Source organism: Lycium ferocissimum, chromosome 5 (assembly GCF_029784015.1).
Source record: "Lycium ferocissimum isolate CSIRO_LF1 chromosome 5, AGI_CSIRO_Lferr_CH_V1, whole genome shotgun sequence".
NCBI classification, from domain to species: domain Eukaryota; kingdom Viridiplantae; phylum Streptophyta; class Magnoliopsida; order Solanales; family Solanaceae; genus Lycium; species Lycium ferocissimum.
Genome location: NC_081346.1, coordinates 9,994,847 through 10,066,935, shown reverse-complemented (window position 1 = coordinate 10,066,935; position 72,089 = coordinate 9,994,847). Strand labels below are relative to the sequence as shown.

The window sequence follows — 72,089 nt, the reverse complement described above, 5'->3', positions numbered from 1 at the left end:
AATATTACTTGTTGCAAGTATAGATAATGTGCGTGTGAGTCGATGTTAATTTCGAGCGGAGTTAGATTAAGTGCTCCTGCGATTTCCAGTCCTTTGTTTTAGTCCTGGAATTTCAGCTCCTAGGCATGAAATATCATTATTTATAGTTTTCGAGAACCTTTAATCATTTCCCCTCTATAGGCTCTTATGACATCTCGTATGCCACTTTGTCTAGTTTTAGCGTAAAGGCACCATTTGTGTTAAGCCAGTCAAGTGGGCTGCGCCGCGCCGTAGTTAAGGGGCCAGATTGGGGGCCGGGCTTGGGGAGTGAAAAGGGTGTTCGGCCCAGCCTCTACCCGGATACACCTTAGCCTAACCGGGCAGGGCATGGTTTTGTTAGTGGGCCGGGCCTTTTTTTAAAAAAAAAAAAAAGTTCTAATACAAAAATAGAGATTTACATTTACTAATAATAATAAAATTAACATTTACATCTAATGATAAAATTGCTAAACTAAAAAAAAATTAGTCACTGTTAAATTCAAAAAGCTAACCGTTGTAAATTTTAAACACTAGTCATTGCCAATTTTCTTTGAACCCCTAAATTTATGAATAAACTACACTTTAGTCATATTTTCAAACTGTAAATACCCTTCCATTCTTCTTCATTTTCACACAATTCTTCCACAATTCTCTCTTCATCTAAATTTGCTATTCAACTAGTGTACATTACTACTTTCAACTTCCATGGATAATCCTCCACCTCCACCTTCTCGTCGAGTTTGAAGATCAACTTCAAGTGCGGTGTGGATGCATTTTGAGCGAGTAAATGAGGAACATGTTAAATGTCAACATTGTGGTGACATATATCTCCATAAGTCCGGAGCGCCGGGTATTAGCCTATTAGGGTGTGTGTGTGTGTTGGGGGGGGGGGGGGCGGGGGGAGGGTTACCGATGTGTTGCGTAGGCACTTGTGAAAAGGCACGAAATTAAACTTTGAAGTTTATCTCTTCTTTAACTTTGTCCATCGGTATTAGCCGTTTAATTTGTATGTTTTGAACTTTTGATTTGCAATATTTCGCCGTTCAAGTTTGTGTGTTTTGAATTTGCAATGTTATCAATTTAAGTTTTAAGTTTTATTTTAAATTATTTATGTAGATGTTGATATGTCTATTTGACTGGACAAGAAGTTTAAGAAGGAAGAGAAAACTTTCAAACTTGTGGTGTTAATTGAATCACATATATTTTGTGTGGCTATAAATCTGTCACGACCCAATTCGCGAGTCGTGGTGGCACCTACTATCCTGGTGGCGAACCACGTACTAATAACAAGTTAAATAAGCGAAAAATTAAATAAGAATAAGTTATCAAGTCTTAAATACTTATCATAACTAGAAATGTCACGACACCCAAAATGCTGGTCGAAGGGTACAAGAGCGCTAACATGGTATGGAATAAAGTACGAAAATGCCGAAGGCTACATCTTGTACGTCGAATACAAAAACAATTAAATAAGGAGGTCGCCGGGGGCCACGGATGACAGGGCTCACCACGAATTGCGAAAGATGTCACCAAATGTATCGGCCACGGGGTGTAGAGCTGAACTGGATCGTACTTTGCACTCAACAAAAAGTGCGGAAGAGTAGTATCGATTACAACACTAGTCTTGGGTACGCGTCATAAAGTCGACAATGATTAGATAACGCGTGAGGAAGTGAAACTAACAAGTAGCACATAGAGCAAACAAGTATGGTCACATATAATATACAAGTAAAGTGTAAAGAAATCATGAAATCAGCAGAGACGAGATATAATTCACCGGATGATCGGTCAAATGTATAAGTGAATGAATGCGATGCAATACAACAGATCACCCTCTCACTCCGGCTCTCTGTACACGCATGCTTAAGGGCGGTGCCTCAAAGCCATGACCCATGGGGACCGCGAAGTCCATGTACCACTTGTCTCCGGCGAGAAACCTCGGAGGCTTTCAATCACTCTTAATCTCGTGAGGACCTCGGAGTCTCTCTGTCACTCTTAATCTCGGCAAAAACCTCGGAGTCTCTCGATCACTTAGCTCACCATCATCACAAGAATAATATGGAAGGCATGTCATACATGATATCAGTCTCAACAATATCACCAATATACAATCAATAAATACAAGTCATATTAATGTTATCATTCCTTTCCATATAATGAGGGAGCTAGTATGTAACAGAGATACAAACAGGTGATAATCACAAAAAAATAACACGTATGGCGACAAGCCCATGCATGTTGTGAGAGCCAACCTAATTGGAATCCGCCTCCACTCCATGCCCAAAGGCCTATATCTTATCCCGTCGCTTCTCTTACAACTACATACGATTATATCAATCGAAGTGCAACCAAGTAGACCATAACTTACCTCAATGCCGAACAGGTGCCACGAACTCTCACACCAAAGCTTTTCCCTTCCGAAATGCTTCCAAACGGACAGTGTCTATCAAATATATAACTTACATTAATTACGAGTCTAAATACACCCATATTGCTATGCTTTAAATTCAGAATCAGAAGTGAACCGCAAAGTCAAATCCGAGCCCCGAGGGCAAAACTGGAATTTTATTAAAAAATCATTTTACCCAAAACCTTAGGGTTATATATCCAATGCAATTCGTCAATTTCAATCTTTATATGTTGCATTAATTAGGAAGAACGCAACTTATCTATTCTATTGTAAATAAATTAAACCTGGGGATATTTTGATAAAAAAGAAAAGAAAAAAAAAAAAACTAACGTATCTTGGCAGTAGAGTAAGGAGTGAAATATGAGATAACATTGTTCTGTTACAATAACGAAAAATCGCACAATATGACTTGCATCATTTAGTATTAGTGCTCAATGATTAGATCATCATATGCCCATTATTACCCCTTAAGTTTATTAATCACACTTTGCACGTTACATGCAGTTCCTGAGCAAATAATACCCTAGCCAAACACAATTTCCAAATGTATTTTATTTATCTTAAAATGAAAAGGGACCTAATTAATCTTTTTGGCTAATCAGAAAATTTGTTTTCGTAATAAAGGAGACACCGTCCATTTGTCAATTTACTCCTGCAAAGTCAAATTAACAGTGGCCATATCTCTGTCTCACAACTCAAGTAGTGGTATTCATCATTTGTGAATAGTGATTAATTAATTTATGTGAAAGGACCAATTGTAAAAGAGAATACCTGCCACTGCAAGGTTTGATTCACGGGGAAAATGACCCTTCAGTTATTGCCGTCACTTAGATGTTTAGGGATTGTGTTTGGTTTGAGTGAATGAAAGAATAATGCCTTTCTAGTCTATGTACGTGCTATGTTCTCTTCCTTGAAAATGGGCATTGCTTGGGGCCCACTAAACATTCACCTAGTCTAACCTAAAAGTCCACACCTAATCTATATATAATAAAAGTGGCGTAGGCAAGGTGATGTGATCTGTCTACGCCTCCATTGATATTTATCTTTTTCTCCTTTTTTGGTTTTTTTTTGAATTTTTTTATATATATCTGCCTAATTGGCTTAGAAAAGCCCACAAAATAAATGTTGAAGCTACGTGTAGGATATGTTTAATTCTTAATGCTAATTAAATTTGTTTGCTGCATGCTAATAAATGAGAAGTGAAGAGACACAGTTTCACAAATATACACGGTCAAAGATAATACATAAGAAAATAGACACCTTCAAAAGATTTAATTGACACGCTTCAAAATTTTAATTAACGAAAGAGAAATGACACCGTTTCAAAATTTTAATCTTAAAACCAAAAGAAACGTAATAAACACCTTTAACTGTCCAGTATAAAGAGGAGTAATTCCATTGCATGTGCAGATTTGCTTCTGCTCCGATGACTATTAGTTATTTATCCAATAGAATGTAACAATTAAGTTCACCAAACCTTTGATACAAGAGCTTCTGATATTAAGGGATTGAGAAAAGATATAACATTATGACATGGGATTCCTGTTGAAGCTCCCATTTAAGAAATTTTCCACCAACTGATCTCAATCGCTTTGATTTCTACTTATTTCGCATAATAAGGTAATAATAAGTTTTTTTTCCTACTTATTTCGCATAATAAGTTTTTTTTTCTCTCTTCTTATTTTATTTCCTTTTGGGTCCTCTTTTTTTCTTTTTATCACTTTCTTATATGGTTATTAAAGTACATAGAGAAAAAGAAAGCAGTTGGGAAACAAACTAATATTGATTGCTTGATCATTAGAATTGTAGTGTTGGGTAGAAGACTTTTGATTGCTTCAGTAATTGTTCGCCGTATGTTTTTCATTTCTTTTCTACTTTTGATCATTAGAATGGGTGATGTAATTAAAGTGGGCAAATTCGGAACTTGTGTTGCCCCTTTTTCTCTCTCTTTATGTGTTTAGTTTCTTCATGCTTTTCTTTTATTTGAAATTGAAATGAAGCTTTTGAAAAACTAAAATTATATTATCTAATTTTAGAAATCTAATACTTCCTCCGGATAAAAAAAAAAAAAAAAAAAAAGAGTCCACTTAGCCATTTGCACACCCCTTAACAAAATACTAACTCCTATACAAAAATAGGTAATTTGACTAAACTACCCCTAATTAAATAGGCATTGGAATTTGATCATATAACATTTAATAGGGGCAAATATGAAAAAACAAGGTTAATTCTTTCTTGATTTACTGGACTCTTTTTTTTATCCAAGAAAAAATACTCTATTTTTGATATAGTACTATTAGAAGTGAAAATCTTCTTTTATATCTTTTTTTTTTAAAGGAAAATATAATAATAAAATTACAATTCATCTAGCCTTTATTCTAATAATATTTTGTAATTGCAATTTCAACGATATTTACAATTCTTTTATGCACATACATGAAAAGTTTTATCTTATTTGTTTTTACAAAATTAATGCACCGCGCGAAGCGCGGATATATTCCCTAGTTATTAGGAAAAGTGGAGTACAACCCAATGTAAAGTTACTGCTAGTGTAGGATATGTTTAATTTATACTTCTACATAAATTATCTGCATGCATTCAGGTACTACACCTATAAATATTATCAAGGCACACGTAATTATATGAACCCATAAAATAGTTAAATTCTAAAATTCAGAAATTACTCAAAGATCCACTATAAAAGAAAAACTATCGGTCTTATTACATAAACTTAATAACTTACTCACTTTACCACTTTTGTACTTATAATTTTTTTTTTTTTATCATTCCGTCAAATACTTTATTTACGAACTTATTCCTTGTATGGGTGCAAATAATATTCCTATAAATAAACTATTCATACTCATTAAATAAATATATTTCAAAAAAATACCGCCATTTCTCGCAAGTCAAGAATACCTTTTAAAACTACAGAAAGAGTATTTTAGCGAAAAGAGTCCAAAAGTGCTAAACGACCAAATGGGTCGTTACAAAATCATTGCATAAAGGTAAATCCAAATATAGAAAGGGGTCATTCTTTTTAGCACGGACTAATAAAGAAATAGGTTCACGTAAATTGAAACGGAGGGAGTATTATATTTGATATAATCTATGTATCCACAATATATATGACATGCTAATGGAGTTTTACTTTTATATAAAACTATCACAATCTAATATATACTGTCTATGAAAATGTATCAAAGGTATATTTGTTGAGAAAACAAGATTGTCTAGCTTTAAAATACAATCGTGCTTATCCCAATAAACATTGTATACGAGTTCAGGGGTTCAATAGGAACAACACTTAATTGAAGTGCCAAAATAGAAAAAAGGGATAAGTTTAGGGGGCAGCATATGCATTAAGCCTTCTTTATATTTGCATCATATGCTTATGGTCCTCACCTTTTTAAATTACTTACTCCTATTAGATTAAAATTGCTTATATACAAAAAATAGTGAAAATAGTTCTCATATCTTCGCTATTTGTTTGATTCTTCTGGTAGCAAGTTAATTATTGCAAAATTAGTATACTACATTTAGTAGCTGCAGATTTTGTAATCTCTTTATGTTAAACTGTGGAATTAAATACGATCTAATATTGCAAATTTAAACTATTTAATTTTCTTTTTTAATTTCTCACCCGGTGTTCGGTATTCGCAGCCCGATTATATTTGGATTTGCGCCACATAGGGCCCTATTCGGGGAAGCGCTCCCTGGATATTTTAATAAGGTAAGATTATACTCAATTTAACTAATACTTTTATTTAAACAAACACCCATATCGATATATGTATGAATTTTTTTCAATAGACCATTCTCAATTTTCTTTTGAAGACAAACTTTTCATTGTCATGGACAAAAAGTTAAGGGACTTCCATATACATTATTTAAGACACAAAGTTAAACGTAGTTAAGTAAACCATATGCAAGCTGACTTTATTTGTTCTAGTTCATATTACACTTTAAGACATTGAATGATAATATATTGTGATGCTTATTGGATAATTTTATTGTAGATGTTTCAATAATTGGTTCGGATTTCCCACTACTAAAAGCCATATTTGTTGGTTATTCAACAATGTGTGCCTACTGACAAATGAGACCAAAAATGACATCAAGACAGTATTTTACAGTAACTAAATGAATTTTGTTACCTAATACTCCAATTAAAAAACCAATTAATACTAATATTTTTTGTAATGAACGAGAGAGGAGGCCACATGTGATTATTGTTCGTTTAACTGCTTAAATTAAAAATAATCAAGAATGAATTTATATATATATATATATATATATATATATATATATATAAAATAACAAAATTAACGTATATATGTATATAATCGTTTAAAATTCAGTGTATAATCCATGCATTTCGATTAGGAAAAAATAAATAGTAAATTTGACTGGCCATTATACAAATATGCCTTAATTTATTCATCGTTTTAAAACTTCTGATTGAAATTTGAGATTATTTCGGTTGATATATTTCTAATTTGTTTGATTTTTTTTTTTTAAAAAGACTTCGGATTGGCAGTTACGATGCACCTGCAATTCCAACTATTATGTGTCTTGAGCCCAAAATACTATTGGATCCGGCTCCTCTCCATTTTCCCAAGTTCTTACTGGAATAGGTGACATGTGTTCTATTTTAATATCAATAGTCTAGATTAAATTAATTACCCCAAAGGTCTTAACCATGATTAAAGTAATAAATATTTCGATATATTTCTCCCAAAATGTGGTAACCCACCAATTGAATTAAGGATACACTAATTAATATTCTATTAATAACAAATTATCCTGCAGCAATTAACCCTTCAAAAGTTTAATGTTTTATATTTACAATTTATTTTTGCCAACTCTCTTTTTTATCATTGAACTTGGATATTTCAAGCTAATCAATTTTGAGAACATCTCTTATTTGTTTTGGTAGCAGAAAGGTACCTTTTGAATTTTTTGAACAATGATATACAACATTACAACCTATATTAATTAAGAGTTTTTATTGCAGGTGATGTCAAAATGAGCATATTTAAAGCAAAAATCAAGAACATGCTTTCGAATATGAAGTCAAATTTATAAGAAATTAATAACTAATTTGTTCAATTTATAGAATAAGAGAAGTAAAATTGAATTGCTTAGCATGAAACTACCATTTTTCAATTATAAAAGAAAAACGAAAGCAGACAAGAATAAATAATTAATGATTGTGGAATGTTGTAATTTTTTGGAGCATATATGAAAATATTTGAGAGTTCTTCAAACTAATAAGAGTAAATATATTCAATATTAATTAGCCAAATCATGGTTAGGATCTTGCTTAGTCAATTAAATTTTAGCCTTTAGTTTTAATATATGGAAAAGGCTCAAATATGCCATCGAACTATCGGAAATGACTCATTTATGCCACTCATCAATAGTCTGGCTTATTTATGCCATCGCTCGTTACCAAAATGACTCATCCATGCCATTTTTCATTAACGCCGGTTTTATAATATCAGATATGACACGTGACCTCTAATTAGAAGTCTACATCGTTTAATTAAACCAGCCCAATTTTAAATCCCAAATTATTAAAAAATCCAACCCATACATCCTATCCACCCACAACCATAATCTAGTTGGAGGCCACGTGTCATATCTGGTATTGTAAAATTGGTGTTAATGAAAAATGGCATGGATGAGTTGAGTCATTTTGGTAATGGGCGATGGCATAAATGAGCCAAACTATTGATGAATGGCATAAATGAGTCATTTCGGATAGTTCGATGGCATAAATGGGCCAAACTATTGATGAGTGGCATAAATGAGCCATTTTCAATAGTTCGATGGCATATTTGAGCCTTTTCCGTTTAATATATGCCATGTCTCACCTATCCAAATAAGAACTTGGAAAAAATGGAGGAAAGAGGAATGGAGAGGAGCTCTATCCAACACTATTTTATGTGAAAAGCCATTTAAAATCCAGCCTCCTATTTTCACCAAACGGTCTAAGCTTTGTAGTGCCTGGTGATTTTACTTTATTCTAAAAATATTTTTATCGTAAACACTTCCATAAGTATACTTGAGTATCAAATCGAAAGCCCACTAGTTTGAGTAAAGAGAATAGAGAGATGTCTAGTTCTCATTTAATTTCTTCTTGTTGACAAATCCCAATAATTATCAAAGTCATATAGCCATAGGTAGAGTACTCAATCAATCTATCAACAGTGATAATTTTTATTTTATACACAAAATGTTACAGTCACATATAAGTAACCTTGATGACAAACATGTAAATGCTAAGTAGTAACTTCAGCCAGCGAAGTGACATTTTAGTCTAATGAAACTAAAATATCTACATCTTGGACTTTGTACCTCCAAATGATAAAAATATTTTTAAAAAAATCTACAAGTTTCTTGCTTCAGCAAGCATAAATCTAACTAAAGAAAAGTAAAAAAGCAAGTAAAATGAATCAGAGTGTGTAGTCTTTGTGATCAGGTTGTGTATTTGCCGAAAAAGTTGATTAATTCAGAAAACTCGAAGAGCACTTAATTGGACTTGTTGTTGATGGTAAGCTGCATAGCACTGGAAATTGCTCAGTAACCTTCAAATTTTGGCTAGAGTTTTCATCAATATGATGATTTCCGCCACGTGAGCCAATGATAGATGTAAGAGCAACAGCCAATGCAGATTGAAACTTTGGGTCGGATGTTATTGCTTTTGTTGCAGCTGCAATTGTGTCTTGTGGTAATAAAGATTGTGTAGGCTTCGTGCTAATATTGTTTTGTAGATAAGATTGGGAAAGAATTTCTTGTGACCGTCTTGCAAAGCTGAGAGAACTAGCGTCTTGGTTCTTGTTATAGGCTTGGTTACCGTTACTCCAAGACATGGGAAGAAGAGGATTAGACTCGAAGGAACTGAAGTTGAGAATATTTGTGGAAGAATTATTATATTGCGGGGGATAATTACTACTAGTCATTCTTTGATGGTGGGGCAATAAGGAAGTGGATGAGCTTGAGGTTAAGTCAAGAGTGATTGTAGGAAACTGAGAGTGCAATGAGGAAGAAATGGACGAATTTGGAAGGTAAAATGGTTTGGGTTTTGAGGTATATGATTGATAGTAGTTGAGTGCATTAGTAGTGTTAGTTGCCGGTTGACTGGGGCCTGATCCAGAGCTGGATGAACCAGACAACAGCATGGAAGCAGCTGCTGAAGTGGTGAAAGCCATTGATGTGGCTGAAAGAGGAAGTGGATGGTTATGTGTTCCCTCATATGTAGTGATCAAAATTGACATGTCCTGAATGCATTTTTGAACCTGCAAAGCAAGATTTTCTGAATCGTGAGCTAAAAAGAATAGAATACATGCAATTAATTATTGATACTCAAAGCGATCCTATCTTTTACGAACTATTTTTTTCTTTTAAAAAGTGATTTCCTAACAAGCACATCAACTATAACTCCAATTATAATCATAGTTGTTGAGATTCAACGCGCGAGACAAGACAGTATATTACCTGCTTTCTTACAGGGCAGGATGGTGCTACCGTGCAACGATAGTAAGCACGAGGACATGGGTTTCCTTTTGCAATTTTTTGTCCATATTTTCTCCATTGGCATCCATCGTTCATCTGATGATGAGAAAGAAAGAAAAATTCATTACTAACACAAAATGCATGGGTTGTTTATATTCTTCACTTAATTTAACCAGTACTACATTATTAACCTAATGAAATGAATTCTTCATAGATCCTTACCGTGGGGGTATCACATCTAACTCTGACCGAAACCTTCGCTCTTTTGGTAGGGTTTTGTTGTGCGACATCATCTTCTTCATTCCTCATTGTCTTGAGAATTTTGTGGGGTGGCCGTGTTTCAGCTCCTTTTTCGTCCTTAACTTCTCCTAAACTATTTTCTGGACTGAGATTTGAAGGTGAAGAATTCGTACGTGTATTCGCAGACGATTCAAACTTGCAATCCAATCCTAGGGTTAGGCCACTTTTATCATCTTCTATTGCCTTATCTTTGCTCAATATTTTGGACAACTCCTTTTTTGTGTCGCTTGAAGTCCTTCCTAGGCTAAGGGACACAAGTTCAGCTTCATCGCATCTATTATTAGTATTAGATCTTTCAGCATCTCTTTGAACAACTTCCTGGAATTGCATTTGAAGGTGCCGATAATCCTTCATAATTCGATCTAAGTGCGTCTTCAGCCTTTGATTTTCTTCCATTACCTCTTCCATATCGGCTTTGGCTGATTCGAGCTGATCGTCCTACAAATCAGACACACACCCAAAATTAAGAAATGAGAAATTTGATCAAAATATATGTATGATGAACAAGGATCAAAATGTTCTTTTTGTGATCATTAATCTTACCCAAGAACACCGGCCAGAAGAAGAGAACAAGATGACGAAATAAACTTTTGAGAGTTATTGTCGTACATATTATTAGAAAAAACTACTCCCTCTATCCCAAAAAGATTGACACTTTTCGCTTTTCGAGAGTTAAACTTTTTAATTTTGACCGTGTGATTTAACATAGAATATCTTATTTTTTCGAAATAAAATTATATATTTGAAAACTATGTAAAAAGTACTATAAGTCACCATAATTAATAATTTAAAATATTTAAAAGACGTATGAAAAAACTACGGTCAAAAAACAACTCATTTGACTCTCAAAAAATGAAAAGTAACAATTTTTTTGGAACGGAGGGAGTACTATATAGATGACCAAAGTTGGTTATCCAAAAGTCAAGACAGGTCGGTTGTGATCAGGAGGGATGACTATGCCCTACTTCAATTGCTGTGGTCAAAGGTTTTGAAATTAGAGACTGAAAATTAATGTTTGACAACTCTGCCGGTTACGATGACTTTAATTGGCTAAAATGCCCAAAAGTTGACTTATCGTACATGTCACCTGGAGCCTCCAATTACCTTAGGCTTCACATTTTGATCATCAGCTCGATTCTTTCTTTGCTACGTTCTCATTGACTATCATGTATATGAATATGCCTTGACGGGGAAGGCATCAACTCTTTTAACTATACTTTCATACATAGAATCAAAATTTGAAGTTTGTAAGTTTCTATAGCAGTCTCAAGCTAATATATACTAATAATAGTTTATTTCATAATTAAATATTTGTAGTGGATCTGAGCAAAAGCTAGCTACTGGTTCCGTAAACTCATATATATTGTACTCTAGATTCGCTTTCCTTTCATATATTATATGAAGATTTTGCTGTAATAATCAATTTTAAAGAGATCTTGCTGGATATATATATATATATAACATAATGACGTCATATATATCTACTCCTTTCTCTCCAGGTTATTTATAACCAACTACTATTATAAAATGTAACAGGTTATAGTAATTAAGATAGAAACAAACCATGCATAAATCAAATATCATGAACACATCTAACTCAAGAAAATGGACAAGATTGAGGGAGCTACATAATTATACCTCCTTGTCACTGGCGAGATCCTTTTGCTGAGAGGACTTGGAATTATCGTCCTCATGGGCTTTTCTTTCCTTGCCAACCTGAAGCATAGAAGATATCATCTCATGAGATCTAATACGAAGTAATAGGTGAATTAGGAAGCGTAGCTTTAATTTAAATTCCATCATATATATTTCGTGTTTGGATTATTTAAATAATCATTTGATCATTTCCCAATTGGCGTCTAGTTATCAAGTGATATGACACTGCAGCTGTTTGGAGTTGTTTTCAATTCTCATGCAGAGTAAATTCTATAGATGTACTTCAAATTTTATCTTTATCTTTCAAGCTAGGATTTAATAGTTTCAACACAATTTTAGAACCATGCAGACATTTTCAGATGCGGAGTACTTCATTATCTTATCTTTTACATATTAACAAGTGCACGACTACTTCTGGATAAATATGTTCACTATCTCGTCGTTACATCATTGAAACTAATAAAATCCAGATCACAAATAGCATATATCTGGCAGAGTTGACGAATATATTTACCTTAAGAACATTACTATCTTCAACAAAGCCTTCGTCATCAGCTTTGATCTTCTCCTCTTTAACTACACCTCCACGAATATTTGGTTTTCTGAAAGCAGCCTCCATATGCTAGACCTTAATTATCTTCCTCTTTATCTCTTCTTCTGGCTCTATATATTTTTTCTGTGAATTCTACCTTTAGCTATATCTGAAAAGCAAGTTATGGTCTTTTTTATAAGGATGAGCCAACAGTATTTGACTTGTCAAAATTAATTAAATTCAAATTCAAATTCATTGGCTTACCAACACGACAAACAAAAATGTCAATGGCCCAGTAGTTGCACACAACTTAGGAATATACTGATAGATAATTACGTTTACTTTTTCTAATATAGAAAGCATTGAAAAGGAAAGTGCTTGATGAAGAAATCAACTTCAACGTTTAAGTCTTATATATAACATGTCAGAAAGAGGGTTTTACTCCGCAAAGGTCGGGTCTCCACACCGTGTCTGGGCTAGCCAGTTGCAATAGCTAATTAATATTGCTGAAGCTTCCTACGTTAAGGGAGTCACATGGCCACATTGCTTGCTGGTCAAACAGGTAATTTAGCCATTATAGGATTTGTCTTTCACAAGTTAAACGTAGTATCTTTGGGTCAATTGCCAGTAATGATGAGTCCACTTTTGGATCTTTCAACAGGCAAATCTAAAACATATATATGGTACCCGCTATTGTTTTGGTATAACAATGCTATTAAAAGGGAAAGCTCTCTCCATATGAAAAGTTTCTTTTTTTCTAAGGATTCAAACCCGAAACATCTAGTTAAAAAACACAGGGATTCCGCCCATCTCACATACTCTTTGGTGCGCGGACATGACTCCACTAATTAATTAAGTTGCACTATAATCTATGAGTAAAAAAGTGTGACGCCCATGATGGAGGCCGGCCTATGACGAGGGGTCAAAAGAGAAGGACTGACATCCTTCTAAGCTGGCAAGATTTTGAAGAAGGGATTCACATAACACCTTAGGTGGATCCCAGTTAAAAATGAGGGAGGAAAAGGCGTAACACAAAATTCCTATGTAAACACGCTAATGTGCTCAATGATGGCGTACCCCAACCCCAAGAGACAAATCTACGAGGCCTATTGAGAGAAAACGAACAATACACGTCATGAGTTTGGATCATGACAAAAAGTTGATCTCAAGGGATATTTCTTTTTTAATAAGGGGTAGATATATCTAGGAAACGTAATCTAGGCGTAGCTAGTATCAAGAAAGACATGCAGTCACTCTTATATTATATTTTTGTTTTGTTAATTTAACTTTAATTTTATATAATTTTGTTTTTCACTACAAATAATTTAACAGAGTAGGATCAAATAAGTCTGACCTATATATAAAAGCTTTTAGAACTATCATATTAAGCCTCTTAAGTTAACAAGGGACGAACATAATAATGTCCTCAAGCACTCCAGATGATATCCGTACTTCTTATTTTACTTTTACCATAGGAGAGAGATATGATGTAGGGCGTGAACTTAATTATGTATTCAAGTCTGATTAAGGTAATTTATTGACTTGCCTTAGAGACGTGCAGATTGACAATTTTACTCCTCCGGATGAAAAATAAAAAAAAAATAAAAAAAGTGTCCACTTAGCCTTTTTTTCTTTGGTAAAAAAAAAAGTGTACACTTATTAAATCAAGAAACAATTAACCTTATCTTTCCAGATTTGCCCCTATTAAGTGTTATGTGATTAAATCCTAACGTCTATTTAACTAGGGGTAGTTTAGTCAATTTACATATTTTTTTTTCTTGGAGTGAGTAGTTTCTTAAGGGGCGTGCAAATGGCTAAGTGGACTTTTTTTTTTTTTTTTTTTGATCCAGAGGGAGTAATATAATTCTGTTAGTGCACACCCTATCGAGGGTACGGTGATGATCATTTTGTTAATAGCAAAGATATTATAATATGCACAAATTAGGAAACTTAATCAACTTGTAATTATCCAATAGTAATCATAATGGCAGGAATTAAAAAGTCTTGAGTTTCATATTTGGTCTTAATATATACCCTGTTTAATGTCCAGCTGAAGCATGGAAGCCATATTATTATTTCCTCTGTCCAATTTATGTGAGAGTATTTTAATTGCAAAGGGAATTAAAGAAAGAAAAAAATATTTTTTAAACTTGTGGGCTAAAACTAAATATAATTTTTATTTGACTATAAATCATGTCAATAAAGGTAAAATAAAAAAGTTAAAGTTAAATTATTTTTAAATAAGGATACATGACCTTTTTATGGTAATGAATAAAAAAAGAATATGACACATAAATTGGAAAAGATAGAGGGAGCTAGTAACATATATTGTTGTCTCGTATTTGAGCTATTTGTCTTAACTGCAAACGCCTCTTTTGTCAAATTTGGTTTTTCTTCGATTAGCTACATCTTCCTTTTTGGGCAAAAAAAAAAAGGACCGGAACATCACTAGATTAAACAGACTAAAATATGAATTGCCTTTTTATATATCAAGGACACGTTGAAGCAAAGAGGATTTGTTTCTTTTTCCTTCCATAATATTGAGGCAAGGTCCTTGGCCGACCTGCCTAATTTATCTATTCCCTTCTTTAAATTCAATTTGGATTTTATCTAAAATTGCACTCTGTTAATTGATAGTACCAAATACTACAACTTTTCCACTTGCCACGCATAACATTATCTTCCCTTACCCTCTATGTCTACTAATTAACAAAAAGAAAGGAAAAGTGGAAAAAAGTCTAGTTGTAGCCTTCTTTGACAGACGTTTAGGTTACTATTGTTTACTCATAAAGTTTTTAAACAGAGTTAACCTTGTCATGATACGAAATACATTCACAAATTTTGATCGTATGCAAAAGGTACATTGCAAATTTACCAAATCATACAATAACTATCTCAGCTCTACGATATCTTTGGTTTTAAATCTTCCTAAAACAACGTACATGGTACTTTTATTATGGATCTACTCCCAAAATTTCTAATGTGTAATCTTAGCATTTTGTCAAATGTCACTGAGGCTTGTGAAGTTGTCAGTGAATGAAGTTTCAAAAGATAAATGAGGAAGAAGGACATGAGTACTCTGCTGTAGCTACCCATACTCCTGAGTCCTGTCAATTAATTAGTACTTAATTTATGTCTTTTTTAGTTAATGTACCACGTGAATATGTGCTTCATTTCAACGTCTTTGTCAAATTCAAACTGGGAGGAGTACCACTTGCTGATGGAAGATGTGAACATATGGTCTTTGACCCGGCACTGTTAATTAGTTTTGCAGCTGCTTGATGACTTTTCTTGTTTTTGGACCATGAAAAACTTATTATAAATTTAGCAAACACAAGTCAGCAATAACCACCCCCTCTCTAAAATGTTCAATCCTCAAATAGGTCTTGATGAAAAACATTTTTTTGTTTAATACTACTACTACTACTACTAAGGAGCCATTTGGACATGGTTTGAAATCATGAGATGAAACCATGATTTGAAACCATGAGATGAAACCATGTTTGGACGTACAATTTGGATTTCTTAAGTTGTATTTTTTCTTATAGACATAAAAAACCCACAAGTTGTGAAAACTATCAAAATATTCTCAATTCTTATATAATCTTACCAAATGAGCAAGTCATAGTTCATAACAAAATTAATATGCTACTAGAAGGTCTTTCTAAAAAATACAACACCAATTGACCAAACTTTAGTTCAATTAAAAGGAAAATAACATGAATAGTAATGTAAATACTCTTTAATATAATCCTATTATCCACATAAATAAAGGTTGGTCATGGGTAACGTAATTGTTAAAAATATCTACCAACTTATGAGTCTTTTTTTACAAAATATAAACTTTGGGTCAAGTTTTATATTTAAAAATTTTACATGAGATGAAATGCTTCTAATATATTCATCTTTACATTTCAAATCTTTTTCAAATCGCATGTCCAAACGCCTACTAAATAATATACAGGGCAGGAGTCGTAGGTGACAAACCCCTGCCTCCACAAGGCGATTTAAAACTAAAAACAAAAAAAAACTATTGTTTCCAGTAAACTTCAATTTTCACTGAAGGATGAATGTGTAAGTGTTGACTATTAGGTAAAAGCATGAAGCCAGCATTACATCATGGATCAAAAGTTAATTATATATATTGCATGCCAAGAGTTACACATTTGTTTACAAATTTTAATTTATGATCGGTTTATCCGTATTCATTAATTTTAGCTTAAACTTCGTATATATGTTAAAAAATTTACTAAATACATACAAGTAACAGACTTAAACACAGTAAATCGAATAGATTTGAGAGAATTTGAAACCTGAATGTATAATATTTAAATTCTACATTCGCATCTGGACGTAACATATACAATTTTTTGCCATATTAGTTTCCCTCCATTATACGTACTAAGTGTTGAGCAGGAATACCTACTCTATCACATAAGTGTTGAGCATGAATACAGAACATTTTAGGTTGAGATCTATTTACAATCTGTACATATAAGAACTAGGCTCACTGTACGTACTTTCCTAAATTTTATGGGTCATATTACATGCATTTTGACTTCTATATATGTTTCCACACCTAATATAAAGCTAGGTTAGAGGCACACGTTGATAAAATGTACACTAGCATATGGATGTACCCATTGTTTGAAGATGTGAGAGTGGGTTGTCAACTTTGGGGTAAAAATATAAAAAAAAAATGACCAAGAACATCTACTATATATACATAAAAAATAATTTTAATTAAAAACATTATGTTTTTTTAAGGCTGTCCCAGTAGTAGGCTTTTCGTAAAATAAAAAATATGAGCGGATGTAGAGGGTAACTTACGAGGTTTATTCAATTTTAAGTAGCTTTGACTTGGACTATATGTACCAAAATTTTCACTAAGAAAATAAAAATATTTCAATTTGAATATAATAAATTTAACAAATAGTGTTAAAATCTCGAATTCAAACTCATAAAATTAAATTTTGAAATTGCTTGTGATTGTGAGGAAAAGAGGGGGAAGAGTTGTTATGCCTAACATGTAAGCAACAATTATTTGATGTAGTATTGATTAATTATCATAAGGTCTATGACGTTTCAATATTTCATTATTCTATTATTGGGATATAATTTTATAGGCGTTATGTAAGTCGTTTCATCATGCAGATATTTTGTCAGTTTCCTTTTCTTGTTTATTCAGAAACATGATCCAAGAACTAACAAATTTTTTAATATATATAATACAGTTTAAGACTTGGTTTCCAACCAGTCGTACAAGCAACTTAAAATAAGAGCGAAATGATAGAGAAACAAGTCATCCTATTAATTGTATTGTGTCAGAGTGGAAGCCATGCATGTAATATATTATGAAGGACTTGAACCCGTTGTATTTTTTACATCATTATGACTCTATGAGTACTAGTTCGAATCTTCTATTTATTACAATTTTAACAAATTTTTACTTATAAATTTATATTTCGCATAAAAAATATGGGTTCAGATGAATTTAGTGTCACAATGCTACATCCGCCTCTGCCTACGACTTTTTTTTTGTTGCTAAATTTTTAGCTATGTTAGCTAAGATGTGGTAAATATATAAATAGAAAAAGGTCAATGCTTTCGGTTAGCGTCTAATTAGTTTAGGCAGTTGCTTAAATAACTGAGATATCATTTTCTAATCTTGCTCTGAAGTGTATTATCTTTATCTTTTGCTTTTCTTATAACTGATCGTACGTCATCATTAAATAATAAGTACTGGAGTAGTATAGGTTTTTGGTTTAGAATCGTCCTCTTTGGTCTAATAATGGCTAAGACATAGAGACAAATAATCAATTTTTCAGCAGACGGTACCTTATCCTGTTATCCAAAGCCTACTATTGTTTTTCATTTCATTTCGTTTCTTAATATGCTTTGAGTTAGAAGTGGTCCAGAATTTGAAGTGTGTGGCAACTGAATTTTAATTATTTTTATTTATTAAGTTTTAAACTAATAAAATATATATTAAACTATTTTTTCAAGACAAATATAGGGCTTAGGCCAAAAATCACTGAGTTCTATTGAATTCATATGTCAACTGTATATCACCCTGCCTTGAGTTCCAACTCAACCCAATTAGAAAAGAATAATTTTTTGTCCAATCATAACGTATGAGAATTGACTTTTACCAATTTATTATCCAATCATAAATTCATAACGAATGGGATTTGACTTTTCTCATTTATTTTCTTAATTTACTTTGTGCTTCTAATATATTTTTACAATCATCTTTTTCTGGGTTCACACTTCATACAAGAGATTGCTTGAATAGAAGACACTTGACAAAGGATAGGAAAAACGAAAGGAGCGGAATAGTAAACAATTACCAGCTGATTAGTTCATTTAGCCATCATTGAAATGCTAACACACACAAATGTCATCAGCTACATTTTTACGCAATAGGTGACGATTAGCGAAATATCAATTATATAATTATACTTAGTGAAGTTGTCCGCACTTCACGCGGTCATAAAAAAATTACTCCCTCCATTTTGAAATATTTGTCACATTTTTCATAATAATTAGAAAAGAAAGAAATTAGGTATTTGTTATAAAAGATATTTAATGTACTAAAATTTGTTTTTAATCATGTGATTTTAAACATACCATGTGGAAAGTTGAAATCAAAAAATTACCAAAAAGAAAGAGCCTCTTTTTAAAACGGACTTAACCACTTTTGTTATTTTCTACTTTCGTTAGAAGTTATTTTTTTTAAAATGTTTTCGTGGAAAAAAAATTCAACATATTTTGGCCAACTAAGCATGGCAAAAGTTGAAAGATATTTACCTTTGTGCCAAACTCACCAATAAAAATGACCAAGAACTTCTTGATTAAAAATAAATAAATTAATTCATGATGGTTTTTAAGGCTGTCCCAGTAGAATAGGTATTTTCTTAAATAAAAAAATATAAAAGAAAAGAAGGAAAAAAGGGGGTTCGTAAGATGTGGTGGAGTGGAAAGAAAGGAAAGTGAGCACCTTAGATCTTGCACATGAATACAACTAATTGACAAATTATTTTTTTGCATAGGTCATACCTTTATTAAGTCGTGAGATAGAGTCAACGAATTCTCAAACTCCAAATTATTTATTCCTCATGCCAGCTAAAAACTAGCCAATCAAGATACAAGGTGATCAGAATGTCAATGAGCTTCATGTAGTAAAATATTTACAACTTGGACTTGAGTGGTACCAGATCAAAATTATTTTATACCTTCAACATATATCTAAATAATAGTAGTTGGACACGACTTTGCTTTGCGGTTGAATTTCACATTCATATAAAAATCGGCGTGACTATATCTAAGTTAAGAACAATTTTTCGTTGATTAAATCCAAACAGTTGACCACCAAGCAATATTAATATGCTCAAGCATACCTGCATTTTTTTCGTCGATTTATTCCCATTACATTTGTTTAGTCATTCCATTTATTTATTTTTTTAAGGAAAAATAATCCAAAGACCTCTCTCGTGGGCTCAAAATATTAAACTCATCTACCTTACTTTTGATTTTCTTGTGAAAGATAACAGTTTAACTAATAAAAAATTTATGATATTCCAAAACAGTTCTTTTGCGGCATTGATTATTTGTGCTAGTTTTTGCAACTCAAGCAAATTAAAATTTTAAAATAATGATGCTATATATATCCTCAGAAGTCATAATAGCTCTTCTTCTTCTCCACCCTTTTTGGGACAGTGTTCTGAAGCTAACAAAAAATTGAAATTCAAAATTCAACAACTGAAACTGCAGAACATCGTCCTAAAGTTCAATCTTTCTAGCACAGACAACCACGTAAGCTTTATTGGAAGGGATATTCCTTGTGTTCAAAAACAGTGGTGAAATCCAGCAAATATACAAACAACGAAGCTTTTATATAACCAATTAATTGAAGTTCAAAGCTTCTTTGCGCATTGGAAATAGGAGCGAGATGAAGAGCAGAAGTACAAAAGTTTTTCGACACTAATTTTTAGAGTCAATTCCTCAAATGGCCATTGAAGTTGTAGAAAAATCCCACTAAAGTAACTTTTGAATTTTTTTGGACAATAAGGTCATCAAACTATGCCCATATTTCTAAAAAAGTAAAACATTTCATTTTTAGACATAAGACCCCTTAACTTATTTTTAAATTGTATAACCCATTTGAATAGTTTTATTTTATTTTCAAAATGTGAAAAGTATTAATTCATTTTTTTTTTAATAATATTGCAAAATTGTGTCTAAAGTAGAAAATAAAAGAATATAGTTGACTGATAGTAGAATTAAGCACGACGCTTAATTGTAGATTTTTTAACTGATTGTAAATAATTTTTCCTGATCTATAAAATTTTCGATTATCAAAAAAAATATTTACTATTTTTATTTTCTTGGAGATGAACTTGTAATAGTTTTATTTTATTTAAGCACTACAAATAAGTGGGTTACAATTAATATAAATATTTATATTTTTAGAAAGCATATGTACAACTAATTGTTAAAAATGTTTTCATTTTTACAAAGTAGTTATCCAACACGATTTTTTTTTTTTGATAAAATTTATCCAAATATTCTACATGCATCATGCATCTATATAACGTCTCATGTGTTTCAATTATGTCCAAGCACTTTCATTCATGAAAAGTTTAACTTCCTGCTTTGAGCAATAGAAAAATATTAAAATATTTCAAAAGAAGTTGATATAACAAAGAAAATCTTATAGCATACTTAAAGTTTGAATTGTTATATTGTTTTATTCTAATAACTTGAAATAATACTTTGGTTTTTTATTATTAAAACATGAAAATATTATTTGAACAAGAATTTCGGAGTACCGAAAAATTGTGCCTAGATAATGGATTTTGTAATTTAAAAATGGGTTAAGGGGATTATGTCCAAAAATGGATTGTTTTACTTTATTGGAAACAAGGGCATAGTTTGATGACCTTATTGTTCAAAAAAAAAATCAAAAGTTATTTTAGTAGGACTTTTCTATAAGTTCAATGACCATTCGAGGAATTGACTCTTAATTTTTACCGCCAATGTTCTTTTCTTAATTACATTTCAAACAATGGCTAAAGATTAAATAACGGCCAAAAAACTAACCAACCCACGCTGTTTCTATGGTTTATTCAGGGAAGGACCCAAAGTATCAAAGACGGCCCGTTTATACATACAATTTGTAGGCCTTGTAGTTGGAGCCTGGAGGTTATCTATAGGGGGATATTTGCACGATTGTCTTTATTTGGGGGTGATCTTTAATTTTTGTCCTTCGCCTAAAACCCTTGAGTTTCGGGTTTGACCCCTAGCTCAGTCAAAAAAAAAAAATTTAAAAAAAAAAGAAAATCGCAAGGCAGAGTTCTACCTTATAAGGCAGAGTTTGCCTTCAGGCATAAGACAAACTCTGCCTTGCGTTTTTTTAAAAAAAAAAATAAAAAAATTTGACTTAGCGGGGATTCGAACCCGGAACCTTAAGGTATTTTCGGCCACTTTTTTTAGCGAAGGACAAAAATTAAAGACCAACAATTGAAGGGACAAAAATTAAATACCAGTGCCTTTGAAGGGCCAATCCGCGCAAAAAATGATCTATATGTGGATGTCTAGTTATACAATTTATACAATTTGTAGACCTAGTGGATTGTCTAGTTATCCATTTTCATTCGGGCCATTTGCATTTTTGTCCCTCTGTTGTGCTGGTCTTTTTGCCCTTCTTTAATTTTTGTCCTTCAAAATCGAACTTATGTTTAGAGGGGTATAAGTTACGCATTATAATATTTAGAAGTTATGCCAGCGCCCTAAAGAACTTATGCTCCACTAGGCATAAATTTAATTTTGAAGGACAAAAGTTAAAGACTAATCCATTTGAAGGACAAACCGTGCAATAAGACGGGCCATATAATTTTCTGGTCGCGTCCACGACTCAAATTGGAAGAAATTGCACGGTTTGCTCTTTAAATGGCTGGTATTTAGTTTTGTCCTTCAAATGAGCTGTGATATTTGGCCTAAAATACATATATTTATTTATTGTTGTCTCATATTTTAGTATTTTTAATCGTCTTTTGAGTATTAATTATATTACTTTGTGCTTAATATTATATTTTAACTGTGTAGGAATAAAGCGGTGTGAAGATGAAGAGAGTTAGAGAAAAATTGAATAAAATGTGGAAGAAAAATAAAGAAAAACAAAAGAGATGAGACAAGAGTGGGAAACATAATTATTAAGTAATAATTAGTGCACAATTGAATTTTGAAGAAGTAGTACTGGCAGCCAGACACACGAAGACCAACAACCGGAGACAAAGAAATTGGACGCGAGGTGGTGTTTTACTGCATTACACAGTGCAAAGGAAAGGGATTTTTGGAATTAAAAGTCTTCCCAATTTATTTTGGACTCAGTTATTTTATATGGATTTTTTCCTACACCTATAAATAGTTCACAAGACATGTTTTTACAGAACTTTGGATAACTTGAAACCCTTAGTTCAGAACTTTTGACCTAGAGAGAGCTTGGAGCCGTCGTGGAGGCCGTAGTTACAGGGTTTTACCTTCTCTTCTCTGTAATGCTCGTTTTTACGTATTCGGATGATTTGTTATTTTTCCTCCATGTCTATGCGGAGCTAAATTCTTTACTTCTAGGGTTTTGGCCCAAACATGAAAGTTAACGTTTGATTATCGTTTATATATATATTGATTTTCCATCTTTGGGTTATTTATTTATTCTTGATGTTAATTGTTTGATTATTTGACGAAATAGTTAGACACTATCTGTGGCATATGAATTGAACTAGAGATGGGGAATTTGCATGAGTAATAAGAATAAATAAAACTTGTTCGATTAATCATTTCGCTAATGAGGATAGGAATATACTCTTTAGCCTCGCTTGGTTGAATACGGAGATATAAATGCGTTCTTGTTACCTCTGGCGACCATATGAATATAGGCGTTATAGTAGCATCTATAGGCTTGTGAGCAACTCGGAAGATACTCATAAAGTTAACATCAACCCTTCAACTAGTAACCTATAGGTAGTACGATTTGAAGACTCCACTGGGTTATTAGTGGTCATAGCCCTAGATCTTTCTCTTCTCTGGTAAAAATCTATTCTTTCTTGGTTGAAGTTCATTATTTTATTTCTTTATTTTTAGTTAGTTTATAAATATAACTTTGGATTTTATTTCTTGTTTAGATAATTAGCATTAGTTTAATTTAGTAAATAGTTAATCATAAGTCTCCGTGGGTACGATATCTGGACTTTAATCCTATATTACTTGTACGACCGCGCATACTTGCGTGTGCGTTTGGGAGCAATCTTTAATTTGTGCCTATCCAAAATTGAACCAATGCCTAGAGGGACATAAGGGCGCAGGACATAACTTGTGGTATGAGATATTATGATGCGAAAATATAAATTTATTTCCAGCAAAAAAGTTAGTTTATTACGACGGACAAAAATTAAAGACCAACACAAAATAGGACCAAAAGTGCAAATGACCCTTCAAATTGTGTTGGCATTTTGAATGCTTAATAATAGGGGTGTCAATGTATCCTTAAAAATCGACTGGACCGACCGAACCGTACTGTACCGAATCGATTATTAGGTTTCTTTTGATAATACCGTAAATTTTTATATTAAGCTAAAGCAGTACCGAATAATCGGGTAGGTTTTAAATTTTATAAAAATATCGAACCGTACCGATAAATGTATATATTAAAAATATGTTTTTATATTAAATTTAAATATAATAAAGCACTAAATTTATTTCCTTGGACCTTTGGAATATGAAATTATTACAAGCCAACAAGTAATTAAAACCAAAAGTTCCTACTCCCAAACCTATTTTGCTACTGTGTTGAAACTAAATTCAAACTTCGAACATATTCTTAATCTTTTGACTTACAAAGAGTAGTGAGATAATTTTAACTTTCATAACATACCGATTACTAATTGCTAAAAGAGAGGAAGGTTTAGCTTTGACCATATTCTTAATCTTTTGATTTAAAAAGAGCAATGAGATAAATTTAACTTTCATAACATACCAATTACTAAACCGCTAAAACTGGAAAACAAGTATTATGATTTTTGCACAATGCATATCTTTTCACTAGTGTGATTTATATTTTTCTCGTCTTTGCTTAATTTATTTTGTGTTGCTATAAAATAGTGGAATGGATTTCTATTATAAGCATCTTTCATATTCCCTTGATTCTTCAACTTTTAAAAGAAGATATGCCTAGTGAGTTTTGTCAAAGTCTTATGCAAGTATGCATGTTATCACGTTCTAACTTTTACCAGCGATTCTTACATAATGTCTTAAAAAAAACCTAAAAATAACGGAACCGTAGCAATATCGAAGAAAAACCGAGATGATCAGTACGGTTTAGAAAAGTTAAAATTTTGATTATACAAAATAGAGTAACTGAAAAATTAATACGGTATAAATTTTATAAAATAACCGACCGAATTGACACCCCTACTTAATAATGATGTTTTGACAAAGAGTGATTGCTCATGCACTTTCTTATCCAAACACAACAATAGTATCCAATCAACTTAATGTACCTATCCTTAGTATTTTATTACATCTGTATGTGATTTGCATATAATCAATTCCTAATCATATTGTCTTTCTTAATTCGCTGCAAAGTTCTTGAAATAAAATTATATATGACGGTGGTCCCTCTGCCACACAAATGGATAATTCCTAGCATCTAATTGCGACCCACCCACTTCATGGTTCCGAGGCTTCTAAAAAGTGATGGGGAAAGGTCAAGTAAAGAAGGATCCCTTCAACAACCAAACAGATCACTTGACAAATATAGAGGAAGAATTGAGTTTAATTTGTATGCTCATGTGGCTCCGCGAGAAACTGAACTGTGAACAGGCTAATTGTAGTAAGGAAAAGAAAAAAAATAGACCAATTGTAGTAAGGAAAGAAAAAAATACAGACCAATTGTTGTGCATGGTATTTTGGCTATCTAAATTAGATAGAAGAGTTATATACATATATAAGGATCGGGTCTTTATATTTTAATCGTAGGGCCGTCATATGTTCCCCCTAACACCACGAACTGCTCATTTCTTTCTTCAAGCCATGCATATCTTGTTCCATCTTCCTTGAGTTCCAATTCTTTAACATCTGCAGTTCCATTCACATGTTATAAGTAACTAGCTAGAAGTATTACACAAGCAAAAGATTATTGCTGAACAGATACGAGTTAGTTTCTCGTACCAGAAAAGGTGTCATAAGTGTAATCTTTATAGTATGTACAATGACGGCCTTCAGCTTCGGAGTAAGGTGGTCCTAAAACATCCAGTAGGATACAAGGTGTTAGAGCCTTGAAGCAGTGCATATTGCCTCCTGAATCGGGAAATAGAACTGAAGCATTGCATGGTGCAGTGAAATCTGCGTCAACATGAACCTTTGCCAGCCTCATCCCAGATTCCTGCTGCCGACCAGCTGTATTGAAATTTTATAAGAAATGAAAATTTTAAAAATTGTGGTCTTGAACGTACCATAATATTTGCGGTGGATATAAGAATCTTAAAGTTTGTGGTCTTAAAACATATGATATAGCAGTTTTTGCGGCTGTAAAAGCTTCTCATTAAGGAAATATGGAAATGTATCATTCTTTTGGAACGGACTTATAAGAAAATAGTGTCAAATAAAGTTGAACGGAGGGATGTAAATGTGAAAATAGTGTCAAATAAAGTTGAACGGAGCGATGTAAATGTATCTTTCTGGTTGCGATTGAATCATATTTCCCACGCATACCAGTTATTTTTGTGATCGCAGATTTCTATATGGATTGAGAATGCCCAATTCACAAGTAGAATTTGTAGCGGATAGGACTTAAGCGTCCATCCTTCATGTCTTCACCTTTTCCTTATTAATAGTCATTAATGTCAATGGCTTATAATATAAAAAAAATAGTAGTAACCGAAAATGTAAAAGAATTTTATAGTATTAGGTCACCTACAAAATAATCGTAGGTAACAGAAAGAACCTAGATAGTATTATTAAGACAACTAACTTGCTATACATAAATAAACTTGTAGTATTATTGCTAGTGCAAAAATTATTTATAGACATTAGTGTCTATAAGTTAAATCGATTCTCAATTAGTTTCAGCCATGCACTAAAATTCTTGTAAATTACTTGAGTATCATGTTTAAATAGATGCTTAAATAAATATATACAAAATTAAATGATTTTCTTACATTGGTTAAATTGGTCGCGATTCTGCACCCAATCATATGACTTGGCATGCATGGTTCCAAGTAGGAGCTTGCTGAACACAGTCATGCCAGGATGATTATGAAGAGGAATTACCCCTGAAGGTGGCAAACAGAAGATCCCTATCTACAGTTGGGAAAAAAAAAAAAGAGTTAAAAATTGATTAAATTTCCACAGCACCAACAAGCATTTTTTAATTAATTTAAAATATAGTACCGAAAATTTGTTGCATTCGTGGAGCTTAATGTAGGTGACACGAGGAGCTTCCTTGGTTCCAGGACTTGTACTCGAAAATTCCAAACTTGGTGCTGTAAACTTGATATCTTTTGGTTCCAGAATATCTGAGTCAGTGCAAAGTTATAATTAGGCATGTGTTAACAAGCTTGACTCATTAAGTCGCATAGTGGAATGTGAAAGTTCTGAACTAGGGAGAGTACTAGGTCAACAAATAGGGGGAATTAATAAAATGGCTTGTTAATTCCATACACTTGTAAATAAATCATTCACTTGACAAAGTGTCACATCGATCCCCACCCCCACCTTCCAAAAAAGAAATAAAAATACCAAGAGAATGGAAGAAAAGAGTTAACTATACAGTACATGGAAAGGTAAAGAGTTAACAATATGGTATATGGAAAGGTAAGTTGTGATGTAGCAGATTCAAAACGTAAACTTGAGATCTAAATGTTGACATATATATTTAATTCTTTCCACACTTATTTCACCCAAATCTCTTTAGTGGAATATTTTAATATATATAGTTAAAATTATTTATATGATATTAAATCCTCAATATTTTTTGCATGTTTATATCGTTATATTTTAATGAAAATCCTGATTCAATCAACCTGAGTGAGCAAAAGCAGACACACACATACATACCTAGTACCGAGGTTAGTCGTTGGATGTCGGCAGGAGGAGGAACATAACCAGCCTTACCATTAGGAAATACTTGCTTGCAAGTGTCATACAACTTTTGAACCATATTCTTCCTTGATCTCTTTCCCATCTTTCTCTTTTCGGTTTCCTTTTTCGTTTTCTTCATCATCTTCTTAGATAAACGAGAATAAGATGATCCTGGCAGGCTTCTTTTACTTAGCAAAATCCTCCCAATATTCATGCAGGAAAATTAAATAACAAGTGCCTGCTGTTGATCCAAAGTTTATAAACTCAAAAAAATAACTTAATTGAACACAGCTAAGAGCGAATTCTGAACAAATTAAATTTGTGAACTAGTTGTTCTTGATTTGCTGCAAATCTTTGATGGGAAAATATGTTGTGGGGCTGGTGAAGATAGGTACGTAGCAGCCAGGGTGGTGGGGGTTTGTTTGATAGCTGTAAAATGACGGGGATTTTATAATGGAATTATTATGTATTTCGTTTCAATTTGTTTAAATTTTTTTTTTTAATTCGTCTTTAAAATAAATGATCTCTTTTTTAATTTGAAAATAAATTCACTTTTGAATGATTTATTGCTACATAAATTTTCAAAGCTTATTTTGAACCACAAGTTTTAAAAGTTTTTCCTCTTTCTTAAATGTCGTGCTCAGTCAAATGGGTTCATATAAATTGAAACGGAGGGAGTATAATTTATTTTTACGATATATTACTGTTTTGGAAGTCAAAGATTACTAAAACCAGGGGCCACGCAAAACCATTACTATGTGCTACCAGGACCAGATGTAGTGGATTTTTATCCATCTGGAATGGTCTTTCCCATTAAAACATTTGTACTAATCACCATTTGACAAGTTTCATTACTAATTTCCATGGCTTCGCACATCATAGTGACCTCACATGACATGATGAATTGCATACTTCTTTCGAGCAAGCTTCCTCAATCAGTTCATTTTGAATTACGGAATATTTTTTATCAGAAGTGTTTTGGATTTTAATTAAACATATATTTCAGTTTGTCGGTTGAGTTGCTGGAACCTGTTTAGCAATTCTTATATTCTTTATTAATTCTTTGGTCATGTTTTATAATCATTATACATGACTTTATGTCCAAAATGAGTTTTTCATGCCTAGAATTCAATTATGCTTTCGTCCACTTGAATGTTCGATATATAAATTCGTCAATTCAATATTTTTTTAAATTTCCACGTTAAAAAAGGAGGTGAAAGATACCAGAAACTCAAGTTGCTTAGCTTAGGCACCAATCATACAAGCCCTCAAATCAGCTCCGACTAGACAAATCATGTGTATGTTTAGCTTTAAACTAAAACTAGCTAGTGGTGTTCATGTAGAATTGGAGGTGAATGTCTAACCGAATTTGTATCAGATTATCAAAAGTTTGTCAATTGAAATCGATAAATAAGATGCTCTTCTTTTGGTTAGACAAATATATCTTCGTCAGTCGTTGAGTAAAGGAAGAGTTGTTAATTATTATTATTATTTTATATAGTTTTTCACACGAAAGTATAATTACTTATCTCACATTTATTGTTTCTACACGAAATTATAATTACTCATCTAACATATCAACAGATCGAATTAGTAACCTCTTGTAATAGCTTACTTGCAACTTTTCATACTAATTTTCCCCATGTCATGCTTAATTTATTCAAATGTCATAGAAGGATTAAAAAGTCCGTACTATTCTTAGATAAATATGTGAATGCGTCTATGTCTAGAATTGTCCTCTACAGCTCTAGTACAATTGGTCAGCATACTGTTAAAAAAAGACTAATCCACATAAAAACAACTCAAATAGAGATACTGAAAGGAAAATATTCAATTTCACCAAATACGGTTAAATTCAAATCAGAAATTTTCCCCCAATTCTATTGGATGTCCCTGAAGGGGCATTATAAAGATAAGATTGAGCTGGATCAGGCTCAATTTTAAACTATATCTAGATAACTTTCATAGCAAAATTTTCCTTTGCAATTAGTGCTCTTCACGCAATCAACCAAATGATAAGAGTGAAAAAGAAAAAGGAACTGCCCAAAGAATACGGGAGCGATTCTAAAGTAGCTGATGCGTGGATTTGGCCTTTGCATCAAAAACCTTCTGTCAGTGCAAAAACTCTTCCTGCCAAAGGCGGAGGTATTGCAGAAATAGCCTCCTGAATTACCTGATACGGAAAGTAACTATTAGGGGAAGATAATTAATCGATAAAACTTAGGAAGACGAAATGGTTCCACTCTTTCCTAACACACTTTTAGGTTCCAAATCTAAAATGTACGAACAGCATTAATGTTGTAAAAACAAATGATACAAATAAACATACTAAGTGGTTGCTATTAATTGGTTTTTGAAAGAATGAAAAGACCACAAAGGTGGATTACAAACAATATAGTAAAGACAGACATAAGAAATCAAACACAGTTGAGCTCCACTTCTACCATAAATACCTACATTCCACAGACAAACAAAAGAAAGTAAAATTTTGAGAGTATCCCATGATCAAGGAAATATTGCTGGACTTCTTAGGAAAGCTCAAACAAAGTATCCCGTGATCAAGGAAATATTGCTGGACTTCTTAGGAAAGCTCAAACAAACTAGTTTATAGAAGCTCTGCAAATCAATGGTACTTGGTTTAGAATTGGTGAGGGGCTTTGTGTGTGTGTGTGTCATGAGAGAGAGAGAGAGAGAGAGAGAGAGAGAGAAGCTTACATCCAACTGATAGCGGGCCGAAAAGTGGATTAAAAGGATTGCTTTGTTCTGAAATCTGTCTGCCAAATCAATAATCTGGTAGGATGTCATCAAAGCATAAAGAATTGTATATCAGACTCCTAAATATTTCTATAACACGTTCAGGATTTTAGTTTTCATTCTTCCAGTAAAATCTTGAGGTTAATAAAAAGGGAATATCAGGAAATGATGCAAAACGGGCTCTATAACACGTTCAGGATTTTAGTTTTCATTCTTCCAGTAAAATCTTGAGGTTAATAAAAAGGGAATATCAGGAAATGATGCAAAAGGAACCACCTCAGACAGATGAGTATGTCCATATTCTCTTGCGTTATCAGCTGTTGTTTTGTCCTCCACATAAGTGCTCTGTAGAAGAATTACAAAGAAGAACTTAAATGCTCTAGAACCAGTAATATTGATAAGGCAAATTGAACAAAAGATCTTCCCACTGACAGTTTTATTGTACCAGCTATGATGTTATCACTTGCGTAAGAGTGAGCACATGTAATGATACTACTCCGAACAAAGTAATTAGTAAAAGATTAATAGGTTAATTAGTTAATCCAAGTGTGTCGTCATCATAAGGGTAAGTGATACATACTAGTCAGCTACTTTATAACAACTCCAACTATGTCCTCCATAAGTTGATGATTGGATTATACAGAAAATGATTAGAAGACCTACTAAAAACTCAGGAAAGTGTCTAAGTTGAAGATGACAAGATACGAATGTTAAAAATCACAAAGTCCTCAATGTCTTACATCATTCTCCCTGCAGTTTTTGCTAAAATTTAAGAAAGCTACTGGAGGCATTAGAAGTCCAGATAGTATAAAACTATAAATTAGATATGGACCAGAAGTAGAACCACATAAACCTCACCATGAAAATAGTTTCTTTCAAGGGAGATAAAAATAGCTGCAACGAGTCACAGAAGTTGAGCGTCATGTTACAGACAAGGTACATTTTTTTGTTTGGCAAGTGTAAAAGACAGGGAATTCACCTCCATTATGAGGATTTTTGCCCTCAAAACATCAACATTTTCGGAATCCTTAATGAAGTCTGACATAGTATCTCCTGTAAATGCAATTTCCGGTGCTGTTGTAGTGTATGTGATCTGTCAAAATCAAAGCTAATATTTGTCATACATAAGATATGCAGGAATTTTGTTGCAGATACATTCTTGTGCAAGGTTATATACCAAACAGGCTGCACAGGTGCACCTGGGTCTGAAAGGAATTGCTCAATGTAAAAGCATACAAACTGTTTAAGCCATATAAAGGTCAAAAAAGGATTAAATCCTCAAAATTCGTCCAGAAGTTTTTGAAAGAAATATGGTCAGCCCATTGCAGAGAGATTCTTATAATTTTTAGTTGGTACAGAAAAGAAAAAAGTAAGCAAAGAAGGAAGAAAGTAAGAGAATAGTAATTTATATAGTATAAAGATTCTTCGGCTGTTTGGTCCAGCAAAAGTACATTCCAACCTCATGAAGCTTACCAGAACCAATAGGATGTACAGATAAGGTAAAAAGGTAAAGAGATTGTCCATTGTGATAGTGAGGCTGTCATTAACATTGTCAAGACCTGATAATTCACGAGCATGAAAAGCATATAGAGTTGACTATAATTTTGTCTGTGACTGGACCTTGGATGGGATTATTTGACTTCACTATGTGCCTTCCTTGCTCCATCTTGCGGATATTTTTACAAAGGCCCTACCTGGTCCTCACAATCAGTCCATTTTTTTCAAGTTGGACCCCCCTCCAACTAGGGAGGTGGGGTGGGGTTGAATGCCTTATACATTTAGTTTAATACTCGTACAATTAGTTTTAATCATTCTGCAATCTATAACGTAACTTAACTAGCTTAGGGGGTTGTAAAATGTATTGGGTTCTTGTACCGGGTTACTGGGTCGCTTATTTGATCACCACCATATAAAGTGCTCAGATATTCTAGAAGTGGTCCGAATAGTCAACTTCCCATTTTTCATTTACGTTCTCCCAAGCCTGTCATCTTCCCTCTACACGAAAATCTAGTTCCATATTTTTTAAAAGGAAAAGTTATGGATCAAACAACAAAATAATAAGCGTTGCCGCCACTACGAAACCTTAGTCCCATGAAATCTCACATTTTGATGGATGTTTATGTGAAGGGTTAGCAGACACAATAAAGTACTTTTGAAGCAATGGCTGATCTAGGTTTTCGAGCAAATAATGAAAACAAGTGAACAACTTCTCCAACCACAAGAAGTTGCACATAAGGCCTAGAGCCAACTGAAGTGAGAGAAAACTTGGGAGAGCAAGGTTCAAATTCCAGCTGACACAACGCTAGGTGATTTCTCCCCATCTAAATATGTGTGCTAGTGGAAGGTAGTAAGTAGGTGGAATAGTTGAGGTGTGCACAAGTGGACCAGACACGTCGTTATCAAGCAAATAAAAACAAAAACTTCTCAAACCACAAGAAGTTGAAATCCACCGAAAGTAGCGTCCAAACTCCAAGAGACCTTGGGCTGGAGCTTAAACCAGCCTTGAGAAACTAATGCAATCAGATAAATTTCTATTCAACTATGATATCATGACAGACCTCCACACCTGATAACTTTAACTTCTTAATCTCATCTCCTAGAAGGCCAACATATTCTTGCTTAAGCTTCTGCTTCACTGAATATACTATATAACCCTGCAATATACCATAAAGACAAGGTGATTAAAACCTCAAATAGACACCAGTAATATATGTAGAGATCAAAATGCAAAGGCCATAGCATTCTACTGTAGCAGCTGCTTCCTCTCGTACAAAGCACAAAGCCTATTTTGTGCTTCAAATCCACTTTATACCCCCAAAAAAGAAGCATGGGTAGGGAAACTAAGCAATAGAAGCTCATAGCATTAAGGAAAGTACTCAACCTGGCTAGGAATGACATGATAAGTCTTAAATGCTCTAACTTTAAGATCCTTCCTCAAGTAGAATTCTTCTCCTGAGTATGCACAAAGATGTATTCACTTAAATTGAGAAATAAGACCTAACTCCAACTTTGTAATAACTAATTAAATAGGAGAGCAATCAACAATACAAGTAGATTTTTACCCACGTCCAAACCAATCAAAGTATGGTTCAATTCTGAGTGATCCATAGATCGGTGAGCTTCAAAAAGCTTCTCGACACTTTCTTTGATAACTTTTGGTACAATAATAGTAGGAGGTTGCATTCTGTAAAGGGAACGAGTTGCAACATACATAGGTAGTCCTCCTATGTGGTCCATGTGGCCATGAGAGATGAAAAGGAATTGCTGGGAGATGGCACGCTGAGGGCACTTGCCAATATCAAAGGCTAAGTTAAGTGAGGGAACTATTATGCACGTCTCATGACCTGCTATTGATAACCCTTCTATTGAGTATCCTTCAATCTGCAAGCCCCTTTCCCTCTTCTGGCTACTGTTACCCCTCCGATTTGAATTGATCGATTCAGAATCTTTCATTGTTTTATTCTCCATTTTACGTAACACTGATGGACTTCAATTCTGGAAGAAACTAGAACAGAGGAATAGATAAGGAGCAGATAATAAATGAAGCACACTATACACTTTGTTTTTTCTTTTTTCATTTTAAAAGTAAAATTTAAATATTATCAATGAAAGCATTCAGTACCAAGCTAGTACTGGAATATTACAGAGTACGGAATCCTTTATATCTATAAGGATTCCAGAAAATAAGAGTTAGCATCAGCTCCTTAGAATAGTCAGCATTGCCACACTTTTAGGACACTACACACTTGCTCTTAACAATTAATATGACAGAATATTCGAGAATAAGTTACACGGACTCGTCACTTTGGGTGCCGTCCCCGTCCCGGATACGGTCAATCACATAGGGATACTTTGACCGGAGTCCGTCGACAAATTTGAGATTTTGATTTCTCAAAATTAAAATAAAACAGATTTAAGATTAAAAAAAAATGACATACCTTCAATATTATAGTATTTTTATCTCATTTTTTCTGCTTCATGTTTCAGATAAACCAAGAATACAAGATTGTTGAGTTCGGATGGCAGAGACCAGAGAGAAGCAATGATATGGAGAGTTTGTTTCCGGGCTTGGATGGCTTACTCTTCCAATCTTGAGGAAAGAAAGAAGATACAGTGAAAGAGACGACCTAAGAGGCTAGAATTTTGCTCTGTAAAAAGTTTGCTCGGTAAAAGCTTGAAAACAAGTTTGGTGAAGAAGACGATACAGCTGGAGGAGACGTACGTATAGGCTTGTAGCAGCTAAATTAGGGCTCCTAAAGTCTTAATTATATTAACCTACTAAAGTGACCCCTTTATTTTTTATATATGCTATTTTTATTCCTTCTATTTTTCATTATATGTTAGTTATGACACAAAATTGAAAGACTCCTAATTATGCTATTTATAAATGTTTCTTTCTCATACAATATAGGGATAATTTGTAATTAATTATTAGCATGTTAATTTTTTAATCACACAAAAGCACGGACAAATTTATTGGTTGTATATAATAAAATTGGCCCCTTTGTACAAAGGATTATTATTGGAACGTATAATTTAAATTATTAATTGTTGTAACTTATACTCTCTCTGTTTCAATTTATGTGGACCTTTTCGGAGTATGAGGGTCAAACTTTATAACTTTGACCGTAAATTTTGATATAGATTTTTGAAATTTGTAAAAATAAAATTTATATATTTAGAAACTACATAAAAATTACTTTAAGTCATGATAATCTATAATTCAAATAATTTAGAAAAAAATGTAAGATAACGTGGTCAAAAAATCACCTCGCAGACTCCCCAAATAATAACGGGTTCACATAAATTGAAACAGATGGAATAGTATTTTTTACATAATTTCAAATATGTAATTTGATAATGAATTGAAAATAACTTAGAAAATGACAAAGAACAATAATCGAGCATTTTAGATAACTTTATCAAGAATGAGAGAATTTAAGAGCATTTAATCTATATTAATTAAAATTATTTAGGAGCAATAACTAATATTATTTAGGAGCATTTTCTTTTACTTTACATTTGATTCTTTTAATTATATTTATTCTATTGCAATATACTTTTAATATTTAGTCGCTATTTTGTTGTGTTCGTAGGAGAATGGAAGAATAATGCCCATCTTGGAGAATGAAAGATTGAATTATACAAATATACATGTAAGTTTTCCATAAGAATATCTCTCAAAATTTGTAATATCTTTATAGCTATATTTTTTATATAATTTTGAATTTTCTTAGCCGAATCCCCGCATCCGTATTCATAACTGGATACGCACCGCCGAATCTTAAAATTTAAATTTTGCCGAAGTCTACACTCGAATCCGTACCCGTATCGGATACCCGCACCCGAGTCCGTGTAACTTAGTCTAATACAATGATAAATATATCATCTTTATTTCTGCTTAAGGGAAGTATACACAGGGACTCGAAGTCTCACGCCTAGGTCAAGAGGTATGAATTTTCTACGCATTTATGCACAAATAACTCTGAAAAAATAACTTTGGAACTAACAACAGAGTGTATGAATTGTTTGTATATTAATCTCCGCCAGTTATTCTCCACCAGTTATATTACCGAGGACATGACCTTAAATAGGAGGGCATAAAAAACTCAGATTAGGGTAGAAAGCTAGTAGATAGCCTCATCTATCTTTTCATATTAGTAGTCGCATTATCGCGCTATAATTTCTTGTGCTTTGATTTCTGCTACTATTTGTTATTTCCTGTACTCTGATTATCTTATTTTATCTGTGATATCTATTGTCCCTTTGCAAACTGCTTCATCATGGCTTAGCCGCTTTCGTCATTTTCATTTTTATATCACTTTGAATTTCTTAGCCTATCGGACCTCTTTTTATGCTTTCTATTGAGCCGAGAGTCTTTCGGAAACAGTCTTCCTACCTTGATAGGAATAAGATCTACGTACATTCTACTCTCTCCAGACCTCACGTTGTGAGATTTCACTGGGTGGTTGTTATTGTTGTAATACAATCATACAAACTTCAGCATTTATTTATCACAACTCAATGCATTCTTTGTAAAACTCACCATTGAGCTTAATTAAATATTACTCCTAGTTTCCTACCAATTTGTCACAAACAAAAAATGAAAAATAAAAACATGCTTGAATAATTATAATCTATCTTATATTAATCATTAGAAAGAGGTGAGGGGAGAGACTTACAGTATACGAAGGAGAAGCTTTCACTGAATTTGGGTTTTAGCGGTTAGGATTTCCCAAGTAGGGCAAAGTTTTCTAATCGTTGAGGAAGAAGACGGTTGTGGGTTTTTGACCCGTGGATTTGATCAAAATCACTAAAGTGGTCCCTTATGTTTGAGGTAGGTTTAACATGATTCTTTAAATCTATTTTTGGGCTGTTGTGGACCTTTACGTTTATAAAAATGAGTCTAATTGTAAAAAAGAAAATATCGAGAAAAAGCACACCAAACTAACATTGAAAAGTGCATTGAACCAAATGGATTTGGATTCCCTCCAGTAGGAGATCTCCAGTTCCTCCAGTTCTACCCTAGATGAGATAAAAATGGTGGATACTTAAATGCAGAATTTGGTGTTTTCTCATGGATTCCACAATTTTTGTCGTTGGGTTTTCTTCTTCTCTTGTTGTTCTTATAATTGTGATCTTCAATTGACGCTCCTTGAGATTGGGTTTTCTCTTGTTGCTTTATAATTGTAGTCTTCAGATGAAAATTGGATTTTCTTTTTCTGTTGTTGCTCTTTGAGATTCTTCCTCTTGCTAATGTACATGGGAACTTCAGATTTAAATAATACTAGATAATGGCGAGCCCGTGCAAGTACGGGCCCAACATGGAAAATAAGATAGTTTAATATTTCATGTATCATAATTTACGTGATACATTTTTTTTTTAATTTGTCGCGATAAAAAAATATCAATTTTAATTTTATTTGCAGAAGTAACTTAACTTTATTAAATAATTTACAGTCCACACAAATATTTAAAACTTGCTTTGGACTTTACATTTTAAAATCCTGTGCCTAATCAAATGATGTCATATAAATTGAGATGGAGTGAGTAATGAAAACAATTATAATTCAAATAGCATTCTTATAGTCCTAAATTCCAAGTACAACTCTCTCATATATAGTTGAAATGAAAAAATTATGAACTTACTGTCATAAATTAATGTCAAAACTATGTAATTGTCTCTTGTCTTTTATATGGTTAAGGAATTTGTCTATCACAATTTAAGAGTAAAAAGTTAACTATAAATTATTATGGTTAAGTTGATTTTTTAATTAATTTCAATTTTCAAAAAATAGTCCATTATTTAAATAAATATCTCTCTTTCTCTCTACCGAACCAAATCCATAAATTATATCTTTGAAAACATAAAGGTATTATAAGTTAATTACTTTTTATTTTAAATTGTCCATTATTGTGATTTATAATATTTTTTATTTAATTTTTAAATATAATTATTCAAAAACGTAAAGATTTTATATCCAAATTTATTTAAAGTAGTAAAGATTTTAAATTCAATTTCTAAATAATTTATTTAAAAATAGAACAATTACATGCAAAATTATAAAGGCCAAATAGCCGCTTTTTTTCTTTAATTAAAGTAACAATCCATGTTTGAATTATGATTATGTATTTGGGGGTTTGGGAAAAGTGGGGTCCGTGAAATGATATAAGCTGAGCCTACAGTGCAAGCAAGAATTCAGCAATATGAGCTTCTATTGAAAATAAGGACACCTAAAATGTGAGAGAGCTATCCGCGTCTTTAACCTAAATTCTTAACTATACATTGCCGGTTTTAGTCCTTCTATTCAAAAAACTTATCAAAGTCTCTATCTATTTTTTTTTTTGACTCATAAACCTGTGAGATTAATCGTCGATACTTTGTTTCTTCTTTTTTCCTCGACTTCCTCCGTTTTAAAAAAATTTTTCCCCGAATCTTATTACCTTTCTTTTCTTCTTAAACACTACTAAAATCCGGTAAGAACCGACGGAAAAAACTAATGGAAAAAACCGAGCGGATAGACGGACGGATTCCGGTTTTTTTAATAATTTTTTTAAATATTTGGACTACGTCGATTATTTTTTGCATAAAAATGCGCGAAAAAATATAATTATTTTTTATATTATTTTCTAAAATAAAACAATGAAACGGAGTCGGTCTTTTATTTTTATTTTTTTTTTATTTTTTTTAAAAAACCGACGCGGAGACGGACTGCGTCTAGTTTTTAGAGCGAAAAAAAATAGTATAAATTAAATCAATGTAAGTATATGAACAAAAAAAATATCGGTGGTCTAGTGATAAAGCCCTTTAATGCCTTAAAGGAACATGCCGGGTTCGATTCCAAGTTCTACATTTCATTCTTTAATTTTCAAAAAAAAAAAAAACCGACGGTCCTGGTTGGTTTTTAGTCGGTTTTTAAGCCTTGATGTCGGTTCGAAACGCGAGAGAGAACTTAAGGAAAAAAGTTGAGGTTAAAGAATGAACTTGAGAGAAAAAGAAGCAGGGAGAGAGAAATATATGTTTGAGGAATGGTTTAACGATTAATCTCACGAAAATTTATGATTTTGTACGATGTTTGTATAAAAAAATAGACGGAGATCAAATTTGATAAGTTTTTGGATAGTTAAAGGACTAAAACTGAAGTGTATAGTTGGGGACAAAAGCTTTTTTAAAATGTAAGAAGGGGACATAGGGCCTGCCACAATGGACACGTCTTGAGGAGTCAAAATAAAGTTGAAGAATGATTTATTTGCCCTTTTAAAGTTTGATGATCGACGATCCTTATAAAACCCATTTATATATTAAATATGAAATTTTAGTTTTAATATGGTTTTTAACGGTTTTGGTTAAAATCAAAATCAAACCAAAAATTTAATCAAACCGAATAAAAAAATTGACATTTGGTTTGGTTTGATTTCGTTTTAAATTTTAAAAATCGATAATATTTGTTTTGATTATGATTCTATTAAAAAATAACCGAATAAATAACCGAACCAAATTGATAAATTATATACATAAATATTATAATTATTTATACGTATAATATTAGTTTTTCATAAATAATTATAAATATTTTATACCTTTTAATCATTAATTTGATTTTTGATCTACTTATTTCACACGATTGTTTAAGGCTCATATTTTTAAGATTATGTCCAAGTCCATGTCTTTAAGTCTTTTTAACTCTTTAAGTGTTAAGTGTAAAACTACTAACAGAAGCTCACGTTAGAGTTTAATGTCTTTAATTTAAATTTTTAGCCTTTTTTTGTCAGTCATTTGATTTTAGGTTGTTTCTTTTTTTCTTTCTCTTTTTTCCCGAATTTATACCTTTCTTTTTTTCTTGTCTATATGAATCCTAAACTTTTAATATTTTTCATATGAAAAGGATAGAGGTTGTAGATGAGGTTCCTATAAAAGATACCTCAACTATAAATTTCTTTGGAACTCAAGCACGTATGGTAATGTCCTAATACTTCTTCCGTGGGTAATCCTCCTAAAAAAAAAAAAAAAAAAAGCCTTAGTGGATAATGATAGAAAAACTTTTCAATCATTACACAAAGTTTTTTTAATAAAATGGGAGAATTGAGGGCAAAATGCAAGTATTGCCCTAAAGTTTGGGATCATTACACAAAGTTTTTTTATTTCATATATTTTCATTTTAATTTTAGATAGTCTTTATGTTTAAATAATATGTATGCTTGTAACAATAACTAAAAGCTCCTATCCTCTACTTTATTTCCAGTTATGTGTATTAAGATGACAAAAATGGTGCACCCACTACTATTAGTTTTTATATATGTAATAGTTTTAATTTTTAACTTGAGTTGTCACTATTAGTGATAATCTTTCTATGATGTATGTTCCACCTTAAACTATAAATAAAAATTATCGTTTGGAACAAAAAAAAAAAAGACATGTCTTTTTCATGTTTTTGATTAATCACAAACCAAAAAATCCAAACCGACAAACCAAACCGATGGTTATTATTTTATTTGATTTAATTATGGTTTTAGACATTTAAAAACCGAAATTTAATTATGATTTTAATTAATAACCGATCCAAATCGAACTATGAACAACCCTTTACACAAGTACCGTTGCATCCTTGCTCTGTCTTCTGGATTTGGGAAAGGTCTTTTGTTGGCAGTGAGGAAAGAGGAAGAGAGAGGAGAGAGAACTGTTGGGTAGCCATAGTTAATATCATTTAGTTAACAAAATGAATTTGGTCCATCAGATAGTAAATGGGACACGTGTATCTCATCTAGGGTAGAACTGGAGGAACTGGACAGATTGGAGGGGATCCAAATCCGAACCAAATGATCTCGAGTCACTTGAAAAGCTAATAATTTTTTAAAATTTGATGTTGAGTTTTAAAAAATTGATTATATTTGGTTTCATTTTAAATCATAAAAAAATCGAATCAAGCCGATAAAATACATATACATGCTTTATAAAACTATATATACCTCTAAGCTTGATCACCAAATGGTCCAAATACTCAAAATCGTGGAAAATTTGTTTCTTTGCTCGTTTTCCTAATTTCACACAATGTTCCTATTTGTGGTCTAATTAACTATGAAAATGTTGGTAGTATCTGTAATTCATATTTTTCCAGTTTGATTTTTGTTGAAGAAACTTAAAGTGCTATTTTGATTTTTTTTTTTTTAATAACAACTCATTATATGTATTAATGTATGTACTATTTTAACACTGGTACTCTTAGTTTGGGTAAAAGGGGAAGAAATTAAAGGAGCAAGATACTACAAACAAATAAAAAAATTGACAACAACGTACCAACTTTTAACGTATGCAAAAGTAACTAGAAGAAATGAGCTGCTGCTTATTCTTGGACTTTGAGTAATGAATTGGAGGAGAATCATATGATTAAGTCTCTTGTACTTTTACGGTATTTTATAGTATTAGTTATTTTTTCTAACATAATTTGATTTTTCTATTTATCATGTTCACAATTTCTATGATGATGATGATCAAGAAGAAATTGTACAAAACACATCAATTATATGATTAAGTAGTCCACTCCACTTTGACTCTCCAATGACCCGTAGGACAAGGCTCAAATAAAATTCGAGGAGGCTGGCTAAATGCTAAGCCTTTTTGTCTCTTGAATGCAAATGCTGTTGAATTGTACGGAATCACAGACAAAAGAGTTCAGAAATTGATAGTTTCTCTCGTGGAATTTTTATTAACGCTAGTGCACTCTGTGAAAGGGATGGAAAAAGATAGTAATAGTACTAGTAATATCTTTTCTTCCACACGTTGAAAGGAAATCCGTCGTCAAAAAATTTAGTGGCGATATATTATCGGAGAAATTAAAACAGATAGACTAACTGTTGACCGTTAGAGTGAAAGTGGTTCTCCACTTTTCCCTCTCAACTTCTTAATTTACTTCCTCTGCTCTTGCCTCATAACTATTGAGGATATTAAGCTGAACTCTGTCCATTTCTATAACAAATCATCCACCTTTTAGATTAAAGGAAGCGAAAACAAGAAAATTAGATAGAAATAATTAAGGGAAACACAATTTTTACGTGTGATTAACAAAAATGGGATTCGCAAAGCATAATTTGTTTTTATTCTTTCTTTTGGTTGTTCTAGTTGTTAGAATTGAGGCACACATTGGGGAGTATGATGAGATATGGCGGAAGCGAGCCCAACAAGCAAAGAAAGCCGCTCGCCATGCCTATCATCCTAATCCTAAGATTGTAGCTGACGATCTTAACAACCAGGTTGACAAGTAAGTTCCCTCCCATTTCTTTATTTTAACTTTTTTCTCTGCCATAATATTTTCATAATTCATTCCGCGTGAAAAATCGTCTAGCTGAGTAACTCTTCATAAGCGATCTCTCATATGATTATTTTCGTGAATTTGGTGTAGAAGAAGTTCGTCTTGCCCCTAATCTAAGAGTTCTGGTCATGGCCAGCCGAAAATAGGCCTTGTAAATGTCTTTTTTAAAAAAAAAAATAAAAAAAAAAAATCAATCCACTAGACGGGGTTCTTAGGGCTAAATTTTATTAATCAATAAAAGCAAACCTCATATCCTTGGTGGTAATGGACAAGCTCTTTTCAGAGTTATCAATTGCATTCAATGTATCTCTCATTGTCATAGATGGATTTGCCTTACTTGAAGGCACAAATACGGGTGATTGAGGACTTAACTTACTCCTAGGAGGAGAAGTAATATGCTACTCTTCCTCAACTGAATCTGCCCACCTAGGAGGGCTCGTTTCCCCTGGTTTTTCCTCCGAAACAATCAAATCATTTGTAAAATTAGCTTGCACAGAAGTATTATTTTTCTCCACACAATGCTCCAGTTGAAATTTTTCAGTAACGGACAATGGTTCAAAAACATTTTGAGTTGGTAGAATTAAATTAGGATCGACGCACAACTGAACATTTCCCGTCGCACCCTTTCCCCGACTTGGAGAATTACTTTGACTAGCCGAGCAAACAATACGACTTCCCCCTGAATTTTTGTGTGCAACCAGTGTCCAATTTCTAGTTCCATTCTCGTTTTCAACTTGCAAAACATGTTGCCCAGAATTTTCAGCAGCATTAACATCAACTGTAAATGTCTTATAATCGTCATTTTAGCTTATTTTCACTTTTGCGTACTTCGTGGTTGATAGGGTTACAAATGCTTTTAAGATTGAGTTAAGATCAATTGTAACAAAAAAAAAAAAAAGAGTTAAGATCAATATCCATTTTTATTATCATGGTATCTGGATCTTACCCATTCAATTTTGTTTAACCCGATCAGTCGATATTATCTTGTACACGCTCTAGTTCTCATGGGCCGGGGAAAAAGGGGGGGGGGGGATAGCAATCCACATCGCTAGGCGGGTTGGTAATTTATCTCTTTATACGATCTTGGGCAATCCTAACCTCTTGAGTTAGCTATTAGATTGAGTTAGACACAAGTTCCTGTTAGGATTTAAAATCCCAAATCCGACTTTTGGGCATTCCCCAGAAAGATCGAGGGACCGGACCACTTAAATACCAATCTCCTAGACAGAACCTACTTACGCCGTGACGAAGCGAAGAATAAATAACACACGCGTATTTATATGGAGGAGAGCTACGTCCACGTCGTCGCTCGCGCATCTTATTAAAGAAGAAATATTACAAGTTGTTTACAACACTCAACCTCACAACCACAATCCCAATGACACTCAAGAATTTTACCACACAAAATTCTCTCAAAGACCTTCTCTTACTTAGGCCTTTCACTAAAGAGTATTTCTCTTAGATTTTTCTCTCTTTGGGATGTGTTGTCTTCTCTATTTTGGTGTGTTTAGAATGAGAAAGCTTCCTATTTATATAGGTGTGAGATGAACCTATCGATGTCTCGCGATCTTCAAGACTCGACAATTTCAGGAAGATGTTTTTTCCTTAAAACAATTAGTGTTTTCTTGCACGGACCAACAAATCTCCCACTTGAAGACTAATTTTAATTTGTCTTCACACTTTGATTTTTTCATACTTCGTGCAGCTAACCGAAGCCGAACACGCTTGTCAACATCACCACCGTTGTCGCATTAACATAACCTTGAACTCGTTTCGATCGAACTCGAGCTACCTTCGATATCGACCCTAAGCCGTTCTTTTCGGACTTTCATAAACGACAACTCCTAATCGTACGTGCAATGGTATCTTGTCCATCCGCTCTTCTCAAACATTTTGACAACCGAAAGTCTGACGGGCTTGGCATCACGCATGTTGAACTTTTTGATAACTTTCCTCACATATTCTTGTGAGCGTTTGATGCCCTCTTTCGTCGAAAAAACTTGCTTTATAATGCCTTCTTCCATCGGGTTCTTCCTTTATCCGATAAACCCATTTGTTTTGCAATGCCCTCTTATCCTTTCGGGCACCGCTAATTCCCATGTATGATTCGCCGACAATGTGAGTCCATCTCATCTTTCATCACTGCTCCCACTTAGTCGATTCATCGACATTGCTTTCTTCATAACATTCCGCTCACCCCCCTACCGAGTAACGTTGCGGACGGGAAAGTACCGTGAATCGGCTTCCCCGATCCCGGACGATCTAGCCAGCTTCCGTGATCGGGGCGTCCGTCGACCACACTTACGACTTCCCCCGTGTGCTCGGAAAAGTCCCTCAAATCGACTATTTCCGTCGTGCAACCAATCAAGTCCTTAGATGATTTCCGATTTTGTTCATCCCCATTCTCACCATAGCCAATAAAGTAACACTTCTTTGAACTTGCAAATCATCATTATGAACATATGATTGCGAACACTTTCGTAAATGAAAGATTTACCTTTTCGCCACCTGCATTTTCCGAATTCTCAAATCCAAGTGGAACCGACGGTCTCGGTTAATTAAGAAGTGCCGCATCGCCTGCACGTCTTGGGCCCCGAGTGTATTCTTACTCGAGCATCGTTCAACGTTCGGTTCAGCTTTGTTGCGGCGTTCCGGGGAATAGTCTTCATCATTTGATTCCATTATCGGCACAATACCGTTTCGAAATCACCATCAATGTATTCTCGTAGTTGTCGGACCTCAAACACTTCAACTCGAGGTTTGTTTCATTCTCGACCATGGCTTTCCGTCTTTTGAATACACTAAACACATCGGATTTATTTTTCATAAAATAAACCCACACCTTCCCGGTTGAATCATGAAGGTCGCGTAGTAGTGTGATCCTCCGATGGTAGGTCCCCACACGTCCGTGTGCACCAAAAATTTGAGAAAAAAAAGAAGGTCCAAAAAAAGCCATTTGTCACCAACTTCATCCCCTTTACTGATATGTCCCCGACAAAGATCAATATCCAGTAGAAAGTGCCAATCTTTTCCTCCGCCAACTACCATAGCACCTTTCGCCACCTTCCAAGACCCATTACCAAAATTGAGATCATATCCCTCATCATCAAGCCGACCTACCGAGATCGGGTTTCGCATCGCCCTTTGGAACATGTCTAACTTTTGTAATCTTCCACGAGATCCATTTGACATCTTCAAATTAATGTCTCCCGTGCCAACGACGTCTAGCGGCCCTCCATCGGCTAAATAAACTTTGCGAGATTCCCGCCCACGTAGTTTGTCATTATATCATGATGTGGGGTGGTATGAAAAGGACGCTCGAGTCAAGCACCCAAGAGCGTGTCAACCGAGGAAGCAACAACGCATCGCCTTGATGGGGGCGTTGATTCCGCCCCCCACTTCTTTCCTCCTAGCCCAGTTTTTCTTGAAGTGAATCCAACATCATGTGTTCGTAGGCGGATTGTTGACTTCGATCCGCCCCTATTTCGGTTGTAGTTTAAATAAATTTCGCTTCTTCTCGTTTTCAACATTATAACTCGTCGATCTTCCGCGGGCTATAAGGATACGATCCTAACATCGTTGAACTTTAGTTTGTTACCGCCGACGTAATTACTAATCCCGCCTATTTGTGATGCCAACAAAATTAGAGCACTTCATCATCAAAATCAATTTTTACCGATGACAATTGATTTACAACGGTATTGAATTCATTTATAAAGAATACGAGAGCATTTTCCATCATCTTTAGATGAAATAGTTTCTTCACGAGAAATACCTTATTATTTGCCGAAGGTTTCTCATACATATCGATCTGCCGCGGTGGTCTTTTCCTTTACGGGAGAACGTTAAGCGCGCGAGACTAACTTGTCCGTCGAGGAGATCCCAACTGCTTGCTTCATCTCCTCCTCGGTTTTGGACCTCGCAGGTTCATGAAGTTTTTCGCCATATAAATTTCAATTTGCATTCTCCGTAACGCAAAATACCATCGAATTTACCGATGCCGCGCGTCGTACCATCTTCGCCTCCCATCGTTTCTAAATCACAACACAACTTTGTTGCTACGATACCGGCTTGTTAGGATTTAAAATAAAAATTTTGTAAGCGAAGGATTCCCGGGAAAATTTGGACCACTTAAATACCAATCTCCTTAGATAACCTACTTACGCCGTGATGTAAGCGAAGAATAAATAACAGGTTATAGTGGTTCACCACCAATGAGAGCTACGGTATCTTATTAAAGAAGAAATATTACAAGTGTTTATAACACTCAACCTCACAACCACAATCCCAATGACACTCAAGAATTTTACCACACAAAATTCTCTCAAAGACCTTCTCTTACTTAGGCCTTTCACTAAGAGTATTTCTCTTAGATTTTTCTCTTTGGGATGTGTTGTCTATTTTGGTGTGTTTAGCAAATGAGAAAGCTTCCTATTTATAGGTGTGAGATGAACCTATTGATGTCATTGGTGACTCAAGCAAGCACTTGACAATTTGCCAAATACAAGGAAGATGTTTTCTTCCTTAAAACAAGGAAGTGTTTTTCTTGAAAACAAGGAAGTGTTTTCTTCCCTAAAAATAATGACGGATGGACTTCCATTTTCTTATCGCTCTTTTCACTTTTCTATTTGGAGCAGAGTAGGGAAATTAAGCGCGCAAGTTGAACGCGACATTTTTTTAATTCAACAAGAAAATTCCAGTTTTGCGAATAATAAATAAAAACTTAAATGATCAACATATATCATTCAAATAGGAAGTGTCCAGTATTATATATGATAAATTACGTACATAATTCTGAATTTACTACTCTAAATTTTGAATCTGCTTCTGAATCCGAAGGGCTATACGAGGTAGCAATAGCAGAAGAAGGGACCTGCACAGGTACAGCGGTAAATGCATGGCTACTAATCCGATAGACCAATGCTGGAGGTGTGACCCAAACTGGGCTCGAAACCGAATGAAACTAACCGATTGTGTCCTCGGCTTTGGCCGCAAGACAACGGGTGGGAAAGGCGGAAAAATCTACGTAGTAAAGGACAATTCGGACAAAGACTTAGTTAATCCTAAGCCGGGCACATTGCGCCACGCTGTCATCCAGCCGGAGCCACTTTGGATTATATTTGCCAAGAACATGGTGATTAGGCTTAGCGAGGAACTTATTATGACTAGCAACAAGACGATTGACGCCCGAGGAAGGCAAGTTCATATTGCTCATGGTGGTGGACTTATGTTACAGTTCATACACAATGTGATTATTAGTAACCTTCACATTCATGATGTTAAGGCTGGTAGTGGTGGCTTAATTAGAGACTCCGTCAAGCATTATGGTTATCGATCGAAAAGTGATGGCGATGGTATTTCAATCTTTGGATCCACAAATGTTTGGGTCGACCACGTTTCCATGTCCAATTGTCAGGATGGTCTCATTGATGCTGTTGAGGCTTCTACTGCCATTACCATTTCCAATTGCCATTTCACTAAACATAATGAAGTAAATTATCTCCAAATTCCAAGTCTTAAATTCCCGATTGAGACAAAAAGTTCAATTTTTGTGCTTCAATTTTTGCAGGTCATGTTGTTTGGTGCAAGTGATAGCTCTTCAGGGGACTCTATTATGCAAATAACACTTGCTTTCAATCATTTTGGGCAAGGGTTGAGGCAGAGGATGCCCAGAGTGAGATGGGGATTTGTTCATGCTGTCAACAACGATTACACACATTGGCTAATGTATGCCATCGGAGGAAGCATGCATCCCACCATCCTTAGCCAGGGAAATCGTTTCATCGCTCCTCCTAATGCTAACGCCAAAGAGGTAAACACGAAAAACCATTAATTTTTCTCTCACCAACCCTCCAAAATAGCACATTGGAACCACGTCTAATAGAAGAGTGACCCCCCCTCCCCTCCCCCCCCCCCCTCTCTCTCATGTGTAGGTGACGAAAAGGGATTATGCACCCGAAAGCGTGTGGAAGAATTGGGTGTGGAAATCACAAGGAGATCTTATGATGAACGGGGCGTTCTTTGTAGAATCCGGAAATCCAAAACATGCATTCTTGAAAGGTCCTGATATGATCAACTCCAAGCCAGGATCATTCGTGAGCAGCTTGACACGATTTTCAGGCTCTCTCAACTGCATTGAGGGGAAGCCTTGTTAAAGCATTTTCAGTTTCAGCAATAAATAAGGCGTTTTCAATACAAATAGTACCTATAAAGTGTATAGAGTTATTGATCTGCTCCCTGTCTCCTCTTATTTACCTAGCTGGTAGTTGGACTGGGGAGAATGAGTGTGAGTATTGTAAATTGGCTTTTGTAAGTTCTTCAGCAAATTTTGTTTTCTCACGTATGTAGTAGTGAAAAAATCAAATAAATATGAAATTCCTAGTTGCGTTGATGATTGTATCAGATAAAACAGTCAGACCATTGGCTTTCAAATTAATTAAAGATGCATTCAATTCAATTTCAATTCCGTTCTTACTATAAATCTAAACAGATACCTCCTGGAGCTCAACAAGGAAAAGGGTTAAGCGTAAAATAAATAATGAAACATTCTCCAAATACATAATATAAAATGAAAGCAATACGGATCAATCCAGGGTTTGAGTGACCCAAATTAGCGGACAAACACGACTGAGGGAAACACCGTTAGAGCATGAACACCAGATGACTTGGCATATATATCCTTGTGCGATGTTTATTATGAGGCAGCCAAAAACTCCATACATAAATTAGGATAGACAATACAGCATGAACACCAGATGACTTGGCAAATATATATCCTTGTGCGATGTTTATTATGAGGCAACCAAAAACTGCTTCAACCCTCTCGCCCTTCATCTCTTCTTATCGCTAACCAATTACAACTCAATTTCAATTCCGTACTTACTATAAATCCAAACAGATGCCTCATGGAGCTCAAATTAATTAAGATTCATTCAACTCAATTTCAATCCCATACTTATTATAAATCTAAACAGATACCTTATGGAGCTCAACAAGGAAAAGGGTTAAGCGTAAAATAAATTAAGAAACATTCTCCAAATACATAATATAAAATGAAAGCAGTATGGATCAATACAGGGTTGGAGTGACCCAAATTGGTGGACAAAAACGGCTGAGGGAAACACCGTTGTAGTGAGGCTCGAAGCTGCTATTTGCTAAGTTAAAAACACCCATATCCAAGCCGCCACCTTCTACATAGTAGAGATATGATTCCCAATAATCATCCGTATAATAAATATGATTGGGCTTGACTCCAGGAAATTGAGAAGCTTGGACTGAGAGAGATGTATTAGCACCCAAAAAAAGAGCTCTGTCCCCTAATTCCTTGGTTTCATTCAATTTTCCAGCAGCTAAATGGACCTCAAAAACTCCAAAACTTGTTGTCCCATAAGTTTCTTCACCATCAAACATTGGTGTCATTGGTGTTAGCGGAATCCTGTCGTTGTCTCCTTTGATGGGCCTAAATTTTACTCCGTATCGCACAACTACAAATAATGATCCCATTGATTCTAGGATATAGTACTCGTCTCCCTCGTGATGCTCTGGTAACTCTGCTCCCTCGTGACGCTCTGGTAGATCTGCTAATATTTGAGTGGGACTAGAATTGGTAACATCATAGACTAGCACGACGCCATTCCAATCAACTGCATAAAATTTTCCAGTACAATAAATTATATCACGATGTATAAGATAATAATTTCTGTAGTTAATCCTGGTCCATCTCAAGTCTCCTGGCCTCCAAAAACTGACGAATTTCATATTTCCCTCAATGACCATGAGAACTTATTCTGATGTATGAGAAGGATTGGCTGATAAAACGGCCTTGTGAAAAAAAGCCCATGGTTCGCCTATCCGGTGGCGTTCATAATCCTCGGTGGTATTTGGATGGGGCAATTCGATTTGAACACCGGAGAAGGGATGTAGCAGACTGGCACTCTCATCTTGTCCTACTGTGATAAGACATCCCATAGACTCCATACACCTTTTTCCGCTGGCTTTCGGAATCCTCTTCTTCAAAATCATGCCGTTGTAGAGGCTGAAGAATTTTCTACATGAATTGCCATCATCCTTGTTATCCTCTTCCTCTGCTAACATTAGCCAAGGAATTCTAGGCAGGTCGCTGCTGAAATTGTCCTTGGTGGCGGCACATCGCCAAGATTTGCAGACAGCCGCATAATTTAGATAGTCCTCAATCAAATTTATATGTGTACCTATTAGAACCAGCAGATCATACTGAAGCTCCGACCAATTCGACATCCTTGTGCTTAATTGCTTTATGATCTTGGTCTCAAGGGAATCTTCTCAAGTTGAGAGGTACAAGTCCTGGCCAACCGTATACATACCGTACTTGAGAGAGATCCCTGTTATGGTTGGATTCTGAGGACAGAAGCCAAACTTCATAGAGTACTAGGAATCCAATTTGCCGACAGGCTGACACCTTTCCTTATCCTATAACTCTTTCCCAAAATAATTTCAGACTAATGCTCCTTCCTGTCTATTTTTTTTTTTTTTAGAAGTTATCATGATTATTAAAAACTAGGTAATTGAAAAAAAAAAAAAAACCTAGATAATTTGCCCGCGCCATGAATAACCTCATTAAGCTTACAAACGTCTTTTCTAATATCCGACTATTAAAATAACAAAAATGTAAATCCTAGTGAAAACTAAGAAATTAAGAATATTATAACATAAATTAGACGATTTGACACTGTCACATATCTCAAGAACTTTAATTTCTTTGATCAATTTCATATTCTACATATTTTCGGATTGAAACATTTGTTCCTTATTTTTTTAATATTGAATGACCTTTCATGAATAATCAAGCATCTGTTTCTCTAACTAAAAGTAAAGAATATTCAATTCCACAGCGTATGCACTCGTCATCAAGAGATTCATGGTGTGAAAGTTCCCTGTAATCATCACTATTAAGATCAATAGTTATTACTCCCTCGGTCCTAATTCAACTGTCTTAGTTTGACTGGATACAAAATTTAAAAAATAAAAAGAGATTTTTAAATCTTGTGATTCTAAATTAAAGATGTGTTTAATGTATTAAAACGTCCTTTGAATCTTGTGATTTTTAAACTTGTCATGTTTAAATTGTCAACTTACTAAATATAAAAAGATACACTCAGTAATTTGCCTTCCTTTGATAAAAAGCATTCTGATTAGGAGAAATCAAATTACTGATAACTCTTAACCAAAAAAAAAAAATTACTGATAACTTTCTTAAGTCTTTCTGCTAGTAGTTTGGATATGATTTTGGACACACTCCCCAGAAGGCTAATAGGTCTGAAGCCTTTAACCTCCACTGCTCCTTTCTTTTTAGGGATTAGAGCAATGAATGTGGAGTTCACGCCTTTGACAAAAGATCCCTTCTTGTAGAAAGCATCCACTGCTCTCAAAATATCCAGTTTAACAATACTCCAACATTTCTGAAAGAAAGACAGGTTGAAACCATCAGGTCCAGGGGCCTTTTCACCTTTGGAAGATTTTATAACCTCTTCTAGTTCCTCCATAGCGAAAGGCCTTTCTATCCCTTCCTTTTCTTCATTTCACAGCCACTTAACACTATCATCCTCCCAGTTGGGCCTCCAATATTCAGATTCACTAAACAGATTTTTATTTAAGTCCAAGATATAGACTTCAATGATCTACTCACCCTCCACTAAATATTCTCCAATAACTAATTTATCAATGCTATTAAATCTTTTGTGAGCATTGGCCTGTTTATGAAATAATTTAGTGTTTTTTTCTCCATGTTCAGTCCACAAGCATCTAGATTGCTGTATCCAAGAGATTTCTTTGGCCTTTGCCACATCTTCCGGTTCCTTCTGGGCCCTTTCCGCCTCAAATTCTGCTTGGCGTTCAGGAGAAATTCCTTTTGTTATGACCTAGCTCCTCCAATCTAGCCAATGCTTTATTTTTATTTTTTTCTTTCCAACTTTCCATACACCTCCCTGTTCCTCTTTTTCAGGTCTTCTTTCAGCAAAACCAGTTTTTTCGCAAGGATCACATCAGGTTCCCCTACAACAGCGTATGAATCCCACCAGTTCTTGATCAAGTCAGTGAAGTCTTTATGTTCAAACCGCATGTTCTTGAACCTGAAGTATCCTTTCCTTCTTCCCCAATCACCACATTCTAAAATAACTGTTAAGTGATATATATGTGCATATTCACATGTAGGAAAATAATGGACAGTAGAAAAAGGCAATGTGTTTTCTGCGATTCTAAGGACTCTAAGAGGAGACCAGGGACAAGGGGCATCATGCAGCATGTGCTTATGTCAAGTAGTGTCTGTCCATAAATAAAGAATATGAGGTAAAGGAAGGGAGAAAAACTATGAAGGACCTTATTGTTTATTATAAAGAATGGTCTGCCATGTGAATTCCGCTACATTTTCACTATGCAGAAGAAAACGATTCCTTAATTTCACATATATGATACTATACGTGAAACTAAACGAGGAAGTGTCATAATTAAGATACTATACTAATTCAATGAAATTCTTAAAAAATAAAGGTTTTCCAAACAAGCATAATGTTATATTGATTAATCTGTTAGCACCTCATAAAATACATATACACCATCGGACTAAACACAAGTTTTAAATATGAAATTAGAGAAGAAAAGCCATATTCCTTTTGTTTAGGAAGCTACCTTGAACTCGCGAACTCATAGAGTCTGCTAGTACTAGAAAAAGATGATAAATCCAACTTCAGCATCACAGTGGACTGCTAGTTCTTTGGCTTTCTTCAGTAATCCGCTTCTTTCTCTTCGAAAGCGTCACCTGCCTACTTGTCGACTTGTCAATTCTTCTCATCAGAAATTTTCCTCTCCCCATTCGCTCCTTCATCTTTTAACAGCTTTCACCTCTACTATATCAAAATTAATATGCTTAAAGTAGTACAAAGTCTCTACTACTTTAACATAAAATCAACATACCTCAATCAATTGGTTGCCGATCAAATCAATCCACCGAACTTCACTATCAACAGAGACCATTACATATTGCTAGAACAAACAACGACTGCAGTCAGACACAAACACCACAGAATCACATCAGAGGTATGATAATGATTTATAATCTAAAAAGAACTTCATCCGAAATGTAAATAGATTCTAACATGCTATCAGCGCAAGCCAAGTAACTGGTCTATCAAGTCTTCTCGTCCTTGGACAAATTTGTACAGTTCAAACTTTATTGATAAGTCTGAACAACTATTCGAACAAGTTTAATTGTCCACAACTATATTCTGTTATTTTCCTCGACAGTTTGACACTAACGCCTACAAAGAACAGTTCTAAGAGTGGCATTATGTAAGCCGCATAATACTCGAGTAAGATGCCATACTGAACATGATACCAAACACCTTACCAGGCACAGTGGAGTAATTCTTTGAAACATTTAGCTAATTAGACAAAACTACAGGAATAAGAATGGACCGAGGTCACAAGCTTTATACTTCTTTCTCTGTTCAATCAAATCAATCAGAAATCTTTGGACCACAACCACTCAGAATTTTTCTCCCCGATTTTATCCCTCAATCTGAAAAGAGTTTCAACAATATGAAATATACATTAAATATAAGTCTACACAGATAAGTTAACTTAAACAATAATCATTAAAAAAAAAAAAATCGTTACACACAAGATAGGTAGATCGAGAAGAGCAAACAGATGGAATAGTAAAATAATCAGAGATGAGAGGAGAAGGATCAATAGCGCAACCTGATTCTCTTTGGGGATAGGTTCCACAGAATGGCAAGAGGAGATTGAATGGGTGAATGGAGCGTCTGAGGCAAAAGCCAGCACATTTTCTCTTTTTCATCTGAGGGAGGGAAGTGAAAAACAATTTGGAGGAGAACAAAATAATTCAGTAGTCTTCTTTCAATTTATAACATTAGTGCCAATTTATTTCAATTGCCTGTAATAGTTACGTTTAGAGAATAAATTAGCGGTGATTACTTTTGCCGTGCTAAATAATTGTAGGTAAAAGTGATTTTTGGATAGTGCCAGCAGCACACACCGTTGTGTTATTGCAAAACAAACTGATCAGCAAAAATTTTTACAGAACAAAAAGGAAAAAGCCCTAAAAGCCTAAAACATACAGAGGGGTATTTCGACAGCTCTAAAGAGCAAAAGCCTTAGAGGCCAAATCACTTGTTAATATGTAAACTGGATTAGATACAGCAGTAACCATTGGCTTTCAAATTAATTAAAGATGCATTCTGTCACCCGCTGTTTACACTAAGTCTTATTTCTTAAAGCTGCCTCAATCAGAGAGAAAGCCATGCAGTTAATAAATGGTAATAATAGTACAACGGTAGGGATCTAGTAGCTCAGTTAGTTGGCTACCTGAACTTTCCCCTTATTGGTGAGGGTTTGAATCCCCACATTGTAATCTCCTTCCCCTACCACTATGTAATTAAAAAAAATAAAAAAAAGTTAAAAAAGTAATAATAGTACAACGGCTATAACTAATTTAGTGGCCAACTCTACTGGATTCAGAAAGCTACATTGTGCAGTATAGATATCTTAATGTAGCCTAACTTATCATATGCTAAAACTTACCCGGATAGAAAGCTACACTGTGCAGTATAGATATCTTAATGTAGCCTAACTTATCATATGCTAAAACTTACCCTGATATTGGGAAGCAACTCTTGCAAAACACACCTAACTTTTAAGAGAAAAATGAAATTCACAGACACCACAGAGGAATGGTACCATTTGTTCTAAGAAAATCAAATCTAAGAAGAAGCTGTACTTGACATTTGAGATTGCAAGGAACAGCGAGAAGCAAAATAACACCTAGTCTATAGTCATAGCCATGAAGCATCCTCATCAAGGTCAGAAGGAAATAATGAGTATTATGTGAGCCAGTGTCTCATTCTTGAAGAAGCAAGAGTATAATGAAAAGCAGTTACACTCTTCACTTCAGATTGTTTTATTTTCTGGAGGCCTTGTCGGCCTAAAAAGACTTTTTAGTGTCCATAAATTAAGAGAAATTGGATTTTTAGGGGCATATAAAAACTACCGTGCTGCTAAGTCAGTGTGAAGTGAACTAGATGGGTTGAAATGCCCGCATTGAAGAGCAGTCTCAATTGAAAAATCTAAGCATAAAACACTACAACGTAGCCACTTATCCTAACAGTCTAATTATGCATAATGATACAATCACCAATTTATTAATTTATTGAACAATTACAAAACATACATCAGCTTCAAGCAGTATACACATGAACACCAGATGACTTGGCGGTTATATATCCTTGTGCTCTCAGTTGAGGATGGTTATTATAAGGCAGCCAAAAACTGCTTTAACCCTCTCGCCTTTCATCTCTTCTTATCCGCGAACAAATTACAACTCAATTTGAATTCTGTACTTCCTATAAATCTAAACAGATACCTCATGGAGCTCAACTAGGAAAAGGGTTAAGCGTAAAATAAATAATGAAACATTCTACAAATACATAATATAAAATGAAAGCAATACGGATCAATACAGGGTTGGTGTTACACCCCGTATCTTAGAACTAAGGCTAGACTTGTATCGTTAGAGTTTTAGCGGAAAATCTAAACGTTTGAATGTTTTGCGAAATTGGCCGAGGGACTTACTTCGGGCAATCGTAACCTCTTGATTAGTTGAGAATTTGGAAAAGGTCCCTTAATGAAAGTTGTAGTATGTGGAAATACATTTCCATCCATATAAAGATCAGGCCAAACGGAGATCGGAGCAAGAAGTTATGAACGTCACAAAAACGCTCAGAGCAGCCGGCCATGCGCATTGGCCACGCGTCAATGTAACACTTCGTAAATTCAGAATAGGTATAGATGTGTTAAATGAGTATTAATGTGACATTTTAGACATGTGAAGTACCATTGGGATGAGTTTGGGTGGAAATAGTTGCTCTGTATCAAGACGGATAGTGAGGTCATATAAGATTCGATAGAATCAACTAAGTTTACGGCAAGTCTGCCTTCCAGCCTATTTCACTAATATTAGTAGTCTATTTATATCTTTAGCGTTGAAAATTTTAAATTAACCATGACAATTATTCAGAATATTGAAAAAAAAATCGACAATAAACTCTGAAATTATTAATTTTTGGTCCCTCAATTATTAACGAATTATTATTTTGATCGTGATACATGACTCAACACATTAATTTAACTTTCAAGTAATTTCAATTTGAGATTTTAGTCCCTTTAGGTAGAAAATATATTATTTGGACTATATTTAGAAATATAATATCCTAAAATATGGAGTACTGCAAGCTTAAGATACTAAAATAAATTTTGAGAAAAAGGATGTAGAATAAGGAACAATAACCTCTTAAGATCTATTCAGTTGAATCTTCAACTATGCTGAAGCACTTATGCTTAAAAGAGAAATGGCATTAAAAGGTTGGGAAAATTTCAATATCTCCGCTCACATTTTGCTTCGTTTCACTGACTTCTCTCACGTTTGCAATATTACGGCTACCTCCCCTATTTTAACTTTTATGTTACAACTATTTTATTCTATTTATTACTACTGAAAAATAATATATCTGAACTGATTTGCCCTCCGTAAGATCATGCTCTTTTGATTAATTATTATTTTATTAATATCTCCTTTAAAAAGTTATTTCTTATATGATGAATGAGTGAGTGTTCAGTTGATATCGGAAAAATAATATTCTTATAGTATAACCCAAAGAGTAGAGATAGGTAAAAAGTGATCAATTCCTTTGGGATTAATTAGGGTTCTTATTTTAGCGTTAGGCTAAGTTTGTATTGAGCATATACTACAGTGTGAGAGAGTAAAAGAAGAGAGACCTTCGTTGTGACTGAAAAGTTTGTCGCTCTTATCCTTTTTTGTAATTGTAATCTGAAGGAAAAGCAAAGATGGTCTTCTTAGATAAATTGTTTAATATTAAAGAGAAGATGGTCTTCTTTTTCTTGCTGTTAGACTTATTTGATTATTATACAAAGACTTATTAGATTATTATACAAAATTTCTGTTAGGGTAAAACCTAACAGAATAAATTTAATAAATTTTTAAAAAAAAGATGGTCTTCATTTAATATTTCTAAGAAATAACTTTTAAAGGAGGCATAATGAAATAATAATTAATCAAAAGAGAATAATCTTGGGGAGGGCAAATAAGTCCAAAAATATTATTTTTCATTAATAATAAATAGAATAAAATAGTTGTAACATAAAAGTTAAAATAGGAGAGGTAGCCGTAATATTATAAACGTGAGGGGAGGTCAGTGAAATGAAGGAATACGCGAGGTGAGGTTTCTGAAATTGGTTTTACATTAAGGAAAAGTAATACAAAGCTATTTAATTTTAAACTCAACAATAGCTTAAGATTTTAACCTAAATCTTTTGTCATACTCAGTCGACTAAATGACGATTAAAATAGTCGTGGAACACTCAGCGTTGAAAAACAATAAATCAATATTCTAATTTCAACCAGACGTTAAACTAAATACATATTCCAACTGGTTAATCAAGCTAATTATTATACATGTTTTTGAATTGAAAAAAAAGAGAAAACAACTCGAATCGACCATCTTATTTTGCTAAACAGAAAAGGGAACAACACGAACAAATACTCATGCTCTTACCAAATCACACACATTCATACAAGATTCCGAAACATGAAAGAGGGAAAAAAAGAAAGCAAACTTACAGGAATAAGTACCTTAAAGGTGGAACTTACCAATCATAACTACCTTTTCTAATTTAAAGGGCGTAGCAAACATACATGCATAAGCTGTGTATTTTGTGTATTTGGGCAAGGTTTTGTTCGTATGTATGTTTATGTGTATTAGAAGCAGTGATAGAGCTGTGTATTGAATGTATGTGTTTAGCTCAAATACAAGGAGGGGAAGCTAGGGAAAATATGTAAGAACACAAATGTTGTTTGGGTGTGGGGGGGGAGGGGGAGGGGGGGGGGTTCGAACCTGGGCAGGCAGGGGAGAGCCTCGCCCAATACCACTTCAGCCACTCCAACTTATATATTTGGGTGTAGCTAAGAATGGTAATTTACAAAATTACTGTAGCTACTAATTATAATTAAATGAAAGGTAGTTGTTCTTAATTATTAGGTCTTAAAAGAAGTTACAAGAAGTAAAAATTCCTAAAGAAAAGCATCGGTCCACGGGGATTTGGGTGAGGCAGGTCTTTTTTAGGCCTTAGATTAATCTAGACCGTTGATCAAAATAGATCATCGGTCCGCGTTTAATCAGAATAGAAAAAAATATACATATGTTACTTTACTCTTTGTATAGAAGCATGGGTTTTACCCATGCTTCGTCGTCAGTCACCCTTAAAAAAATAAGGTGGGCCTCATACTAAAAACACCAAGCAATATTAAAAAAAAAAAAAAAAGGCTGAAAAAAAGTGGACCCCACCATCTCCAAACTCATATAAAAAAATAAAAAAATGTGTACCCCATATTAAAAAATCAAAAAATATTCATGTAATTCCCAAAGTATCCCCATTAAGTCAATAATGGTGGATTCATTGTCACGTGCGTATCAACCCATTAGTGGGAGCAAATGAAATTATTGTACAACAAAAAACATGGACCTCATATTATTGCTTTTCTTCAAAAGGTTAAGTAGCCAAACCATACAATTTCCTTTCGATCTTTTCTTATATTAGCCTGAGATCTAATCTAGATATTTAACTATTGTATTTGCTATTCCGTCATGTCATTTATTTGTTATGCTTACTAAAATAAATATACTTAAAATATTTATATTTTAAAATAAGATAGAATTTAATTACTTTTTCATTTTTTTCCTTACTCTAATAAATGTGAAAAGAGATTAATGTCGTAAAAGAAAAAATAATATTAAATGGAGATCAAATAATTAATAAGGTAAATTAGTCCAATTATAATTCTAATTGACGTTTCCTTAAAAAATCGTGTAAAAGACAACATGACAAGTAAAATGAGCTAAACTAAGAATATTTACTAAAAATTAAAAAATAGTAGTTCTCCGTTTAAATAGAAAATCAAATTTCTACTTTGTTTCGTTTTAAACATGTAAAATTAATTCAATAATTAGAATTAGAATTATCCAAATCAAAATTTGATAAAAAATAATAAGTATTGTTTAGGTTCAATCTACATACATTAACAATATAATATTTTACACCTTTAAGTTAATCGAATTAAAATTCAAAGTATCAACTGATGCTTAAATATTGATATTGTTTTATCTCAAAGAGAGGAAAATAGTTTTCTTTTAAACAAGTCTTCTCTTTTAAAAAGTATTAATAAATTTTTGTCAACTTTGTATTCGTAGCAAACACTAATATAATAAATTTTTGGATACGGAGCACAAACTATAATATTATATTAATCGTGTTTTGAACATAGTATGTGTGTGTGTGTATATATATATATATATATATATATATATATATATATGCATAAAAACAAGACAAACTGTATGTTTATTAGCAATATATTATATTACCCAAACACAATATAAAATATATATATATATATATATATATATATATATATATATATATATATATATATATATATATATATATATTATCACTACATTACGTATCGTAGATCATTATAATCCAAAGTGTTGGGCCCGTGCGTAGCATGGGCATACGCCTACTAGTATTAAATATAAAAGGGCGTAAGAACCTGAGTCGTTGGATTAAACCATCAACAATCTATGATAAAGGGGTAAAAAGCACAATCAGCGTGATGACAACGTGGCACACGCGGAGTGGTCGTATCTTAAGTGCCTGGGTTGCTAAATTGCTGACAAATTTGGCCATATTTTGGGCTTGCAAATTTAGATCAATTCATTTAAATTGTAGTCAGATTTGTGCACAAATGGCGGAATTCGTTTCAGATAAACACCAGAATTTGCATAATTGATCAGAATTTAAGCCATCTAACAATTAATTTGAGATTAAATCATATCTCAAATTAATTAATCAAGCTTCTTAGACTTAAATAAAATAAAAATCATAAACAGGCTTAAATATATATAGTAATAATATACCGTAAATAGATTTAATTTTAGTAATTTTAAATACTTATACAATTTGAACACTTGATCTTGAAATGTTTTTAATTTATATTTTGTAAAAAAAGATCTATAAGTTTACCATTTATATCAAATATTGTAAGAAGAGATCCAAAAAATAAAATAAAAAGTTAGAAAAGACCCATAAGTTTACCAATCAAATTTAGTTCTACCGACATGTTGTATTTTTGAAACGTTCAATTTTCCTTATTATTGAACTAGTAGATGTTTTATTTTTTACAGAGGTGTTTTGGTAGCGTATTAACTTTGTTATAGCTATGATTTGCTCGTTTGATAAGATTGTTTAAGAAGTGGGAAAATTTTCATAGTTTTCACAACTTGTGGGGTTTTTATGTTTATAATTAAAAAATATATATATATAAATTAAGAAAATCCAAATTGCATGCCCAAACAAAACTTCAATTTCAAATCAACCTGATTCCAGATAACTGATTTGAAATGATGTCCAAGCGAGGCCTTAATATATTAACTTTAAGAAATAATATGTATGAGAACTAAATCGTATTTCATATGATTTTTTTTTTTAAATATATAAATAATTTTACATCTGATATGTAAATTTATAGTCTTTGAGAATAAATACGGGAAGAAATAAAAAAAGAAGTCTTTGAGAATATAGTGGGTCCATAAGCCAATATCACATACTCCTACGTATGCTGTGTGAAATTATAAATAGCCAAAAGGAAACCGTCATTTTGTTATTTCGCATGCAAAAAAAAAAAAAAACAAAGCCCTAATCGCAATCGCATGGCATGGAAGCAATCGCCATTAACAGTGATCAACCCATTGATGATGAACAACCCTAACCCCAGCCATTAACAACGATCAACCCATTAATGATGAACAACCCCAACCCCCAGTCGATAATCGTACTAGATGTTATCATTGTCACGAGGCCGGATTCTCCTCTAATGGCATCAAATAACACAATGATTCTAATCATCGCCAGTTTAACGATAAGCATGGAGTCTTCAAATATACCTGCAACACATGTGGAATTGTCTTCGCTAATAAGCTCGACCTGGATTCACATAAGTCTGCCCTTCCCAGGCATCATTGATCATAGGGTAAATAATTTATTTCTCATGTTTGTGGTTTAATTTCTCGTTTTGTCGTGAAATTTGTTGTATACTTTCTCTGTTTTTTTTTTTTTTTTTTTTTTTTTTTGTAAAATTTCTTGGTTTAATTTTGTACAGAGTCATTTTAATTTCGTTACCTATGGTTTCATAATGTACAGTATCATATTGTATTGTACTATATTAATGAATACAATGTTTGGATAGAATGTAAAAACACAGTAGAATCACGCAACGCACGCTGCTGGTGTGCTTCCTGCTCGCGAGGAAAGAAAGAAGAGCGACAGGGTTCAGTTCAGATTTGACTATTTCTATCTATTGATGAAACAACTCTCTATTCTTGATCCATCAGAAAGAAATCGATATGTATCTGATGGAGTCTACATCTTTATTGTTGTTTAATAACATTTTTATTGTTTGGTTTGACTGTATGATATTGTATGATAACATGTAAGTTAAAACACAAACTAGTGTATATATATTAATAACTAGAGGTATAGGATAAAATAGAAACTTTAAAAAATAAGTAAGTGGAGGGGTGGGGGTGGTGAGGGGTGGTTGCTTGCAAGGTGGGGTTGGGGGATGGTGGGGGTGGTGGAGGGGTGGGTGTTGTGTGGTGGGTGGTTGGGGGTGGGGTGGGGGATGGTGGGGCCTTTTATTTTTCATACTTGCTGCCTTTTACTTCACATAGTAACATTAATATTTACAATGGTGATTATTAATTCAAGTTAATAAGATGTTAAGCCATGTATTTTAAATACATTACCTTGATTTTTGTTGTAAAACCTTTATTTAATAATATGAAGATTTGAGTAATCTAGTTCAAAATTCTAAAAAAAAAAAAAACTTAAAAAGTAGATAGTTTTTTGTTCTTTTTTAATATATAATTTTTCTATTTCTTTTCACAATCTTCAATAGAGAATATAAAATCATAAACTTCATCCTTAAAATTTTTGGGGCCTCAAAAGTTTGGGGGCTTAAAGGAATGGTTTTACTAGCCTTACCCTTGAGCCACCCTAGCTTTTGATTGGTGATGGACTGATACTTTCTAGCCATTTGTATGAGACAAAAATGCGGATGCACTATTGATTGTCGACGGACTGATATTTTCTAGCCCTTGTGCGAGTCAATTTTTTTTTGTTTAATTTGGTGTGAAATTTGCGGATGGATGCACTTTTGATTGGTGATGGATTGATATTTTCTAGCCATTTGTACGAGACAAAAATGTGAATGCACTTTTGATCGGTGATAGACTGATATTTTCTAGCCATTTGTACGAGACAAAAATGTGAATGCACTTTTGATCGGTGATAGACTGATATTTTCTAGCCATTTGTACGAGACAAAAAGGTGGATGCACTATTAATTGTTGATGGACTCATATTTTCTAGCCAATTGTACGAGTCAAAAAAAATTTGGTTGAATTTGGTGTGAAATTTGCTGATGGATGCACTTTTGATTGATGATGGGCTGATATTTTCCAGCCATTTGTACGAGACAAAATTGTGGATGCACTTTTGATTGGTGATGGGCTAATATTTTCTAGCCATTTGTACGAGACAAAAATGTAGATGCCCTAATAATTGTTGATGGACTGATATTTTCTAGCCATTTGTACGAGTCAAAAAATTTTGGTTTAATTTCGTGTTTATCGTCGGGAAATTTGCGGATGGATGCACTTTTGATTGGTGAGGGCCTGATATTTTCTAACCATTTTAAGGTATAAAACATTTTTGCCCTGACTTTCACAACTTAACTTGCAGAGTACTATGCTTCGCCAAAGCATCTCGGCACTGTAAGAGTTTGTGCTTTATTATTTGGAGATGCTGTAAAGGCTGTGAGCCCATCTACCTCGTCTGGGCGGGTAGACTCTATTAGTTATGGTAACATTGATGTTGAGATTACTTTAGATGGGAGCGGAGTGCTTAGCTCATCCAACAACTGTGGTGGATCATACAAAGCCTCTATCCCATGCAAATGTAAAGACCCTCCAGGAATGACAAATTTCAAGGTCTTTGTGGGACAAAAAATCCTCTTTGTGCACTCAACTGCTTATTCGATCAATACCAAGCAAACCGACTTCTTAAGAAGATCCATGATCATGTAGTCTCTCTTGAACTTTTCTACTGGTTGAAGCAGCAACCAGGATTTAAGCATGAGGGACACACCTATGCATCCATGGTTCGCATCCTGGGACGTGCTAGACAGTTTAGGGGTAATTTACAAGTTTCTTGGGAAGATTATCAAAGATGGGTTCCAACCAAATGTAGTGACGTACAACTGTCTCATCACAGTTATCGTGATGTTGCCATGGACATCCATGCAAAAGGTGGTTATCTTGATGTTGCCATTGACTTGTATGAAAGGATGCAAGAAGTTGGGCTCTCTCCAGACACTTTCACTTACAGGGTCATCATCAATTGCCTTGGAAAAGCTCGCCTAGTAGCTAAGGAGTATACACAAAAGGAAGGAATTGATTATGTAGAAATTTTTTCACCTGTTGTGAGGTTTACCTTAGTAAGGCTAATTTAGATCTTGAATTGCACAATGTTAGCTAATTTAGATCTTGAATTACATCAAATGGATGTAAAAACCGCATTTTTCAATGGAGAACTAGAAGAAGAAATCTATATGAATCAATCTATAGGTTTCGTGGAAAAATCTATAATGATACACTTGTACTATGTCGCCACAAGGGGCGAATCTAGATTGTCGATTACGGGTTCACGTGAACTCAGTAGCTTTTACCTAAAATTATTAAATATATATAAATCTGCTAAATATCTATAAAATACTTTATTGTGAATTAGAGGTCATCTAGGAATCTAGAAACCGTAAATTTTTTAGATGTGCATCTGGCCGCAACCTGAGTTAAAGGCAGTGGAGCAACCATTATTTACAATTCCTGGATCCACCACTATATATATATATATATATAAAATTAAACGGGTTTGTTTTAATACAGACTCCAAGAGTCGCTTCTGTTATTAAAAATTTCATGTAACTGATAAGAAATGCTCCACCAGAAAATCCTTTTTTTTTTTTTTTTTTGTCGAGTTCCTCCCCAAAACTGCTTCTTTTTATTTTTTTATTTTTTCCCCTCCTTTTCCTCTTCCATTCGAGAGTTCCATCTAAACTTGTAAGTTCCATGTCTATCTAATACTAAATTTATCCCTTTTGTGTTTTGGCTGAATTGCAAACAAAGTATGTAGGAAAGGAGAAAGCGGAAAAAGGTTTTTTTATATCAGAGTTAAATCATATAAACAAAAATCTGTGTGCTAGAGGGGCTAGCATTTCCTATAAAATTTGTGAAGGCGAAGGTATATACATATATCCAACTCCTTTTTGTCTTACTTATTTTTATAGCATTCTAAGATACAATTACGTGAATATGGCTTAAATGTTTAGTATAAATTTTGTAAAATCATGAACTATGTCTCTATTCTGATCATAGTTACTTAAAAGTTTGGACATGTATTTCAAAGTTTAGGGCGATAAATAATCTTCACCGCTTCAATTACGCAGCAATAAAGTTTGTATTTTTTGGTTATTTTGTCGTCCATTTTGTGAGATTTAACTAATCTTGAATGTGCTCACTTAATGAATTTTTCGTCTAACGTTTTATGCATAGATAATGATAGTAAAATATTTATTTTCTGTTTTTTTGTATATGATTGCTCGATAAGTACTTTGCTCCGTAACTTCAAGTATTGTTTGGGTTTTGTTAAAAGTGTTTGTGGGGAAAAGTTGAACATTCGAACTTCCATTGGCTAACTTCTTGAACAATATTAGAGAGGAAGTTTATCATTCTTGAGAAATATCTGAAGGTACAGGTTCTTCATCTTTTGGTTGGTGTTTTATTTCAATTATCTTCGTATTAAATTTTTTCTTTTTTTCCTTTTTTTTTTTTTTTTACTTCGGGTTTTGGCAGAGTATGAGTCCAAGCATGAGCATTTTGGTGAAACTTTTTTCACTTTGTCTTCTTTTTACTTTCCATTTCGCTTTCACAGTATTTATCTTAAGATCAAATTTGGCTTTAGCAGAGTAATTTGATTATAGGAAGATCAACTGATAATTATGCGCTCCATATATCTTATGTTGCTTGATTTCCGCATTATAGTTTCAAGAGAAAAGACATCATTTGACCCTTGAACTTGGCATTTAAAACTCGGTTGTAAAACTAAACTTGTATTTATTTACCCCGTAACAACTTTCATCTTAATTAAATACAACCCCAAATGCGACGTGGCAAAAAAAGTAAAAAAAATAAATTAAGAGAGTGAAAAATATAAAAAGGTGGGCCCGCTGATATATATATATATATATATATATATATATATATATATATATATATAAAAATAAAATAAAAATAATATATAATTAAAAATAAAATCAAAATGCCTCTTCTTCACCAAACAACCCCTTCCCACCACCATCTTCTTCAACACACACACCCCACGCCACGCCCCGCCCCCTTCACCCCCACAACCCCGCCCCACCACCTTCTTCTTCTTCAACCCCCCACCCCACGCCACGCCCTTCCCCCACCACCTTCGTCTTCTTCACAACCCCCACCCCACGCCACGTACCCCCGCCCCCACCACCTTCCTCCTCCTCCTTCTTCTTCTTCACAAATTCTCTTTCTCTATATTCTCATCATTCTTTTCTTACCATTTTCACCATTTTTTGGTTTCTTGATTTTGATTTTTTGTTTTCTTTCAAAAATAAAGTTATGGAATAATGATTATGAAAGAAATGGGGTTGCTAATAATAATAATAATAGCCAACAATAACAACCAAAATAACCAATTTGGGACGAATTTGAGAAGGAATGGGATGAAATTTGGTGGGGTGATGATGGTGGTGGTGGTGGGTGTGGGTTAAAGATGTGGGTGTTATTCTTATGGGTGGTTATGGTAGGATGAGGAGAAAGAAGAAGAAAGAGAAAAATAAAAAATGAAGGGTTGGTAATTTTTGACATGGCAATGACGTGGTGAGAATGACGAACTGTGGATTGTTCAATCATGGCGGCGTCGGCGGCGGTGTGGCGGCGGCGGCAGCGGGGGGGTTGAGGAGAAAGAAGAAGAAAGAGAAAAGGGGGAAAGAAGAAGAAAGAGAAAAAATAATAAAAGAAAAACAAAAAAATGAAGGGTTAGTAATATTTAACGACATGGCAATGATGTGGCAATGACGTGGCGCGAGTGTAATACACCTCCCATTGTGAGAGTGGTATTATTTTTTCAGGGTGGTAAATAATTGAAATGAAAGTTGTTAAGGGGGGTAAATAAATACAAGTTAAGTTTAGTTGTCAAACTGAGTTTTCGTACCAAGTTCAAGGGTCAAATGATGTCTTTTCTCTAGTTTCAATAGTTTATCAGTAGTCCATCAATAGAAATTTCAAAAGATTGGTTCTTTGTCCGCTGCACCTCAATGGTTGGCTAAAATAGTGCACTATTATTTTCTTTGAAGCAACTATTTTTTATTTAGATTTTCTTTGACTTGTGAAAAAAAAAAATGAAACATTTATATATTGTCGTCCATGTATAATTTTTACTATGTAGGATTATTGGAAAGTAAGAAATAACACAAGTTAAGACCTTATTCTCTTTCCCTTTCCTCTTTCACGCAAAAAATCCAAATAGTAACTAATTGTAGGAAATTAAGGTGAACGTAGATAAAAAGCAAGAAAGGGATGACCCGGGGGAGGAGAGATGGAGTTTAGGATACTTAATTAGGATTTCTATTTATCTCTTTTCTTAATTTTTTGGCTTTTCTCTTATTCTTCCATTTATTATACGGTATTAGCATAACAACCCAAAAGTCGTAACAAAAACAGTCACCTTTTTAAAGAAGTACAAAAGTCAAAAGTTTCTAACGTTTGCTGAACAAGTGTTTCTAGAAGGCCAAAAGTCTCTTAAGGTTTGATGAAACTGTTATTTCCGACAGTAATAACAAATTTAGGGGTGGCAAAATGAGCCCAAGCCCATTTGACCCGCCCAAGATTTAATGGGTTGGGCTAGAGACATTTTCCAAATGGGCTGATTTGGGCACAAACCCAACCGACCATTCGAAAAGAAAGAATGGCGACCCTTAGATGCCCAAACTTAGCTTATTTAAAGGGAAAAGGACACTGTGTGTCCAATGACCTAAAGTAATGCCACATTTGGCCAATATTTGGGCCTAATACCCCCAGGAGTCTGCTCGGCCCAAAATAATGCCAAAAAATGGCAGTTAAAAAATAATGTCGAGTAATTTGGCCATTAAAAATAAGTTTGCACTACAAAGATATATACATATGTTGGAATTATATATACAAGAATTATACATTTTATATACACATGCTGGAATTAATCATACATTTATTTTACATAAATTATACGTTAATTATATATTTATTATACACATATTATGCAATAATGACATGATATTTTTTTTACATATACAATAGTGATACATATTATATACCACAATGATATGGTTTCTATTATACATTTTTTATATGTATGGTACACTTTCTATACAAGGCTGATACAGTTTATATACACATGCTGGAATTATATATACACTTTCTATACAAAAAATGACACATATTATATGCAAAAATGATACAATTTTTTATTCTATACACGGCAGTTACTTTATCTTTGAAGTCGATACACATTGTATACACAAATGATACATATTATATACAAAAATGATACATATAGTGATTCATATTTTATATAGTTTCTATACATTGAGATGAAAACGATACATAATTTATACACAAATGACACATATTATATATAAAAATCGCCTCAAACATTTGTGTTTGGGTTTTTATTTGAAAATTGTCTTATTTAAGTTTTGGCTAATGGATGAGATTACTTTAGTGGGTATAATTTGGATTTGAGAAAAATTGGGTTAGAGGGTGGGATTATTTATGGCCGACCGGCCATATATGTCCTTTTCCCTTATTTAAATGCCCAAGCTTAACCGTAGAAACCCCAATTTTTCGCAACAAAGTCCAGAAATCTTTGCATTTGTTTTAAGGGAAAAGGACACTGTGTGTCCACTCAGCCAAACTAATCCCACATGTAATCCTTTGTTTGGGCTTAATTCCACTAGGTGTCCGTTTGGCCCAAAATAATGCTTAAAAATGGCCGATCGCCAAAATAATGCCAAGGTACCGTACCAATGTACAGTAACTTAAAAAGACTTTTGTTGGCGACTAAGTCGCCACAAAAAGTCATCAATAAAGGGCAGCTACAGCATATATACATATGTTGGAATTATATATACACTTTATATACAAGAATTATACATTTTATATGCATATGCTGGAATTAATCATACATTTATTTTACATAAATTATACGTTAATTATACATTTATTATACAATATTATGCAATAATGATATGATTTTTTTTTTACGTATACAATAGTGATGCGTATTATATACCACAATGATACGGTTTCTATTATATATTTTTTATACGTATGGTACACTTTCTATACAAGACTGATACAGTTTATTTACACATGCTGGAATTATATATACACTTTATATACAAAAAATGATACATATTATATACAAAAATGATACAATTTTCTATTTTATACAGGGCAGTTGCATTGTCTTTGATATACATTATATACACAAATGATACATATTATATACAAAAATGATACATACCTTAGTGATTCATATTTTATACAGTTTCTATACATTACAGATAGGTACTGATACATATTTTATACACAAATGACACATGTTATATATAAAAATCGCCTCAAATATTTTTGTGTTTGGGTTTTTATTTGAAAATTGTCTTATTTAAGTTTTGGCTAATGGATGAGATTAATTTAGTGGGTATAATTTGGGTTTAGAAGAATTGTGGCCAGCAGGTGGAATTAGTTTCACCCCACCGGCCAATTATGTCCTTTTCCCTTGTTTTAATTGCTTGGATATTATATTCTGTTACTCCGTATTTCAACATTCTATGCAAACACTTTCTTTTTGTTTTTATTTTGTTTTTTCTTGAATAATAATTAAGTATAATATTATAAAAAGATACTGTAACAATACTAATATTTTATTAGGTATAATGTAATACCCAATTGGGGCAGTTCTAAAATTTCTAAGCACTTAATAATAAGCTATTATTGATTCTTTATTAAAAACATTTTTAATAAAAGTATGTTTAATTTTCTTAAGTGTTACTGCATTATGAATCATTTATTCTAGATCTTTTAAAATTCTCTGTGGAGCATATAAATTACATAATTAATTTAAGTAATAAAAAGACGATTATCTAAGGTTCCACTAGTACATAACTAATACATGTAGACATCTGATAATCAGTAATTAGATTTCAGTTTTTTTTTTTTTTTTTTTGTGTGTGTGTGTGTGTATTTGTAACAATCAGATTTCATAAGCTCGAATTGGTAAAATCTTAATCTTGATGTGTTTTTCAGTTTATATCGTTAAATGAATACTTTTTTAGTGTCTACCTATTAGCATCTGCAGGTTGGTTATTAAGAATTACAAAATTAAATGAAATACTATATTTTATTTGCACATTATAGTGAGCATTTTGAAGCACTAACAATCGTTTTAAACTTCTGAATTATGCTAAAGTTATGGAATACGATAAGCAAATAAGTATTACTGCATATGTATTTACGGTTTTCTGTCATACTTTTATCAAATTTATGTAACTTTGGATCCTATAAAGTATATTATTTTAGTCAATTTAAATAATTTGAACAATGACTAATTCAAAAGAATGTTTATTCATGTTTTTGAAAAATGCACAAAAGTTTGGGTTAAGTGGGGCGGATTGGGTTATAACCCATCATTTAACCCATCTTAATTCAAATTTCTCGGCTAAAAACTTTGGGTGGGGTTGAACACCCATCTATCGTTACCATCTTAGCTCGCCAACTTCAGCCCAAATGACCCATTTGCCACCCCTAATAACAATATATCTTACACACAATACCTAATGTCTTTTCCTTTCTTTACTTCCCTCCTTCCCTAAGATTGAGTTTTCCGTTCTTTCTAACTTTACCTCTTACTGATTTCTTAGGCTCTTGATTATTCAACAACAAGAAGGAAGGAAGAGGGTCAGTCAATTCTCTTCTCTACATTTTCAGTTTTAACTATGTGAATATTTAGGCTAAATTCTTTTGGACTATAATGTTGATGTACAAAGGCTGAAAAACTTCGTGATATATGGATTAGTTTAACGTTGTAATGTTCCAGTAAATTTATATCTTGAATATCTTTTCATTTAAGTATGAGAATAGTTAATATGCAGATATGTATTAAAGTTTTAACGTTTTCATCAGTAGTGTTGAAGTGGTTGCTCTTGAAATACAACTTGATCTCCATACTCCTGTACAATATTCAAAGTTTTTCTTTCTTATTTTGTGTGCTTCAATTTTTCCTCAATTTCTTAAAAACTCATACAAAATAGGGAGATAGGGCTTTTTGAAAGTATCATGAACAAGTGCCAGATTTTATTGATGTACGTAGTAGGGTGTAAGACAAGGCAAGTGTGAGTGAAATCTTGGAATGGTAATGTTTGATTCATTAATTTGTGCATCATCACAGTACTCTAATTAATATGTTTGTTCTATTCATATTACTACTAATAAGTACAATTTTTAAATATTGACTGCTGAAATTTAGCATTTTAACCACTTAATTCAAAAAGATGTTTGATTTGTGAAGATTAATTTTCTTTATAGGTAATATGACTCCAAAATTCAAGTATGTTTTGATTCTTTTCATGACTGCGCGAAGAGCGGATAATAATAAATAATTTACCGACTTTCTTAAGTAATTTTTATAATTATAAAAAAAATTAATGACTTTAATTAAAATATAAAAATTAAGTGACCATATATGTAATCGAATCTTTTATAAATAAGAATGTAGTAATTGTAAATGTCTGTAGGGGAAGATGTAGGGAAAGCCACACATTTTTAGCAGCGCGCTTCTAAAGTTCACGACACATTAGAACCCAAATATTCATCAGTTTAAACTTTCCATGGTAGCTTAATAATTATTACTCTAATGAGATACGAAGGCGATTTTTATATCTTTTGTAGCTAGCTCACATCAAAACTTTAGCATTAGATTTGTGTGGCTCTACAACTATTTTAAAAAAAATCATATGACACAGATTGTGGGAACAAGTGTACAAAGGGATTAAGAACTAAATTGCTCTTTAACGATACAAAGATAAGAAACAATTCAAAGAGCATAGGCAGTGACACTAATACATGGATCACCAATAAGCTTGCAATTTCTGTAATAAAAATGATTATAGAAAATAAACTGAGAGGAGAATCCTAATCGTCGATTAGTGCTGGTAAGATCCTTTATTTTCTTATTAACATCATATGTCCAATTAAGTATTATGGAGATGAACGTATCCGTAGCAACAAATGATCAGCAAAAATGATGGTTGTAATTTGTTTCAAACATGGAATTACATAAAGTTGACTGTTATCTGATTAATCCTACTCATTTCTAAGATTTTTTTTAAGGCATATATCGTTAAAGTACATTAATGAAGAAATGACCATTCATATACAACTAAATGAATTTGGTCTGCATTAAATTAATTACTTTTGTAATTCCTTAGCTTCTCCATATTTTTTTAACATAACAAAGTGGGGTAGTAGAATTTGAAAGAATTAATAAAGCTTTTGAAGCAACACTTCATTGTATAATTCATCAAAGACATGGAGCATGTAACTGCCAATAAATGCTTTTGATGATATGGAAGCCAATA

General features: G+C 33.5%; 4 protein-coding genes and 1 pseudogene across 9 annotated transcripts; 1 reads left to right on the top strand and 4 right to left on the bottom strand.

Annotated features, from left to right (window-relative positions):
• Positions 1-8,629: 8,629 nt before the first annotated feature.
• LOC132055912 (WRKY transcription factor 72A-like) lies at positions 8,630-12,610 on the bottom strand. 2 transcript variants are annotated; one of them, XM_059447933.1, is made up of 5 exons: positions 12,420-12,610; positions 11,888-11,965; positions 10,172-10,687; positions 9,932-10,045; positions 8,630-9,732 (listed from the first exon to the last, which is right to left on the bottom strand). In XM_059447933.1, exons 1-5 carry the CDS (start codon positions 12,522-12,524, stop codon positions 8,941-8,943), a joined length of 1,605 nt encoding a protein of 534 aa, XP_059303916.1. In that variant the 5' UTR covers positions 12,525-12,610; the 3' UTR covers positions 8,630-8,940. The 2 variants fall into 2 exon arrangements, with proteins under 2 accessions (XP_059303916.1, XP_059303918.1); XM_059447935.1 differs by having other exon boundaries at positions 10,172-10,678.
• A 12,763-nt stretch (positions 12,611-25,373) lies between these two features.
• On the bottom strand, positions 25,374-28,013 carry LOC132055911 (plant cysteine oxidase 2-like). The gene is made up of 5 exons (XM_059447932.1): positions 27,552-28,013; positions 26,886-27,010; positions 26,654-26,795; positions 25,665-25,892; positions 25,374-25,571 (listed from the first exon to the last, which is right to left on the bottom strand). Exons 1-5 carry the CDS (start codon positions 27,787-27,789, stop codon positions 25,456-25,458), a joined length of 849 nt encoding a protein of 282 aa, XP_059303915.1. The 5' UTR covers positions 27,790-28,013; the 3' UTR covers positions 25,374-25,455.
• A 1,375-nt stretch (positions 28,014-29,388) lies between these two features.
• On the bottom strand, positions 29,389-34,543 carry LOC132055909 (nuclear ribonuclease Z). Of its 4 annotated transcripts, none has more exons than XM_059447928.1 (9): positions 34,268-34,543; positions 33,392-33,834; positions 33,211-33,281; positions 32,888-32,983; positions 31,309-31,422; positions 31,188-31,223; positions 30,606-30,674; positions 30,291-30,365; positions 29,389-29,748 (listed from the first exon to the last, which is right to left on the bottom strand). In XM_059447928.1, the coding sequence occupies exons 2-9, from the start codon at positions 33,795-33,797 to the stop codon at positions 29,674-29,676; spliced, it is 942 nt and encodes a 313-aa protein (XP_059303911.1). In that variant the 5' UTR covers positions 33,798-33,834; positions 34,268-34,543; the 3' UTR covers positions 29,389-29,673. The 4 variants fall into 4 exon arrangements, with proteins under 4 accessions (XP_059303911.1, XP_059303912.1, XP_059303913.1 ...); XM_059447929.1 differs by having other exon boundaries at positions 33,392-33,824; XM_059447930.1 differs by lacking the exon at positions 31,188-31,223.
• Positions 34,544-41,782: 7,239 nt separating this feature from the next.
• LOC132058182 (probable pectate lyase P59) lies at positions 41,783-48,545 on the top strand. 2 transcript variants are annotated; one of them, XM_059450735.1, is made up of 4 exons: positions 41,786-42,085; positions 46,976-47,627; positions 47,706-47,948; positions 48,070-48,545. In XM_059450735.1, exons 1-4 carry the CDS (start codon positions 41,895-41,897, stop codon positions 48,289-48,291), a joined length of 1,308 nt encoding a protein of 435 aa, XP_059306718.1. In that variant the 5' UTR covers positions 41,786-41,894; the 3' UTR covers positions 48,292-48,545. The 2 variants fall into 2 exon arrangements, with proteins under 2 accessions (XP_059306717.1, XP_059306718.1); XM_059450734.1 differs by having other exon boundaries at positions 41,783-42,085; positions 46,976-47,948.
• Positions 48,546-48,896: 351 nt separating this feature from the next.
• Positions 48,897-54,195, bottom strand: LOC132055908 (putative F-box protein At5g55150; annotated as a pseudogene).
• Positions 54,196-72,089: the final 17,894 nt, after the last annotated feature.

Bases quoted from the DNA above. Each gene is read 5' to 3' on its own strand.
- LOC132055912 (XM_059447933.1), bottom strand. From the start codon at position 12,524: ATGGAGGCTGCTTTCAGAAAACCAAATATTCGTGGAGGTGTAGTTAAA. The intron at 11,966-12,419 runs GTAAATATATTC...TCTATGCTTCAG, and splicing joins AAGATAGTAATGTTCTTAAG to GTTGGCAAGGAAAGAAAAGC. The intron at 10,688-11,887 runs GTATAATTATGT...TCTGATTTGTAG, and splicing joins ATCTCGCCAGTGACAAGGAG to GACGATCAGCTCGAATCAGC.
- LOC132055911 (XM_059447932.1), bottom strand. From the start codon at position 27,789: ATGAATATTGGGAGGATTTTGCTAAGTAAAAGAAGCCTGCCAGGATCA. The intron at 26,796-26,885 runs GTACTATATTTT...TCCCAACTGTAG, and splicing joins ACGAATGCAACAAATTTTCG to ATAGGGATCTTCTGTTTGCC. The intron at 25,572-25,664 runs GTACGAGAAACT...ATGGAACTGCAG, and splicing joins CACTTATGACACCTTTTCTG to ATGTTAAAGAATTGGAACTC.
- LOC132055909 (XM_059447928.1), bottom strand. From the start codon at position 33,797: ATGGAGAATAAAACAATGAAAGATTCTGAATCGATCAATTCAAATCGG. The intron at 31,423-32,887 runs GTCTGTCATGAT...TGATTTTGACAG, and splicing joins TAAAGTTATCAGGTGTGGAG to ATCACATACACTACAACAGC. The intron at 30,675-31,187 runs GTGAGGTTTATG...ATTCTTCTACAG, and splicing joins TGAAAGAAACTATTTTCATG to AGCACTTATGTGGAGGACAA.
- LOC132058182 (XM_059450734.1), top strand. From the start codon at position 41,895: ATGGGATTCGCAAAGCATAATTTGTTTTTATTCTTTCTTTTGGTTGTT. The intron at 42,086-46,975 runs GTAAGTTCCCTC...CTGAATCCGAAG, and splicing joins CTTAACAACCAGGTTGACAA to GGCTATACGAGGTAGCAATA. The intron at 47,949-48,069 runs GTAAACACGAAA...TCTCATGTGTAG, and splicing joins CTAATGCTAACGCCAAAGAG to GTGACGAAAAGGGATTATGC.